Source organism: Oncorhynchus kisutch, linkage group LG24 (genome assembly GCF_002021735.2).
Source record: "Oncorhynchus kisutch isolate 150728-3 linkage group LG24, Okis_V2, whole genome shotgun sequence".
Classification (NCBI taxonomy): domain Eukaryota; kingdom Metazoa; phylum Chordata; class Actinopteri; order Salmoniformes; family Salmonidae; genus Oncorhynchus; species Oncorhynchus kisutch.
The window spans coordinates 11,193,559-11,265,647 of NC_034197.2; the positions used below are offsets into that span (position 1 = coordinate 11,193,559).

The 72,089-nt window shown below is 41.2% G+C and overlaps 2 protein-coding genes across 3 annotated transcripts; both read right to left on the reverse strand.

Moving 5' to 3' along the window:
* Window positions 1-256: 256 nt before the first annotated feature.
* LOC109869166 (probable phospholipid-transporting ATPase IIA) lies at window positions 257-38,060 on the reverse strand. The gene is made up of 28 exons (XM_020459097.2): window positions 37,890-38,060; window positions 34,352-34,496; window positions 31,947-32,060; window positions 31,725-31,833; window positions 30,247-30,305; window positions 29,288-29,339; window positions 28,036-28,130; window positions 27,783-27,863; window positions 27,541-27,616; window positions 27,009-27,085; window positions 26,571-26,731; window positions 26,117-26,259; window positions 22,928-23,040; window positions 18,657-18,866; window positions 15,856-16,017; window positions 15,116-15,208; window positions 14,885-14,968; window positions 13,109-13,279; window positions 12,809-12,907; window positions 11,414-11,503; window positions 10,928-11,072; window positions 10,567-10,631; window positions 9,819-9,974; window positions 9,027-9,091; window positions 8,526-8,634; window positions 8,269-8,326; window positions 4,174-4,377; window positions 257-2,407 (listed from the first exon to the last, which is right to left on the reverse strand). The coding sequence occupies exons 1-28, from the start codon at window positions 38,057-38,059 to the stop codon at window positions 2,271-2,273; spliced, it is 3,243 nt and encodes a 1,080-aa protein (XP_020314686.2). The 5' UTR covers window position 38,060; the 3' UTR covers window positions 257-2,270.
* A 373-nt stretch (window positions 38,061-38,433) lies between these two features.
* On the reverse strand, window positions 38,434-49,742 carry LOC109869634 (sal-like protein 4). 2 transcript variants are annotated; one of them, XM_020459902.2, is made up of 4 exons: window positions 49,539-49,742; window positions 42,421-44,940; window positions 41,971-42,281; window positions 38,434-41,173 (listed from the first exon to the last, which is right to left on the reverse strand). In XM_020459902.2, exons 1-4 carry the CDS (start codon window positions 49,699-49,701, stop codon window positions 40,739-40,741), a joined length of 3,429 nt encoding a protein of 1,142 aa, XP_020315491.1. In that variant the 5' UTR covers window positions 49,702-49,742; the 3' UTR covers window positions 38,434-40,738. The 2 variants fall into 2 exon arrangements, with proteins under 2 accessions (XP_020315491.1, XP_031660089.1); XM_031804229.1 differs by lacking the exon at window positions 49,539-49,742 and adding an exon at window positions 45,925-46,145.
* Between the last annotated feature and the right edge of the window lie 22,347 nt (window positions 49,743-72,089).

Genomic DNA, 72,089 nt, shown 5'->3' on the forward strand with positions numbered 1-72,089 from the left:
AGTTGTACAGCTGAATGCCTTCAACTGAAATGTGTCTTCTGCATTTACCCACAACCCCTCTGAATCAGAGTTACTGGCTCAACGCTCTAACATAGTACAGCCTCAGTCCAGTCTGAGTATACTATAGGCCTAGTTTTACTGGAGGAAACGTTGTTCTTCTGTACCAAAACCAAGCACTTAAATGAACTCACACAAAGCTAAACATATCAGAAAAATTGACTAGAAAAAGGATTTTAGAGAAATGACAAGGGTTCGGTAACTAGAAAGGAAAACACAAGATTTATTTTATCACCACCAATATTCACAATTCAACACGATCCTCCCTTTTTCTTCTGCTAACTAGAGTGCAATTATACCAACACAAAATGATCAAGGTTAATAAATTAAACAGGTTATTTACAATTATGCAAGACACAATACTTAAAAAAACAAAACAGTCAAAGAATGTAGTGTCATTCTACCACAATTGATGGTATGAAACCTCCAAAGTCCACATAAGAAAAGAGTACAGCTGTCAGTTTTAACAAAATTCCTTGCAACAACAAAAAAAGCATGTCAAATTCAAAGGCTTTGAATAATGTTTGAAACGTCAACTAAAATAAGGAAAGACGAAGAGTAGGTCACAAAATACAAAATGCCTGTAATTCCAACTGAACAAGAAAAACAATGAATTAGTAGTTATGACACCCTGTATGTACTCTGACACAAATGATTCACTAATCCTAACAGTAATCCGTCATGGTATTAGTTTACATCTTTATAATACATTAGCGAAAATAATATAAAATGGGGACATTAGCCTACAACACAATGTAATTATTTACACTTTTTTGTTCCAGTCGTCTCTCTTCCCTTTCTCCTCCTCTTCCCGAGGAATAGTATGTGAGGAATTCATTACATATTTTTCTTTAAAATGTGCACTAATACCTATTGAAAATCAACACATTCTACTGGGCCATTCACTCTGTGCAGGTGAAAATTGTTATCTTCTATTCCAGACATGTCTGTGAGAAGAGAAGAACTGGGAATTGTGGGGGCTCAGCTCTGGGTGAGGGGAGAGGGCAGACGGACAGTGGTCAGAGTATTTTCAGCTATGGCTTGAATTGGCTTCATGTCACAACTAAAGTGAATCATGCAATGATACAGGGTGGCAAGAACTGGCGTCAGGAGTGGGCAGTGACCACGTGACAGGGTAGCCTACAGACTCCCTGGCCTAGCGGACACACAGCTAGTCTGACGGCCAAAGTGGAACATACGGCTTGGCTACAAATAGCATCCAGTTAGTGGCTGAATATTGACCATGCTCTTCAGTTTAGACACAATCTCTTTTACCAAACATACAAAATGACAAAGACACAGCTTTTGACATCTGAGACAGTGGGTCAGCATGCTATACTAAAAGAACCAAGCCACCTCCACTTGGCTGGGTTATAGTCGTTGGGTGACGCACAAACACATACACAAACAGAATTTGATCAGTGCACTGGTTCATCTCTAAGCCCCAGAACTGTTAACATAAAATTGCAACAAGTCCTTGAGAAACGCTACTTCAATACCAGTGTTCTCCATTAACAGAATGTGCCATAAAAAAAACATTTGAATTTGTAATACAACTATTACGTTGATGTGTAAAAAAAAAAAAAATTAAAAGTGGATATTAAAACATTTGATTCCAGTGTATTTCACACTATATTTCCAATATAACTACAATGACTCTTATAATGTACAATTTAAACATAAATACCAATTCAATGCATTTCAGACTGACATGCTTGTGTTGTTCTTTTATGTACTGTATGTTAGTCAAATCCAATCAAGTGTTCCTTGTTAGTTCTCTAGGCCCGATGTTTAGATACCAAACCTGATCTATATTGTTAATGAGTCCATGATTAAGAAGTACACAGCCCTCTGTTAGTTCATTATGGCACATACTTCCTGATGGCATTCACACATTTTAGACCTGTGACCATGATAAAACACAGAATTCCAGTTACGGTAACCACCAAGCCAATCAGTCTGGAAACATACCCAGTCATACTTGTCAGTCTTTACATCTAAACAGGGGACACTTACACAAAAACGTTCTATCTTCTCAAATCAAACTTGTTTTTTTCATTCCCACACCAGCTCTTCCAATTGCACATGAACATTTAAGAATAAATTAAAGGGGAAGGGAACCCTTCTTATAAAGCGCAGGCTCTGTTAGATGAGAGGTAGGGAGGTGTGCGAGCAGAGATCTCTCTCCCCCCTATGCACAGAAGCAGGGCTCTCTAGGAGGTGAGCTTTGAGTAGTTGGGCGGTGAGAAGCGTCTGCGCAGATACTTGAGGATGTAGAGGGGCAGACAGCTCACCAGGGTGATGACCGTCACCTTCCACAGGAACGACAGCGTGGCGATGAAATATACATCTAGATACAGCCAAGGAAACAGAGAGCAGGATGGTGGGTCATTTAAACAAATATGTTTTATATATGAGGAATTGAGTAAGTATGACTTAATGTAATCAGGTTAGTATGACTACTGTTTTTGATTCAGTTGCCACTACTCAGTTCATTTAGTGACTAGGGGGAGACCTAGCATCTAAATATATGGCAGATGAGGGAAATGGTTTGCCATGTAATTGACTTATATTCAAGCTGTTCCATTCAGGGAAACTATGTACCTTTGGTGTCACTTGTGACTTTAAAAAGTTCAAATGGCCTCTCTTTTACGAAAGAGGAAGACGAGAAGGGCACTTTTGACCATGTTCAAGTCATAATGCTCAGTGGTCTGAAACCGACCTTTACACCCCACATAAAGGCTTAAAATAGTGTTTGGAAAAAGCAAATAGATACTGTGGAGTAAATGATCAGAATCTACACAACTACTGCATTTGTACACAGCCAGCCTAAGAAACCAAATCTGATTTTCCTTCTACAAATCTGATTTTCCTTCTAATCGCAGCAAAAGGTGGCGCTACAAAGTATTAACTTAAGGGGGCTGAATAATTTTGCACGCCCAATTTTTCAGTTTTTGATTTGTTAAAAAAGTTTGAAATATCCAATAAATTTCGTTCCACTTCATGATTGTGTCCCACTTGTTGTTGATTCTTCACAAAAAAATACAGTTTTATATCTTTATGTTTGAAGCCTGAAATGTGGCAAAAGGTCGCAAAGTTCAAGGGGGCCGAATACTTTCGCAAGGCACTGTACAAATACTTTTTTCTGACTGTCCACAGTTTTATATGTGACCCATATAAGATTTGCTCATTCACACAGATGTAGCCTCTGAAGTAGCACACAAATGCAATGCTCATTTCCTGTCACTGTTCCTTTACATTTTGGGGCGGTTGTCATGGTAAAGGTCATGTCCAAAAAAAAAACATTTGAGCAAAAATATCTTATCTGAGGGTTCCGTCAGAGGTCACATATGGAGGATCGAGTTTGTATCAGGATTCAGATCCACATATGGAGGTGGTGTAAATAGGAAGTCAAAATATCAGATTCCATGTGGTTTTTCACTGTTCACACATTAGGGAAATGATCAGAAAGGTATCAACTAATAATAATGAATTAAGCTGACTGTGTAAAACGAAGCCTTATGCTTTTTAAGTGACAAACCAGTTTCTATTAAAAAAAAAGTAAAATGTGATGTTCGACATGTGGTACAGTAGTTTCTGAGATACAGCCTCTGTTTGGTCATAAACACAAAGACCTTGGCCAGTGTGTGTGTGTGGTAGCTGGAGCAGGAAACTAACATGGAGGCTAGCTGGCTACACTCCTCTGGTACTATTTGTTACTTTATTCACCTTTAGCAGGACTTCCTACAGACAGTACATTCCAGGTCTCAGCCAGCCCAGGGCTAACTGGACACCAGAGGCTGTATGAATGGAGAAGAGCCTGTCATCACTGAACACTGACGTACAAATGCAGCGGCAGTGAAAATGGGAAAGTCCATTACTATCAAATCTATCACTGTGTACTTGTAAATCAAATTGTAGCTGCATTATTTTTGCTTCAATCAGTATCAAAACTCCTGACATAGGAATTATTTGGCCATTAAACGTATGTGTGTTTACCCAACTATGAACTTGTGCAGGAAGACGAGCGAGGCAATGTTACTGACTAGGCTGAGAAATTTGTGTGTGAGGGTGTGTCTGTGTGCGTGTTTGAGTACAGTATGCATGTTTACGCACCTATGAACTCGTGCAGGAAGACGAGCGAGGCAATGTAGCAGGCCAGACTGAGCAGCTCGGCTACGATCATGAGCCAGTGCCATGTCTGGATGGTGAGCGCCACCATTAGCAGCTCCGTGAGGATCAGCGAGGTGAAGGAGATGGCGACGATGTGGACAAACTCTGACTCAAACAGCAGCAACGCCCCATACATAATGATACTGCCTTAGGAGCACAGAGAACAGGCAGCACAACGTCAAGAGCACTGCCATTGGTGTGTAGCTGTGTTTTTTTTTTTTTTATTGTTGAAAAAAATGTAATTATTCAATTAATCACTAAATGAATTAAACCAACCCGGTAGACACTTTGGTGCTATTAAAAAGCATGATTGAGTGGCTACATACAGTGCCTTCGGAAACTATTCCGAATTTTCCCACATTTTCTTACGTTACAACCTTATTCTAAAATGGATTAAATAAAATAAATCCTCACCAATCTACAAACAATACCCCATAATGACAAAGTGAAACAGGATTTTTGATTTTTTTGCAAACAAGCCATGAGGTCGAAGGAATTATCTATAGAGCTCCGAGACAGATCTGAGACACAGATCTGGGGAAAGGTAAAAAAAACATTTCTGCAGCATTGAAGGTCCCCAAGAACACAGTGGCCTCCATCATTCTTAAATGTTAGAAATTTGGAACCACCAATCAGGCTATTATGGTAGTGGCCAGACGATAGCCACTCCTCTGTAAAAGGCATGACAGCCCGCTTGAAGTTTGCCAAAAGGCACCTAAAGGACTCAGACCATGAGAAACAAGATTTTCTGGTCTGATGAAACCAAGATTGAACTCTTTGGCCTGAATGCCAAGCGTCACATCTGGAGGAAACCTGGCACCATCCCTACTGTGAAGCATGGTGGCGGCAGCATCATGTTGTTTTTCAGCGGCAGGGACTGGGAGACGAGTCAGGATCGAGAGAAAGATGAACGGTGCAAAGTACAGAGAGATCCTTGATGAAAACCTGCTCCAGAGCACTCAGGACCTCAGACTGGGGAGAAGGTTCACCTTCCAACAGGACAATGACCCTAAGCACACAGCAAAACAACGCAGGAGTGGCTTCGTGACAAATCTCTGAATGTCCTTGAGGGGCCCAGCCAGAGCCCAGACTAGAGCCAGATCGAACATCTCTAGAGAGACCTGAAAATAGCTGTGCAGCGACACTCCCCATCCAACCTGACAGAGCTTGAGAGGATCTGCAGAGAAGAATGTGAGAAGCTCCCCACATATAGGTGTGCCAAGCTTGTAGCGTCATACCCAAGAAGACTCAAGGCTGTAATCACTGCCAAAGGTGCTTAAACAAAGTACTGAGTAAATGGTCTGAATAGTTATGTAAATGTGATAATTCAATTTTGTATTTTTAATACATTTTGCTTTGTCATTGTGGGGTATTGTGTGTAGATTGAGGGGAAAAAACTACTGAATACATTTTAGAATAAGACATTAACGTAACAAAATGTGGAAAAAGTCAAGGGGTCTGAATACTTCCCGAATGAACTGTATGTACAGAACCAGTCAAACATTTGGACACACCTACTCATTCCAGGGTTTTTCTTAATTTTTTTACTATTTTCTATGTTGTAGAATAAGAGTGAAGACATCAAAACTATGAAAGAACACATATGCGGCAGGGATATGTCATGTAGTAAACAAAAAAAAAGTCCAAATATATATTTGAGATTCTCCAAAGTAACCACACTTTGCCATGACAGCTTTGCACACTCTTGGCATTCTCTCAACCAGCTTCATGAGGTAGTCACTTGGAATGCATTTCAATTAACAGGTGTGCCTTGGTAAAAGTTCATTTCCTTCTTAATGCATTTGACACATCAGTTGCGTTGTGACAAGGTAGGGGTTGTATACAGAAGATCGCTCTATTTGGTAAAAGTCCATATTATGGCAAGAACAGCTCAAATAAGCAGAGAAATGACAGTCCATCCTTACTTTAAGATATGAAGGTCAGTCATTTCGGAAAATGTCAAGAACTTCGAAAGTTTCTTCAAGTGCAGTCGCAAAAACCATCAAGCGCTATGATGAAACTGCCTCTCATGAGGACCGCCACTGGAAAGGAAGACCCAGAATTACCTCTGCTGCAGAGGATAAGTTCATTAGATTTAACTGCACCTCAGACTGAAGCCCAAATAAAAGCTTCAGAGTTCAAGTAACAGACATCTCAACATCAACTGTTCAGAGGAGACTGCGTGAATCAGTCCTTCATGGTCGAATTGCTGAAAAGAAACCACTACTAAAGGACACCAATAAGAAGAGACTTGCTTGGGCCAAGAAACACGAGCAATAGACAGCTGTACTTTGCGATTTTTGGTTCCAACCGCTGTGTCTTTGTGAGACGTAGAGTAGGTGAGTTCTTAACTGACTTGCCTAGTTATATAAAAAGGTAAAAAAATAAATCTATATATATATTAAACAGTATGGCTACCACAGCATTTTGCAGCGATATCCCATCTGGTTTGTGCTTAATGGGACTATCATTCGTTTTTCAACAGGACAATGACCCAAAACACACCTCCAGGCTGTGTAAGGGTTATTTGACCAAGGAGAGTGATGAGTGCTGCATCAGATGACCTGGCCTCCACAATCACCCGTTTGGGATCAGTTGGACCGTAGAGCGAAGGAGAAGCATCCAAGTGCTCAGCATATGTGGGAACTCCTTCAAAATACGTCTGGAAAAGCGTGCCTCATGAAGCTGGTTGAGAGAATGCCAAGAGTGTGCAAAGCTGTCATCAAGGCAAAGGGTGGCTACTTTGAAGAATCTAAAATGTTTATAATTTGTTTAACACTATTTTGGTTACTACATGATGCCATGTGTGTTATTTCATAGTTTTGATGTATTCACTATTATTCTACAATAAAAATAAAGAAAAACCCAGGAATGAACAGGTGTGTCCAAACTTTTGACCTGCACTGTAAATCACAAGGGTCATTTCAATTCATGTGGCACAGGGAAACTCTCTGCGACAATAGAGTGACAAAATTAAGACACAACACCTGTAACTGTAATGCTCAACCTGAACCTTGCCTCTGCTTATTCTGTTATACAACACTTTGCTATCATGAAGAGAAATGGACAATTGAAAAACAACTAAGAAAGTTTTCAACACAGTACAACCAGATCTATATATTTTGCATTAAAAAAAAAGGGATTCGATGTCAAGATTTCTCACAGTTTCCCATGTCAGGAAGAGGAAAAGGAACTTTTTAACTTTTCCATATTTTTTTTTTTTTTTTTAAACGCTTCCATAACCTCTCTGATTGTTAATGTGACCTCTAAAAAGGGACGTAAAAACACACTTCCTGTGATTGAAAATGTAATTAATACCAACAGATCTAACATGGGATGTATCCTAGTTCTGTATCGAATACAATGACATTCTCATCACATTGAGTAAAAATTGTGGAAGGGTCAGGGTCAGACAGAAGTCATTTTCCTGTTAGACATTCATATACATTTGACAATAAAGTAACCTTCTTATTATTATTATTGTTTTTAAAAGCGCACAAAACATTGTCTCTGTGGAAAACTGTAACGGAATAAATACCAAACAACCCACCAACGGCCTTAAACACAGAAACCAGGCCCACTCAATAGCAAAGAAGAAGGAAAAAAAGGATCATGGCTAAGGATCTTCCATCAACTGGGATATTCTGCTAAACAAACTATTTGGAGAGGGAAAGGTGGGAGGTAAGGGTTGAGCACTGAGCGGTAGACAAAAGGTTTAGGGGTGTAGTTTGGATGCTTCTGGCAACGTCTTTACAACACAAATGGGCCGTGGTAAAACCCCCTTAGGTTATTTAACAAAAAGCACAGACATAAATAAACTCTACTACTAGCAATTAAAAAGAAAGTGCGTGGGCTGGTGGGGAGCATCATGGATCCTACACCATAGGGCAGGGCAGTTTCTAAAGTAGTACCTGTGTGTGAAAGGCCTAAGAGATTAGTTGTTTTCCAACAACAAAACATAACATTCCTATCTATAGGAAAGCATATCAATAGATACTCAAGCTACCGAATGTATCATTGTTTCCACAACCGACTTACCTTGATAAATACTTATTAGGACCCATATCAGAAATGTCTTAAAGGACAGAGGTCGACCCTGAAAAGAAGAGGAATATTCAGAACAATGAATCCACGCAGAATAAGTACTAAACGTTTAATGGGAAACAAATATGTGCAAATATCTGCGTGTAAAGTGTTATCGAGGGCGGAGAGAAGTTTATGCAGTATGTGTTAAAACAATGTTTACCTGTTGATAACACCATGCGAATCATACGGCCAATAAAGACATGTATTACCTTCAGGAGATCCTTATATAACTCGGGATAGAGCATGGCTACTTCTGACTTCACATCTTTATCCAACACGAGGGAGAACACAGGGAACATGGTGTAGATGGTGGAGTAGCTAAAACAAAGAACATTCACTTATATAATTAGCAGATTGCAGACGATAGTAAGAGAATACTATCATTTTAGTTACAAAAAAAAAAAACACGTCATTACCAGACATTAACTGCCAGAGAACATGTAGGATGTAAAATACTTTCGGATTGAAGCTTCACGTATGGTTATGTGGCTACTAATATTAATTCTCGCAAATTTCAGTACAGTTCTCTGACCTCCATTCGAAGGCTGGATAGAGGGGTTTTTGATGAGTCAGTAGGGTTCAAGTCATCTCATAGTAGTGTCTTAGCAACACTGCGTCAACACAATCTAAATATCAACAAAACATGGAGCTAACACATAGCTGAAATGCCATTGTGATAAGCCACCGCTATACAGAAAAGATCATCTCACCCAATAATGAGGAATCCTTGGTAGAGGGGGACAGAGGCAAAGTAGAAGACAGAGGAGAACACAGCCTGGGGGAGGAAGAAGAGATCACGGATGAGTCATCATTGCCGGACGTAGAACTCGTGTGCTTAACGTTGCATTGACAACTGTAATACACAACGACAAAACACCATTGACACAATTTGCCAAAACTCTCTACACGTTACTTTCATCTAAAAAAAGAGTCAATTGATTGAAGTAATAAAATAAAATAAATAATAAACCTATTATTATCACTATGGCGAGGTACTACTTCACCTACGTAGTTTAGAAAACTGACTAACACTGACTACTAGTATGATGCTACATGGTTTGAGCAGCAGCCAGACAGAGCTGGGCCAGCTCATGCCCTATACCAAACACTTAACAGCTGTGGCTGTGGGCAGCGTTAATTTGAGACACATGGGGGCCTCCCTATCGAATGAGTCTATGGCCTGGTGACTCACATGGCTTTCCCTTTTTCCTTGGTCTGGGAGACTAGCAGGCTGAAGAGCTGGATGCATGGGCTGTGGTACTCACAAGGGCTGAGGCTTGGGGTTGACACTGAAAACTGTGGCCTCCTAGAAGAGCTCCTGGGGTCCCTTGCTCTGACTCACTCCCCACCCTGCTCCAACTCACTATGCCTGTCCCTAGGTACCCTCACTACCCACTGGAACTGGGGCTCTGGGGCTGGTTCTGCAGGCTCCCAAAGAAGCTTCTGGCACTGCCTGTCCTGACTCACTCCACACCACCCTTTGGTACCCTGGTCCTGCCTACCTGCATGGTGCTGATGCACAGGCTCCGGTGGATGACGAACTGGGAGAGGCCGGCAGACCTTTTGTAGCTGTTCCGCCCGTGGACCATGAGGAGTCGGCCCAAGTGCTTGAACTGAGTCACAGAGAAGTCGGCAGCCAGTGATGCCTGCTTCCCTTCCTGTCAACAAACAACGTGGTGGTGGAAAATAAGAGAAATTTACAAAAAGGTTAGCAAAGGTCTTCTTTAACCAGAAAAACACTTTTTACGAGTGTATATAAAGAATAGTGGGTCCAAAAGTTGAGGAAAAGTTGAAACTAAGTGATCAACTGAAAATTGGAAAGGCCAAACTGCCACTGAGTAAATACTGTATAGTTCCCCATTTCTACCAATAATTACCAACTATTGAGTTTATGTGGAGCTCTTGTCCATATTTGCTGAATGGGTCAGAAAGAGCAATCTGTCAATGAGGTAGGAACTCTGCATGGTTGACCCGTCAGCACTACAGTTCAAGCAGTCACAATCAGAACAGAAAGACAATACCACTCTGTCACATTCATTTCCTCTACACCCATGACATGCTTTCACACAGTCAAAAAGGAATCATCTGTGCATGATATGACATAAACAAGTGACAAATGTATGTTAAAAAGACGCTCTGGCCAGATGGAAGCCGACTCTCAGGAAACACACAACACATACCGATGGCAGAGAGTGTGTGTGTTTGTGTGAAAGCAGAGCGTCAAGGCGACAGGGACAGAGAGATTCTTACTTTGCCCTCCACTCCCACGCCACAGTCGGCTTCCTGGATCATGCTGACATCGTTTCCTCCGTCCCCTAAGAGAAAACAAACAGATATCAGTGGAAGTGTCAGGAGAAATACGTCTGTTAATGTGACTCACAAGAGAGAAGGCTGTGTGTGCGTTTGTGTGTGCGTGCGCGTGTGATCTGACCTCTGCAAACTGTTTATTAAGACCACATCATGAAAACAATACCATTCAACATCTTTAACATACAGATCAGTAACCCTGCAGTGAAATGCCATGCCATTGGAGAGTTTAAGTGAGCTGAATTGTTAACACTGTAATGTCCCAATAGAGAATAGCTTGGGGGCTGACACTGGGGAGACTCACCTACAGCACAGGTGAGTTTGCCTGTGCGCTCCTGCAGCAGACGGACTATCTGGGCCTTCTGGGTTGGAGCGCAGCGGCAACACACCACAGCAGGACATTGACACGCCAGCTCCATAAACTCGTACTCATAGAACTTCAGACACACCTGTATGACAGTATGACAGATGAGGCTTGAACAACAAGCCAGGGGCCAACGACCGACTGTGGTTTACGTCTGTATTTCTATCAATGATGTAGACTCCTTCCTCAACGTCTGTTACATTTATCTAGGAAGTTGTCAATTGAGACCCAATACAATGCAGCAGTGTGATAGGATAAAACTCAAAACAAGCTGAGGGTTCTCAAGGTGTCTCAGACTTTTTCCCATGTTAGACTGACTCTTACCAATGCCACAGCCACCACTAAAAGCCTCTTCAGTAACATTGCTTTGGTTCGTCTTACACAGATAAGGTAAAGTGTTCAGAGTAAGGACGGTGCTCAGCTTACCTCCAGTGAGTCCCCTGATATGACCAGGGCACAGTCGTGTTTCCTCCGGAAAGCGTTGAGCTCCAGGTGGGCCTCTCCTCGCGTCGTCACCTAGGACCACAGACAGTACAGGGCTTACCAACATGGTCACAGACATACAGACACACAGATAGCTATCTAACCCACAGGAGTAGCTGCTCTCCTTACTGCAACTGTCATCCACACGCTAGATTAGCATCAGGGTGAACTGATCAACTGTCAACTGAGCATGCAAACCAGAACATGTGATTTGAAATGCCAAAGTAAGTTATAAAACCATAAGGAGGACCAGCTCAACCATGGATCATTTTGTGGGTTTCTATAGACTCCTATTTATTACCAAATATGGAGGTTGACTGTAAACATCCCATAGTTTCTGCAACTCAATCAAACTCATGTGGACTCAAAATTTTAAAAAATGTGGAACTGGAAATGACCACAAGACATCAATCTGTCAACCAATGTTCTGCACTGGTATGGCTATATTCCTCTCCTATTGCCTGTTCATACGTCAAGTCGTCAACCCAGGTGCCATTTGTGTCGAACCAGGAAGCCAATAGCAGATGCCCTGGCTATTGGTCCAATCAAAAGTCACAGCCCCTGCCCTGCTCCGCTGGGAGAAGCAAGGGGACTGTTTTCATGATGTGCCAGCCATTGTTATCCTCTTCCAGTAACAACTGTTGTACACAACTCCTAACATTCCTATGGCAGGCAAGCTCTCCCTTTCTGCAACTGGAGATCGGCCAAAAGGAAACTCAAAGGACTATCAAAGCAGCAGTGCAGTTTGAGAGCTAAGCCTGCAAAACAAATTAGGAAGTTAGGTTCTCTGTCACTGTGTTACCCAAGGGAGTGGTTCAGCTGGTCCTTACCAGCCTGTTTCCAGACCTGGGTTCAAAAACTATTCGAAATCTTTCAAATACTTTGAGCGTTTTCTTTAGCCTGCCTGGAGTGTCGGGTTGGCGGGGTTTGTACTTTTGGGACGTATCTATTGGTTATATTGCAACAGGGAAGATCATTCAAACACATCTAAAGTATTTGAAATTATTTCAAATAGTATTTGAAACCAGATTTTGAGAGCTCAGGTCTGTTTTACACTGGCTTGGATGCTCATTCCTGTGTGAGGTATTTATTGTTGGGGTTGCTAGCTATCCAGCGGATCTTGGCTAGGCTGGGGGACTACATAGCCATCGCTATGGGCCTTCACCACACAGAGGGTGGATGTCCCAATAAGGTCAGGGCAGACAGGAACCTGTGGATGCCCCTGTGAACTAAGAATGACTCCTTATGCTAAAGCTATTTATTCTAATCCACAATAAATATGATATTGAAATAGCAGTGGTAAAACAGAAAAATGCCCTTTACTGCTTCTCCACTCACCGATCTAAAGATGTGGATGTCCTGGTTACGGGTCACCAGATGGGCGTTCTTAGCTGTGCACGTGGCTGTTTCAAGCTTATCTCCAGTTAACATCCACACCTACACATGTAATAACAGTTTTAAAATACAATTTCTGGGTGATTAACTTTTTTTTGTACTTTTCTTATCCACATTCAAACAATGACATAACAACAGTTACAGAGGGCACAAAGCCCAGGGATAAACAAAGTGTATTGAAGTGAACTGCTAAGTGTTGTTGCTATGCGGCAGTCTCCCTCTGCCCCGGTGACCTCCCCTGACCTTGATGCCTGCATTGCGTAGGATCTCCAGGGTGGGCCGTACATCAGCCTGAAGCTGGTCTTCTACCCCCGTCAGACACAGCAGCTCCATCTCCATCTCCAGGCTCTCGATCACCGTGGCAACCTTCAGAGACCGATCGTGCACACTCAGCTTGGCCTGGATGTATCGGGCCTGTGGGTGGAGAAAGTAGCAGAGGAGAAAATATGAAGAAAAGATTTTGATTGGATGCCTACAGTATTGGAATATAGCAAGTTGGAGCTAGATTGATTTATCAACTGTCAGACGTACAAATTCATCAAATGTAACACGTTCTGGATGGTCAAAGGAATAACAACATCGATCAGCAAGTAAACACCCAGTAGTTTCCAGCTCAGAGGGCAATTTTCAGTGTGAGATAAAGCAAAAACTGAGTGACTCACTCAGGAACACAAACTCTGTGAGTGAGTCACTAAGCGAGTGAGTCACCGCCGCCCACCAGCCAGCTCACAAAATTATACACTCCAGCAATGGGGCTGGGGCTGCAGGGGAGACACTGCCTGCCTCGCTCGCCCTGAGAATGGGTGTGTGTGTGATCTGAGCATCAAACAACAGGCTTTGACATTTAAAGAACAATGGTGAAAGTATCTGTGGAAACTATTTAGTTTTTTTATTTGTTGTTGTTGGCAGGTACTAGGTTGATATACAGGACATACCAAAACCTGTACAGTGCGTGCTAATGTTGAGGAATATAAACAAATTAGTTATACATATAGTGTACAAAACATTAGGAACACCTTCATAATATAGAGTTGCACCCCCTTTTGCACTCAGAACAGCCTGAATGTGTTGGGGCATGGACTCTTCAAGGTGTTGAAGCGTTTCACAGGGATGCTGGCCCATGTTGACTCCAATGCTTCCCACAATTGTGTCAAGCTGGCTGGATGTCCTTTGGGTGGTGGACCATTCTTGACACACACGGGAAACTGTTGAGCATGAAAAACCCAACAGCCTTGCAGTTCTTTGCACACTCAAACCAGTGCGTGCGCCTGGCACCTACTGCCATACCCCGTTCAAAGGCACTTAAATATTTTGTCTTGCCTCTTCACCCTCTGAATGGCAGATATACACAAGGCATGTCTCAACTGTCTCAAGGCTTAAAAATCCTCCCCTTCATCTACACTGATTGAAGTGGATCAATAAGGGGTCATAGTTTCATCTGGAATCACCTGGCCAGTCTAATATTTAGTATAATCACTGTATATTGTCATCCTACAACAACAAACAATATTTCACTGAAATCTCCTTGGGATTGTGAGGAGTGGTAACCAACACAATGATTAACTGGGGCACAGCAACACAAGAAGAGGGAGGTGCGTCAACTAGTAGAAATGAACAACTAATGTTGTTATAACTGCTATAACACACTCGGTATCATCTTTCATTCTCAGACATCAAAATGAATTGGCATTCTCTTTACGACGCCGCCATAACACTTCCTGCGTGGTGTTGGTTTGAACCTACTGAGTCTTTATGACCTGCTATGTGGATGTGCTCACAGAAGCCAACTCAAACCCTGGGCTTCAGTCTCACTAATGAGTTTGCCAAATGGATATGAAACACTGAAATGTCAAGGTCACCGACGGCGGGCTTGGTTGCTCAGGACAGTCAATTCATTCTCCATTAAACAACATCCTCCTCCTGTTGGCTTTGGTTATGGCACAGTCCCGGCCGCTAAGTATCAACGTGATGACAGAAACATTTAAGCTCATTCAAAGACAGAGAGGGAATGCTACTAACCTCAAAGTCTTGGTACTGTTCCTCTGTTAGAGACTTCTTGGAAACGACCAAGACCCTCAGACCTTCCCTGGCCATATTCCCACACTGGAAGAAAGATTAAAAGTAACACTAAAATAGTGGTTCAATTGACAGCAACCTCTAAAGGTGACCTCAACACGATATATTCAAATCAGGGTGGTCTTCTATTCAAACTAAAATGACTTGTTCTCAACTCGAGGAAGGAAAATCTACCTCTTCTTCCAGCCAGTCGTTATACTGGACAATGCCAGCCATCACCACATCTGCACCCTTCATGTAGAAGCTAATCTCTCCTGTAGACTCATCCTGCAAAACAGACCATTGTCATTACCTAAACTCCATGCTTGACAAACAAACAAAAAAATCAATAAGGTATATTCTGGGGTTTCCCCCTGACTCTCAGCAGGGATGCACATAAAGATGCACATGTGTAGGGATGCACATAAAAATAAGAGTTTATTATTGGCAGTTGGTTGCGTAGAAAGGGAAACTTAAGTTTGGTCTCAAACATGCTTCAAAATATTTTCTTGAGGAACCCAAGTTCAACCCCAGGCTTTCTGAAGTAGAGTTATACCAGGTCTACCCAAGCCAACAACAATAGTTAGTCATGGAGACAGCACAGAGACTTAGTCATAGGGTTCATAGCCGGGTAAAGTCTTTTTCAGATCAGTCTCCATCTTGATGGATCACTGGACCAATGCCCAGGTTCAAAAGCCAGAAAACGTATCATTCAAAAGAGCAGTTGGCCCCACTGGTGTCAGCTATAGAATGTATCTTTCAAAAGAGCAGTTACATCCGAACACTAACAGTTGGCGGGCAATCAAGCAAAATACAAATCATCTTCCACAATACATTAGTTCAGCTCCGGAAGGCAAACACCGCTGACAACTGTAAATGGATGACTGGAATTTGCATTTTCAAACCAGATTCATATCCCAGTCAGCTACACTTACTCGAACTATGATTCCCATCCGCTTGCTCTCATAGGTGAAGGGGAATATCTGCAGGATGGTGAAGTTCAGGATCTGTCCACTAGGAGTCCTCAGCTGCATGGAGTTGTGGTCCCGTCCGACCAGGGTCAGTCCAACACTCTCAGTCCACTGCACCAGCGACACCTAGCAAGGCAAGGCAGAGGAGACAGTTTGGTGAATGGTGGTTATCAAAATAGATCAGTTTGGTGAGGTAAATGGAGAATGGACCATTTTAACATGATGTACCTTTTCATAGGAAATAGCAATAAGCAGGAAATATCAAAGTGAGCAAAGAGCACAGTTCTACTTCAGCGCAAATCAATAATAAAAGCATTTCTGCACTCAAAGAAAATGTATTGACAAATTGATTGAACAAACTAGGAAGATAATCCTTTTAAAAGACGCATGCTGCATGTTTTTTTCTGGTTTCTTTTGAATGGCACATGAGGATAAAGCCTGATTTTTATTTTTGATTTAACTAGTCAGTTAAGAACACGTTCTTATTTCCAATGACGGCCTACCAAAAGGAAAAAGGCCTCCTGCGGGGATAAAACATTTAAAAACAATATAAATATAGGACAAAACACACATCACAACAGGAGAGACAACACTACATAAAGAGAGACCTAAGACAATAACATAACAAGGCAGCAACACATGACAACACAGCATGGTAGCAACACAACAACAACATGGGAGCAGCACAAAAACATGGTACAAATGGCATTTGGAATCATTTCTGGGGGGTCAGAAGTTATTAATTTCTCAAAACTTCCAGATATTAGCACAAGATCAAAAACACAATTCATCCCTCATGCCAACACTGACCGCTCTCTAATATACACCGAGTGTACAAAACATTAAGAACACCTGCTCCTTCTAATGACAAAGACTGACCAGGTGAATCCAGGTGAAAGCTATGATCCCTTATTGATGTCACTTGTTAAATCCACTTCCAATCAGTGTAGATGAAGGGGAGGATTTTTTAAGCATCGAGACAATTGAGACATGGATTGTGTATGTGTGCTGTTCAAAGGGCGAATGGGTAAGACAAAATATTTAAGTGCATTTGAAAAACACCGGTTTGTGTCAAGAACTGCAATGCTGGTGGGTTTTTCACGCTCAACAGTTTCCTGTGTGTATCAAGCATTGTCTACCACCTGGAAGACACCTAGCCAAGCATCGGCGTCAACGTGGGCCAGCATCGCTGTGGAACGCTTTCGACACCTTGTAGGGTTGAAGGAAAAAGGGGGGGGGGGGGGGGGGGGTTCAACTCAATATTAGGAAGGTGTTCCTAATGTTTGGTAGACTCAGTGTAGATCTCAGATGGATAGAACGAGGCATCGGTTGGACCCTAAACACCTAAAGTCCAGTCCTAAACCATGTCTCCTCTCTCCTCTGACTATCTTGCATGTTGGTCATACAAGTTGGGGAGAATGAGGAACTTGACTTAGTCATGGTAACATTAGTAAGGCTACATTCACTGTGAAGGCATGCAGTGAATCGGCCTCCACCACAACAGCAGCACATGGTAATGGGAATGTCTAGAGTTTAATTGAGCTGGGTCTGCTACTGGCAAATGGCTGGAGTCAAAACCACAGCTTGGCATAAGCGAAAGTTCTTATTGGTCCTGCTTGGAAATGGAACCGTCAAGAAATAATTGATACTCTTCCGGCGCTTTGTTATAGGAACACACTTCTCTTGAGTAGATACCACAATCAATATTTTAGACATAATATATAAGATATACTAAATAACCAGATGTAAAAGGATAAGCTGTGGGAAAATTACTCCACACTACAACCAGGACCCTTCATTCTAGATTTTATTAACAACAAAAAATAGTTTTGTCTGCCAAACAGGTATCACATCCAACAGAACAAAACAAGTTAGATAAATGGCTTGTGAATGGATATCTACCAAAAACCACACATCCAACTGTCACTGGCATTGTGACCACGACAACCGGCAGCCAAAACTATATATATCTATGGACTTCCTGAGAAGCCATTGGAAAGCAAACTGAATTTGAGCCCAGATCATATCAAGTGAATAAAATATACCTATAGTAACAACAGCAAAAAAAACATTAAATCAAGAAAGGAAATATCTACACATTGACTGATTTTGTAATCTGTGAGAAATGTTATTATCCCACAATTCATTTTCTGGAAAACAATGCTTGTATTGCATGAAGTTCAGCATACACTAGGCCACAACTCACCTCAAAGCAACTTCTGTGGGCCATATCAAAGTATCTACTATGAAGGTAGGAGACTCAAAGGGTGGATAGGCTAAGCCCAATGGACTGGGGAGCACATTAAGGAAATCCGTATTTACACCGCAGGAAAAGGATCAAGCTGAATTCCCCCTCAGCCTTCTTCCTGAAGTTCAAACGATTCACAGTGATCCAGGTCACAGCTAGGTACATGTGGAATGTAATTTGTCTCCTCAAGGTTTCCTTCAAGGGCAGCAGGTAGTCAACTGCAGGGACTGATAAGGGTTCAAGCTGCAAAACCATTTGAAGTGACTCTCTCCATATTTTAATCTGGATTCCATTCTTCTACTGTCACCATACCTACTGTAATTGGCGTAGTGACTATTCCCTTTAACCTTTGAGGCTGTTGAGTAGACAACACATTTCTCACAGGCTATTTTGGTATATGTTGGTCTATCGTTAACGAAGGAGTATATTATAACTGCGCAGAGGCAAATACTAACATCCTCCGGTTGCTGTGTTTATGGACAGCGATGTCTAGTATTGAGGGTGAGCCATTATGTACCTCGTCTGGGCTGGCGGCCTGGTAAACCCTACAGGTGTCCTCATAGTGCTGCTCTGCCTCGGCCTGGTCCGTCACGCCGTTGGCCTCGTACACGGGCGTCACACAGTGCACCAGGGCGATGGCCTTCACCGCCTCATGCACACGGCTGCTGATGGTCTTACGAACCTTAGTAGCCGCCGGAGCTCTGGATGCTGGGGCGTCGTGAGAGGGCTGTGGGGAGGAAGGTGTACAAAAGAAAAGTTAGCCCACTTAGTTGGATTATAAGCATCGGTCTACCTGCAAGGTTTTCAATGATTGGTAGAGCGTTTTTTTACACCTAACTTTTTTCTCAGCTATTCATTGATTGACAAATAGTCAGTGGTGGAAAAAGTACCCAATTGAGTAAAAGGTACCTTAAAAGAAAATGACTCATGTAAAAGTGAAAGTCACTCAGTAAAATACAACTTGAGTAAGTCTCAAAGTATTTGGTTCTAAATATACTTAACCTAATTTACACCACTGCATCATCAGATAAATACATTATTTGTGGGAAAAACATGGCTCTACTTGTACCTGTGAGCCGCCTTATCACTATGTCAAAGTATAAGAAATATGTGTTTTGTAGTGCTGAAAAAATAACACTTCTCTGAACTGACTCAGTTCTAAAATGACTACCACACAAAGCCATTTGACCTTCATTTAACTGGACAAGTCAGAGGCGGCAGGGTAGCCTAGTGGTTAGAGCGTTGAACTAGTAATCGAAAGGTTGCAAGTTCTAATCCCCGAGCTGACAAGGTACAAATCTGTCGCTCTGCCCCTGAACAGGCAGTTAACCCACTGTTCCTAGGCTGTCAGCTTTACTATTCCTGCCTAGTTAAATAAAAGTTAAGAACAAATTCTTATTTACAATGACGGCCTAACCCGGGATGACGCTGGCCCAATTGTGCACCGCCCTATGGGACTCCCGATCACGGCCGGTTGTGTAGTGACGCCTCTAACATTGCAGTGCAGTGCCTTAGACCGCTACCCACTCGGGAGGCCTAACCCTTCCTTACCATCCACAGAGACCCACGGCAAGTAAACACAACCAGATGTGTGAAGGAAAAAAAAAAGAACAATCAGCTTTACTATCTTGCTGCGGTTATTTTTAGGCCAGGCGTTGTGTTTCCACAGGGGTCAATGATGGTGCCATTAAACTAGGGCCGGCCAGTGTTCGTGGGCTCTGGGGCTAGTGGCTAATCCGGTTTCCTGCTCCACTAACCTCTGGTGTCAAAGGGACAAAAAGTCATTATGGGTCGGAAAGCATTAAGCCAAACAATAATCACACAGCTGATATGTTGCTAAAACAATAAGCTACAAAGACAAGGTTTTTGTTACTTGTTTTAACACAAACATCGGCTGTCTCACCGATTGAACACAGCCCATATGGACTGATGCAGAGCCATAGTTCTACATAGAGAGTTTGGCCATTGCCGTTTCTGTCAATGACGCTCTATGTGCGCCACAGCTATCTCTATATTAGGGCTGACCCCAATTATTCGACTGGTTGATTGTTTGGTCGATAGACTGTTGGTCAACCAAGATTTATTTAGTCGAGCAGTAGCAAATATAAATATATATACAGTACCAGTCAAATGGTTGGACACACCTACTCATTCAAGGGGTTTTCTCTACTTTTACTATTTTCTACATTGTAGAATAATAGTGAACAAAACAAAATATATTTTATATTTGAGATTCTTCAAAATAGCCACCCTTTGCCTTGATGACAGCTTTGCAAACTCTTCGCATTCTCTCAACCAGCTTCACCTGGAATGCTTTTCCAACAGTCTTGAAAGAGTTCCCACAAGTGCTGAGCACTTGTTGGCTGCTTTTTCTTCACTCTGCAGTCCAACTTATCCCAAACCATCTCAATTGGTTTGAGGTCGGGTGATTGTAGAGGCCAGCTCATCTGATGCAGCTGGCCTGTGTTCTTTTCCCCATCTTAATCTTTTATTTTTATCGGCCAGCCTGAGATATGGCTTTTTCTTTGCAACTCTGTCTAGAAGGCCAGCATCCCGGAGTAGCCTCTTCACTGTTGATGTTGAGACTGGTGTTTTGCTGGTACTATTTAATGAAGCTGCCAGTGAGGACTTGTGAGGTGTCTGTTTCTCAAACTAGATACTCTAATATACTTGTTCTCTTGCTCAGTTGTGCACCGGGGCCTCCCACTTCACTTTCTATTCTGGTTAGAGTCCGTTTGCGCTGTTCTGTGAAGGGAGTAGTACACAGCTTTGTACGAGATCTTCAGTTTCTTTGAAATTTCTTGCATGGAAATGCCTTTATTTCTCAGAACAAGAATAAACTGACGAGTTTCAGAAGAAAGTTCTTTGTTTCTGGCCATTTTGAGTCTGTAATCGAACCCACAAATGCTGATGCTCCAGATACTCAATTAGTCTAAAGAAGGCCAATTATATTGCTTCTTTAATCAGCACAACAGATTTCAGCTGTGCTAACATAATTGCAAAAGGGTTTTCTAATGATCAATTAGTGCTTTAAAATGATAAACCTGGATTAGCTAGCACAACGTGCCATTGGAACACAGGAGTATTGGTTGCTGATAATGGGCCTCTGTACACCTATGTAGATATTCCATTAAAAAAAAGAGAATCTGCCGTTTCCAGCTACAATAGTCATTTACAACATGAACAATGTCTACACTGTATTTCTGATCAATTTGATGTTATTTTAATGGACAATAAATCGGCTTTTCTTTCAAAAACAAGAACATTTCTAAGTGACCCCAAACTTTTGAACGGTAGTGTATATATTTGCGCCCATCTCAGTGAACTAATGCATTGGGGAGGCCTAGACTAAAAGCCAATGCTTGATCTGAAAATGTGGTCGGAGGCTCCATATGGATGGTGTGACGCAATTCCGGAGCCTCCGGAGGCATGCAGAGGGCATATCAAGCTCTGTACCAAATCACCATGCGTCTCCAAAATGTTGTAACAATTCGGAGGGCTCTGTAAGGCTCCACATTGACACGATTGGTTGATGGTAGGTGGGGGCGGTACATCCTGTATAAACACATACTCACTTCCTTGACAACTTCCTTCACAACAGCTCTGCACTGCTCCGCAAAGCACAACAAGTATGAATGCCCTGACTTCTGTCACCACTAATGATCTGTGGAGCTTCTCAAAGTAGTGTTTTTTTTAACCTCAAACAGCAAGCAAATTAAGTCTGTTTTTACATCCATTGAGAATGACAACAGTTCCTCAATGTAGGCTATTTGAAAAATCTTTCCAGCTGTCTGCCTTATCGATAACCACTCAGCATGAAAGGGAAAAATGTCATACTCGGATCTAGTGGAAACGTCCTGAAATAGGGCTACCTTATTGCTTCCTATCAGTGCTGGACTTGGACTGAAATAGGTTAACATTCTTTAAAAGAAACAGGTGCCGGTACTCAGCTCCAATGAGCTCCTGCTCAAGTCAAGCACTGCGTCTTATCCCTTGCGCAAATAGCCTACAGCTGTGTCCCTTGCTCACTGGCCCAGAATACTTTATACAATGTCGCTAGGGCAAGATTTTGGCTGGACCCAAGTTAATAGTTGATACTGTGTTTCAAGTTTGTTGCAGACAGGCCATGCATAGCAATGTGATTTATAGTTGTTTTAAATGAGGATATTTTCCACCTGCATGCTGCAATGTTTTTATTTGTTGGCTTTATTTAGGCTATTTTTACATAGTTGGCAACGGCAATAGAAGTGACTTTTTTTAGCTTTGTATCATTTTCATTTAGATTTTAATAGAATTTTTTATTAATCACATGACAATGATTTTCAGATATAAAGAAATGAATTGAAACAGTTCCACGAAAATATATGAAAACCATAACTGGAAATCAGATCTGTGGAAACGCTAAGATAAATTGGCATTATAAATGAGAAAGGTTGTCGACTCCTTGTGTAGCCTATTACTGGCAAGAGTAATGGCAGAATCTGTGAAAGCCAGTAGAAGGAGGATGGTCGGTCAAGTTTTTTTTCTTCCTATAGATCTCTGGCTCCCTCTTGAGTCATTTGTGTGTTATTTCATCAAACAGTGAGCTTAAAGCATCAGACAAGCTCAATGCATATACTTGATTTTATTAAAACACATAGGCTGTGTCTATATATTGAAAAATACACGTAAAAAGAAATCCACAAATCAATTGATTGAAAGAACAGATGACTTTCGGTCGCCCAAGTTTTTGTTGTTGTCAGGGATAGCCCTACTCTATACGGTTGGTGATGATGGTTATTGTTTTACCTGTGTGTAGGCACTGAACACGTGGCTCTGCACCTCATCCATGGAGTCCATTCCATAGGCCACCGTTCCAAGATGGAGGCGACGGAACACCATCTCATTCTGGGTGAGAGTTCCTGCATCAAACACACAAGCACAGTGTATATTATTTGTATATTATTATATATTATTTGTAACATTTCTACTGAAAGTGTGGACACACGGTAATGTTGGTGTTACAATTATGATCATCATTTAAAAAGTGATTTTTAAACAGTCTACAGAACTCACACTATGATCAAGTAGCTGTTCCTGAAACCATTTCCATGATGTCAGTGTCCTGGTTGTCCTCACACTCACTTTAAAAGCCTCTCTCTCTGTATGTAGTATTTCAGGATGACCCGAGAGCCCCCTACAGCACATACATTAGACTGACCTTTGACCCCTATCGACCTTATCACTATGTGGGAAAATCCAGTATACTTTTATTGGCCGTCAGGGTCGTAAATTTAAGAGGGGTACAGGCCAGTTCCTGAGGGTGTGTGTGTGTGCAGAGACAGGAGACTTCAGGCCCGTTTTGATTTAAAGCTCCAATAAGTAGCATGTCTCTGAGTCGCACACAGCCCAAAGCCCTAGGGATCGGTCAGCCCTAGCAATGTCATACTGGACACAACCTTAGCACATCTTCAACACTATCATCTCACATCCAACATGTCAGTCCGTTGTGTCAATTTCCTCTCCTGACCACTAAAGTAAAGATACATGCATTCTTATTATGTAGCCACTCGACTCTTCCTGTGCACTACAACGTTAAGTTGTTTTATGACAACATTAAATACTACACGTTTTATACCACAGTTACGTCCGATGCGATATTGAGCACAGTTACATCCACACACAATGATTAATGTGGATAGTCAGATTAATATGATTAGTTGATTTAAATGATTTAATAAGCCTGTTTTCATGGACACATCTGAAATTAGGCAACTGATGGGCCTTTTGTTAAATGCAGAAAATTGGCAATCAAAATACATGTTCTACCACAGTGACCATGTTATTTTTGCGAAGACCAGGGTTGGGTAAGTTCAGATTCTAAATGTAATTCCTTACAGTTACTAGTTGCCAGTCCAAAATTGTTATCAGTAACATAACATTTGCATTTCCCCTAACTCAGTAATGTAATCTGATTACTTTCAGTTACTTTTAGGTTGGTAGCTGGCACAGACAAAGTCATAAAATCAGATTTTAAACCTAACCTTAACTACACTGCAAACCTTAATGCCTAACATTAAATATTTTTGTTTTCATACATTTTTACAATATAGCGCATTTTGACTTTGAAGCTGGCCCATCTAGAGGAAATCCCTCAGTTCTGCCTCAAGGACCAATAAACATCAATCTTGCTTTGAGTTGAAAAATAAATGCTGCTCTCGGAATGGCATGCTTTGAACACTACCGAAAAGTACTATTTGCATGTGAAAAATGTTTTTCATATGCTGCATTTGTTATAGGCCTACTGTCAAGTTTTTGTTGGTGACACTTTGATACCTGGATAATTTGCAGCTGTTTAAGTCTATCAAAAGTGCACGTGTCCATTAGGCCTATGGTAAAATTATTATTATCAGAGTTTCTATTGGATAAATCCTATTCACTACACCGATTCTGTTGCAAAACATTTCTTAAACGGTAGCAAATGGAACAAAACAGGGAGGGACCTACCAGAATTTGTCAAACTCTTGTTTTGCTGTTTGCTTCCATTTGGTTCTTAAACGGTTTCCGTAATGAATACACCTCTGGTCTCAAAAACAATGATTGATAGGCAGCTTAAACTTCTTCAATTCAACCATTATTGGGTTAAAATACACATACACATTTGTGAACAGCCATCCACAACAACCACAAACCATAAGGCACAAATAGCTAAATGAGAGTGCAGCAGTGTGATTCACACCAATGCGCTATGTAGCCTATAATAGGCCTAAGTGATATCCGTGTTGCCGGTAGGCTACACCACTGCTGTCATCCTTACCTCCAAGCGTTTAATCAAGTGTGACGACCCTCCCACTCTGTCTGGCGAATTCTTTCTCTTTGCTCTTGTTTTCCTTAATAGGATGTCGGCGGGAGGAGCCGGGAGGGTCGTCAGCTAAATGGGACACACCTGCGGTCGGGTGTGTCCCGGGGATAAATATACCTTTCCCCCATACATCGAGGAGACACTCTCAACGCAGACACAGTGTTGTTTTTGGTTGTGGCAATTTGGGGCTTCTTTGTGTTCATTTGTTTTGGCACCTCTCAACACCTATCATTATCACCATCTATGACCTTATCCACTCACTTACGCTACTGACTACACACACCATTGTTACATGTATAATAGTTTACTTTATTTAATAAATATGTTTGTTATTTCTTCATCTCCGCGTTGCTTTCCTCTTTGTTATGGGCTTCGAGCTGGTTCGTAACACAAGTTAGATAATCTTTGGATGCCGACAGCAGTCGCACCATTGGAAGACATAGGTTGGACTGTAGCCTACAAAAACCTATTCCTGCTCTTTTTCCACGATCCATCAAACACATTTGGTGTGCCTGCATAGTGTTCTCTGACTTGTGGTCAGACTCGCTCAGGCACAACAAACTTAAAATTGGGCCTTTTTTTGAATGCTTATTTGAACGTCATTGAGAAAACAGTTACAGGTTTATGTCATCCGTTACTCCCCAACCCCGGCGAAGACTATTTAATTCTGAGTTGGAACATATAAAGTTTGTATGTGAAAACTATTTCTAAGATGCATACTTTTGGTTTTTCCAAACTCACTTCACTCACGCACAAGTGGCAGGCTTGCGCCATCAGCGGTGGCATACGCGTAGATCAAATACACCGCTGGAATGCCGATTAAGCCATTTACACGTCCTAATCATTTGAAACATTTCTCAGAAAAACAGTTGTTTTAACCTGAATATGCTTACTTTGATTAGGATCTTATTAAGATAAGCAGGGTAAGATGTTTACATGACTAATGCCATACTCCCCCTTCTGCCATAATCAGTTTAATATCAAACTATTAGTGTGCGTGTAATCGTACACATTGGAAGTTAATAGAAGCACTCTCGCTTCAGATCAATTCAGAGTCCACAGCCACATAGCCGTGATAGTCCGGCAGCCCGCTATGACATATTTATGTCTATAAACCACATAAGTAGCAGACTCACCTGTTTTGTCAGTGAGCAGATAGGAGATGCGTCCCAGTTGTTCAGGTATAGTGCTGGCCCGGACCACCGTACCTGGGATCTTAGAGTCTCTTCTGATCATCCAGCTGAACACCATCTTGCCCATGTCCAGGTTCACACGCAAGCTGGACACAAAGGTTCACATTTTATTCATTTAAAAACAAGACTCCCAGATACACATTTTGGATATCAATGGTTTTTTAGGTTGTCCATCAAACATGTTCATAAGCATATGTAGAAACAAATAAGCAAGGATAGATGTTGATGTACATTAAGCTCCAATTGAAAATAACACCTTTTGGTAACACTTACTTTGCTCTCAAACCTGTGTAATAACCCAGTTATTACAAGTGTAACTACATTGTTGCAGATTACTTTTGAATGCTTTAAAATTATCTCATTGAAATGGAGACAGAAAGTGTGTTAAAACGTCTACCTGATTGGGACGATGTTGGAGAAAAGCAGTAGGAAGCGGAAGATCTGCAGATACCAACGGCCGGCAAAGTGTTGGAGGGCCACCATGACCAGAGACACCACCACCAGAGCCCCAAACAGAATCTTGGTCAAACAGTTCACTTCCAGGTCAAAGAGGCCAACCTAGAAGAACCACAAGGAGAATATCATCAGGCAGTACAAATATCTTTGAAACACTCTCAGAACAGTCTCAATACAATATTACAGAAAATAAAATTGGCAGAAATTATACTAATACTAGTAGCACTTTATTTTATGGTACAGCGTTTACTAGGGTATTTTCTAAGAAATGACATGATAAAATGATAACGTAATAAATCTACAGATAATATACATGTCTTTGTCTACTAAAGGAAAGCGTCAAGTGCAGGGTGTTTTACTGTGACTAACATGAATATACCTTGTGCCTTGGGTTTGAGGTGTTCATCACACTCCGGAGCTCCTTGCCTGTGTAGATAACAACTCCCACCACAGTGCCTACAGAGAAAGAACATTATAGTAATTGGCTGAGACTTTAAGTCTGGAATCATGAACCATAACATGTAATACAGCATATAGCAGCAATTTCAGCGACTTCCCTGGTTGTGAAAGGGTGTTTTGAAATGTATAACGACAGTAGGAATACGTGAGACAGACTGCCAATTTGCCAAATGACTACCATATGTTATATAGGTTAGACTCTGGAATCTTTATATAGGGTTTTTTCCCTTATAGGAAAATGTTGTCTCATAGTTAGAAACAGTTCAGGGGTAGTTAAGTGACCAAATGTCTGATTGCGCCGGTGTGTGTGTTTGTGTGTGTGTAGGAGGACAAATCATCAGCACATCAATCGTGGAGGAAGTAACGCCTCATCACAGCTCTAGAGATGGAGGGAGAGAGATGGGGGCGGGCGGGCTGGTACTAGTTACACCACTGGAGGAGTTGGTATTTACCAGAGGCGATGACAGTGCTGGCCCACAGGGTATTCTCAATACTGAGACTCTCGTTGACTGGAGGGTCTCCATCCTCCTAAAGCACAGCACATAGGACACAAAACACAGAGTGAGGGGCATTACCCTACGAAAACAGCCTTTCTTCCAAGTTGACTAGATATGGTGGCAATTATCTTGATGTGAGTCTTTAGCAGGTCTTATTCAAGAAAAGTCAAATAGATTTGTCCAGGTAAAACACTCACCCTGGTGAAAGTGCCAATAAAGTTGTGGATGTCAATGTTTGGTTCCTCCGCATACACATAGGATCTGATCTGGAGAAGGTCCTGGAGGAGCAATCACAACATGGTCACTTGATAACCGACAACACTTCTAAGAACATCCCCAAAAAACAGGAGATGTGGCATTACTTTACTAAAGATGTCTGCAGTCAGTGAAGTGCCAACATTGCACTCTACTATAGACATAGCGGAGCAGCCATTTGGTGTGGTGACTCACAGCAGCAGTGGGCAGTCTCTGAGTACAGGCCACTGGGAGGCGTAGTTTCCAGTCCGTCTCTCCATCCAGCTGGTCAGTACGCAAGAAGCAGGAGCCTGGGATAAGGGAGGAGAACTGATGATTTAGAATGGAGTAACAAACACCTCTAGGGGGCTCTACGGTATAAGGGTTTAGGGTCTCTGTGGTACCAATAACTTATTTCTGTATATCTAAAAAAAATATATATATATATATGTCTTACCCTATCAGTTTTGTCACTTGCTTCAACTTCTGGCGTTATTTTATTTGGTGCATCCTTTGTTCCCTCTATCTTTCAACATAAACATATCTTCCCGAATGACAAAGGTCATCTTATTACAAAATAGTGTTAAAATATGAATGGTTCCCAACTGCACATTAATCTGGGGATCAACAAGTGGAGAGGCATCCATGCCAACCCAGCCCTCATCCCCCCACAGCCCCCAGTAACCCAGCCCCCAAACCCTAGCCAGCATCATCCTGCCTGCCTGTAGCGGAGAACACGGAGCATAGTTAGGCTCTTCATTATTGAGTTAATGGCCTCCATGTGTTATAGAGATAACCAACCAAACACTCTTTCCAGTAAAAGAAACATGTGTTTTTTTCATCCCCCTATAGAAAAGCACAACCGCAACCAAGCATGCATCATATAGTTTGTGTTACCCCAAATCAAGATGATAAAAGTGTAAGGTATGGTGTATGGTGTTTTATTGCACATTTTCAATGGATCTCAACCGTTGCAAGTTATCGAGGGGGCAGTGGTGTTTTTGTTGTGTACGAGACAATAAGCCTGTCGGAGACAGCATTGTTTTGCATGTCAGTAATTCATTGTGTTTCTGTCATCACTCTTCCAAATCTCATCCAATTCCACATTTGTTTATTCAGATTAGGCTCCATCTTTGTACCTTGGTTCCCCCATCTTCTCTTTGCATTTGATATGTTCTTTCTATTCTACACTTTGCATATCTTGGTGATTTTCCTTAGGATGCAACTTGTAATTTGAAAGACAAAAATGGTAAATCGAGATCTTAGGGAAAATAAATGGCCCATGCTTCTTCTACCACAACCCATCATCAACATTCAACTTAAATGGACCTCATTACAATTTAAGACATTGTTACACTTCCTGTCCTGGATCTAGAGTAATCCCTTTACCTCACCACCCTTTTAAAACATGCCATTTCCCCAACTATCTTGTTTTGGAGATTTGGATGAATGACCAGCAGATGTTTACCGTTTCTTTCAGAGGTCCTTAAGAAGATCATGTCAGCAGGAACTCGCTGGTTCTACAAAGACAGAGAAGAAAAACATGACTTCAACTTGCATCCTGTTACAACCCCCCTCCTCTGACTGTAGACATTCAGACTTTTGCCTTTAATGTACATTACCTTCATTCAGCTAGTCATAATAATAAGCCCTGCAGCAAATCATCCAGCCTTACTTACCCTAACTGGGAGCCTGACCGGGCTTTACACTCTGTTTGACCCAGACTTCACTGTGACTGAGTCCTGGTCAGAGTTATTGGAAGATTCATTCTCAACGCTATTTAAGCTGACAGACTTCAAAACATTGAGCTGGGCATGGTCTATTTTAAGTGGTCGATGGTTTAAATTAAGATTTACTGTGGCACTTCAGATCCATGTGGCAGTACAAATTTGGAATGTTGTATATTTAGATATTTTAACAAGTTTCATATCTGAAGATCGTAACAATTCAGAGTTCGATTTACTTTGAATGTCTCTCAGTCATGGAAAAAATAGATCAAATGTATAGAGAGCAACATGTGTGACCTATCCTTCAGCAGTGTTTAACTGAACCTTTCTGAAAGAAGTGGCCATTTGGTAACTGAGGACTCCCTTCTCATATTTCACGTACAAAGTCTACTCTTTCTACAATAGCCAGCAAAAAAAGATGACAAGAGGCAACTGGCCAAACAGATTGGAAAATCTGTTAGAATTACTTAAGATACTTTTAACAGCGACAGCATGCTAACAGTGTTGTGACATTCAAATTAGCCTCACAAATGACAACAATAGTAACCCAATTGATTGCCTTGTTTTAACTTTCCTACATGGATATGACAAATTAAATTAAAGTATTTTTAAGTGCAACTATCTGGTAAAACTATATCCTACAAGTTTAGCCTCCGATTTTTTGGTGCAGTTGAGGCGAAATCTATGAAGTGATACAAACCTTTTCCACGATTATGAGGTCTCCAACTTGAATGCCACTACTTTTCACCTTCACAGTGCCTGAAATAAAAACAAACGTAAAATGAATATTCAATAAGCATTTTTAGATTGCAGAACGTTGAGTTGAGGTGACCAAATTATTTTTGATAATCATAATTGTATTGTGGTCAGACCAAACAAATGATGAACAGATATGAGCGTATGTTGTTTTATGGACATTCCATTCCTCTTCGGAGGGGAAGACTAGAGAAAAATGACCCAAACAAGTAAAAATCTAAAACGACCATGTAAACGTTCACATAGCTAAACAGGATTTATGGTAGTGAGACATCCTGGTGTCATTAACGTCATTCAAAGACACAGTTAAAACCCTGCTCTTCATACTTCTCTTCCCATGGCCCTATACAGAAACCCTTTTTTTGCAGAAACATATACAGAAACACTTTTAAATATGACTGTTTATGTCCAACTGTCTCCTCCCGGTTGCCTAGCAAATGTGGACAACTGTTGCTATAGATTTCCTTTCACGAAATGTGGGGAAAGTAATTTTCCATGTAGGCCTAGACCTGAAAGAATGTTAGAAGGGCGGGGGAAGTTGAGCCTTTTCTTCCATTCCATTTGGAATGAACAGGCAAAAATTGTTAGAGGGGGTCACTGACCCATGACCTTTGCTGTGACCTCAGGCTTTTGCATATGTAAGACATTAAAGGACATTAATATTGCTATGCATTTAGGTTTATGGGAGTCTAAAAACTGTTCTGTTTCACAAAGATAATTCAAATGTAGTCGAAGCTTGCTTTTTACAACATCTGATGGAGGGCAGCTTATCAATAAACAAAAACGTCCTAATACATTTTAGTAATAATCCATCTGAAATCAAATTCCTTCAAGGAAATAAACATCAATTAAGAATGGTCTACTTTAAAATGATGAATCCTGCAAGTATACAGGATTAGACAAAAATCCTGGGTAAACAACTGTTTGTTTTTGCCTTTGACAAAGTACTTGCTCAGTTAGAGTAGAACAACAATCTACAGGGATCTCATGCAATTGGCTCTCATACCCCAGACCCCATGCAGCAAGTCACTGGGGGCACTATCATGGAAGCAACCATTCATTTTGTTTATGAGTAAAACAAGCTGCCAGATCAAAGGGGAAAAGTGATGGAAACCACAAGAGGTCTCTAGGATTTTATTGCTGGTAGCATTTTATTCCAAGCCCTCTTATGTGTACACTTTTACATCTCTGCTTTGAATTAAGGCATCACTCCCCTCCCAGTTTAAACACACGACCAACCTTCATACAGTTAACTGGAGACACCCACTATTCAAATTCAACTAGGCATTTATATTCATCTCAATGGTTGCGTCAGGAAATTTGGTGGATTTTGATTTGTATGAGTGGTTACGTTTTGTTGATGGTATTTATGTTATTGTTCAGTCGGCAGATTGTGTGCAATGACTGAAAATAAATCCTTACCTCTTGTTGAGAGCTTGCTGTAGATCTGTGAATTCACTTCTTTGTCTCGACAATAACATCGGATCTCCTCAACTGCTTCTCTCACGATGGTTATGATCAAAACAAATCCCTGAAAATCAAAAATAAGACAAACCCAGTTAAACATTATTGTATTATTAGCAAGTGAGTAGTGGATCACGTATACACTTAATGCTACATTACTTGAAAAGAAATGCTGCTTACCAAAGGAACCCAGTAGGTGTACAGAGCACCTAGCCTGAGCTCATTGACAAACTGAGAGCACGCCAGGAGCAGAAAGTACAAGTTGAAGAAGTACTTGAACTGATTAAACAGCACCTGAAAACACACAACAGAACAATATGATTTCACATGAACACAAGAACCAATCATCGATGTGTCTTTACACTATAAGAGTACAGTAATATATGCCTGTGATGTTAATCAGGGTCATGTTCAGTAGGCACAAAAACAGAAAACATCTTGAAACCGAAGACGAAAATAAGCTGTTATTGTTATTTTGTTGCTTGCCATATGGTTCAACAGACATCCACACACAAATACATTCTATATGATACACTACATGACCACAAGTATGTGGACACATGCTTGTCGAACATCTCATTCCAAAATAATGGGCATTAATATGATGTTGGTCCCCCCCTTCGCTGCTATTACAGCCTCCACTCTTCTGTGAAGGCTTTCCACTAGATGTTTGAACATTGCTGTGGGGACTTGCTTCCATTCAGCCACAAGAGCATTAGTGAGGTCGGGTACTGATGTTGGGTGATTAGGCCTGGCTCGCAGTTCCAATTCATCCCAATGGTGTTTGATGGGGTTGAGGTCAGGGCTCTGTGCAGGCCAGTCAAGTTCTTCCACACTGATCTCGACAAACCATTTCTGTATGGACCTCACTTTGTGCACGGGGCATTGTCATACTCAAACAGGGAAGTGCCTTCCCCAAACTGTTGCCACAATGTTGGAAGCACAAAATCATCTAGAATGTCATTATATGCCGTTTTCCCTTCACTGGAACTAAGGAGCCTAGCCGAACCATAAAAAACAGCCCTAGACCATTATTCCTTCTCCACCAAACTTTACATTAAGGCAGGTAGCGTTTTCCTGGCACCGCCAAACTCTGATTGGTCCGTCAGACTGCCAGATGGTGAAGCGTGATTCAGCACTCCAGAGAACCCGTTTCCACTGATTGGGCCAATGGTGGCGAGCTTTACACCACTCCAGCCGACACTTGGCATTGAGCATGGTGATCTTAGGCTTGTGCGCGGCTTCTTGGTCATGGAAATCCATTTCATGAAGCTCTCAACATAAAGTTACTGTGCTGACGTTGCTTCCAGAGGCAGTTTGGAACTCAGTAGTGACTGTTGCAACCGAGGACAGACGATTTTCCTGCGCTTCACGCTTCAGCACTCGGTGGTCCCATTCTGTGAGCTTGTGTGGCCTACCACTTCGTGGCTGAGCCGTTGTTGCTCCTAGATGTTTCCACTTCACAATAAAGGCACTTACAGTTGACCGGGGAAGCTCTAGCAGGGCAGAAATTTGACAAAATGACTTGTTGGAAAGGTGGCCTATGACGGTGCCACGTTGAAAGTCACTGAGCTCTTCAGTACGGGCCATTCTACTACCAATGTTTGTCTATGGAGATTGCATGGCTGTGTGCTCAATTTTATACACCTGTCAGCAACGGGTGTGGCTGAAATAGCCGAATTCACTAATTTGAAGGGGTGTCCACGTACTTTTGTATATACAGTGTATGTCTCAACAACAGTGTAAGTCTCATTCCAGTGCCACCCACAGTCAAGTAAAGTTTTAACAGTCACACTACACCTTGGCAGAATTTTATTACCACCAATGTGCAAGATTAGTACAAAGGGAAATCTTGTGTTCTCTCATTGCTACTGTGACAGCATACAACAACAATAATGTGTTTGAGACTTTGACCCGAAAATAATTCCTTGACATTATCTAAAGTAAATAAAAATCATCATAATTTGCAATGCAAAAAAGGACTGGTCTTTGCTTTTGTTTTTCCAAACAAATCTGGACTACTTTTTGGATATGACCTCATATCCAAAAAAAGGCTATGTTTTAAGACTAGCAAATGTCTGAAAACCTAATTCATAGTAAAATTAGGCTTGAAAAATCTGAAAGGGAAACAAAAACACTCCTTAGTATTTTTGCCGTGGTTTCGCTTCACTTGTAATGACAAAACAATAAAGAGACTAAGCAACTAGAGCAGTGGAGGCTGCTGAGGGGAGGACGGCTCATAATAATGGCTGGAACTAAGTGAATGGAAAGGCATCAAACACATAGAAACCAAGTGCTCGATACCATTACATTTATTCCGCTCCAGCCATTACCACAAGCCCGTCCTCCCCAATTAAGGTACCACCAACCTCCTGTGAACTAGAGGCACATAGGCTAAACAACACAGGCTAAACAACACAGGCTAACAAGACTGCTCATTTGATTCGAATATTTGTTATATCTGAATCTACACGGTCAGCCCTACTACTCACTAAATACTTACTCCACTTTGCCACTAAACTCTTTCAGGCTTGTTGTGTTGTGAATGAGGAGCAAATTACAGACCCCGAGTCCCTGACACTCACCCCTGGGAGGAAGGTGAAGAAGTTGTACTTCTGGTTGTTAATGACATTCCGGGGGTACCTCTGCTCCCTCTTCTCTGGGTGGCCCAGCCACACTGTCCTCGGCCGGAAGTCCCCCATGCCGCAGCACCTCGACCACGGGCAGCACCTGAGGAACACCAGTGTAGTACATCATTAGGGATGGTTTCCTTGACCCAGGTTAAATGGATACATCAGGATTTTGCCAATAAAGCCCGTTATCTACTTCCCCAGAGTCAGAGAGTCTGCATGCAGTTAGAAAGAAGTTAACTAGCGTTAGCTCAATTGCTAACTAGCGTTAGCACAATGATTGGAAGTCTTTGGTAACTCCTAACTCCTCCTTGTTTCCATGAGTTCATCTGACTCTTGCGAAGCAGATAAAGGGCTTCATTGTCAAAATCCGGAAGTTTCCCTTTAAAGATACACTTTGAAGAAATCGCTCAACCATTTCCTGGTTGCTCAAATTCTAATAGTCCCCTAATTTCTGTTTATTTGACAAAACAAGCAAGTATAGTGTAGAGAATCATTGTACAATCTAAACCGCTGTGAAATATATTTTCCATAACCATATATATATATTTTTTTCAGATGGTGTACAAAACTGAAAGTAAAAAATGCAAAAACGAAACGTATGAATGGAAAGCATAGAAATAGTGCACATTGAACACATCTACCGCTTCTTAGACTGGCTTTCAATGAGAATGACATACCTATAACTGACATTTCTATGTGAATTTGGTCAGGTTGCCCAAAAAGTTAAATGCACATGCACTTTTTTGGGGCTGTAATTGGGATATTGTCTTTCAACATGAAAATGTAAATAGCTGGTGTGTCTAATGGCACCCTATTCCAGCCCCCTATATCAGCTTTAAGCCTGCTCCAGGACCTCTAGTCCCAAAAAGTCTCAGAACAGCGCTGATATAGGAGCAGTTTTGCATTTAAAATCATAATGATTATATGGACTTGGGAGGGATCTGATCCTGAATCAACATCCTACTCATAGACGCTTTTGAACACAGACCCTGGACTTAAAAGCATGCTCAATGAAGAAATGCCATAAAAGTATTTTTTTTGTCCAGAACTAGGCCTAATCTGTGTCTGGGAAACTGGCCCTTTTAGAGTTTCCCTCTCACTGAAATGCCACTACAAAAACATGCAAATAATATGTTTCTTTCCTATGGTGGTGAGCAAGGCTTCAGTCAGTCAATAGGACCACAGAGGTGGGCCCCAACTCAGTAAATATTGGCTTCATGTGTTAGGCAGCAAGGTCTTAGTTTCATACACCTTTCTCAAACAAAGCATTCCACTTCATCTAGGCAAGCAGGGCAGCACGTGACCTAATCTTATGGCTGCCATGTGTCATAATGTTCGATGATTTTTACAGATCACATATTCTACACATATCTAGGGGCTGAATACCTGGATAATGAATCCTTGACTGTGGACATAGCTGCGGGAAGTATTTTGGGTAATGCGCTACGGATGGCTATATCGGTCCACTAATAAAGGACTATTAAAGGCCCAGGGCACTACAAATGTTTTTGCAAAAAAATAAAATATGAATATATTTGTATTATTCCGGTTTTTCGGTATAAGGATGCATGAGCAGAAAATAACCCCATACCTACTGTAAAATATGGCGGTGGATCTTTGAAGATATGGGGCTATTTTGCTTCCACTGGTCCTGGGGCCATTGTTAAGGTCAATGGCACCATGAACTTTACCAGTAGAAAGACATTTTCGCCAAAAACCTGGATGCCTCTGCTAGGATGCTGATGCTTCTACCAGCAAAACAATAACCCCAAGCACACATCAAAATCCACAAAGAAATGGTTAATTGACCACAAAATCTAATTTTGCAATGGCCATCTCAATCTCCGGACTTGAACCCAGTTGAAAAACGTTGGTTTGAATTGAAGAGGCCAGTCTATAAGCGCAGACGAAGGATATCAAGCATTTGTACGGAGGAACGGTCTAAGATCCCTCCCAATGTGTTCTCCAATCTCATAAAACATTTCAGAAAAAGGCTCAGTGCCGTTATCCTCGCAAGGTGAGGTATTGAAAGGTTTGAAAACAGGGGCGCCAATCATTTTGACCCCTATCTTGAAAAAAAAATGTTTAACAAAATATCTTTCTCTTAGCAATTCAATTAGTATAAAATATAATTTTCCAATCTTTTGGAACATACAATATAGCTCAGTATTTGAATTATTTTATACAGTATCTTTGCTCATCTTTAAGGGTGCCAATAATTTGGGACCTGACTGTATATATTTTGTTGTACATCTTAAACCTACTAATTTGTCATTTATTTCAAATCTAAAATTGAAATGCTCTGACAAGCGCCATCTCTGAGATTGCCCTTTCCTGTCTGATCGGATGATGGGGACATGAAGTGCAAAGGGGATGCCCGGACAGGTGTGCAGGCTAGTCTTGTGTGGCCTGTATTTTGCCAGATGTCCACCAGATGAATATGCGTTTTGTTTTGCCGGGTGTCTATCCCGCATTTTCAGTACTTGCATCACATGTGCTTCGCTTTTCAAGTAGCTAGAAGCAACCTAGTTGGATTCTGTGTGTACTTCCGTTTGTACCATCGCACGGTAAAACAACGCACGAGTTGAAAATATTGAACGCATGCGGTACACAGAACGCACCACAGCCTAGTGCGGCACCCCCAACGTAGCATTGCAGACTGCTCCATTGACAATGAATAACTTCCGCCGGAACACAACGAGTTTGATGCAACTGGTGGACATGAGACGTTAGGCTTTACTTTACAATTGGTGCAACTCTATGACGCAATATTATCATTGCATATATCAGGAAATATCATAAACTTCATAGAAGTCGCATCATCATCCGTATTGTGTCCATAGTCAATCATGGTGGTTTGCTGTACCCAGTGCCTTACTTGGACTGAAATATGTGCATGTACACTGTTTATATTTAGGTGGAGCTCCACAATACTTAACTAATATTCCGAGGTGCAGGTAATCCACTCCGGTGAGCTCCCTGCCCAAGTAAATCACTGGCTGTCTCCCAATTCTCATAAGGCCTGCCCTGTCTGGGGCTGGTTCAACGCAATGACACAAAGAATGCCAGTCAGCCACGCTACTTTACCCCACCTTGTGTTTTAGGCATAATGATAGTGTTGTTTTTCCGTTCTATAGGCCTATCTAGTCAAGATAAACAAACAGACGATGAATAGTGTAGGCCCACTAGCACCGACAGGGCATTCAGCAACCGGAACAAGGTTGTGTCATCCCTTTCGCTACAATGAAATACTAATTTCGATTACACATTTCCCCTAACCAAGGCAAATCCCGTCATTGTGTTATTTTTTTTAATGAAAAATAACATTTATCTTGAACGTTTAGAACGGTTACAATGTAGCGAATATATTCGTCCGCGGTTTTGTAAACAATTCATTGTTATTAGCCAACGAGCTAAATAACAGCCTAACATCCTCCTAATATCGATGTTCTCATTTCTACTTAGTGTAAATTTATTTTTTTGTTCTTACCCATTCCTGTTTTTATTGTCGTTTCTTTTTTTGTGTCTTACTGGTTGTAAAGGAATATTGTCCGTCATTCCTGCAGCCCCAGTTGACGGTGACGCCAGGCACACTCCACTTAGCAGTCTCTGCGGGTTGTGACTAGATGGAGTACAGCTATGGACGGAAGTGACTGTCATTCCAAGGTCCACAAATATTGGCCTAGGCTTGTCGAGAGACTGCACTGAATCAGATAACTTGAACCCAGTAGCCAATGCTTGAGTCTTGACCATTTCAAGATAGTGTATCTTAACCCTGCACATGTCAAGAGATTCAAATTGGAATAGGTCTACACCGACAGATGGCCATGGGGCTTTTATCTTTTTTTTAAACTTTTTATCTTTTTTTTTTTAAATGGTTGGATAAACTAATTAGGCTACTTATCCATTTGAAGACCACTCTAGGCCTTGATCAGAGGTCACAAAACAGATAGTTAGCTTTGATTGTGGGAAGAAAATGAGAACAGACAACATACGGCTAGTTGGAGATGCAAATTAATTTAGTTGATGCAAAATCTGGGACCAAACATTTATTTCTGGGACACATGTGAGATCAACAACCAAACCAACAACTCCAAGAAAGGCATCTGAAGGAGACAAGATGGAAATCAGGGATGTGCACAATGCAAATTAAAGAAAAGTAGCAAGAACAAACCCATGAGGTAATTAATCCCAAATCCCTGCTCTGAGGAGAGAGCAGAGTTACTCCTGTAACTGAAACGCTAACTCTTCCATAGACTGAACTAAATAAATCAAATTCATACAAACAATTAAATAAAACACGATTTTTAGAGTAATTCATGGCATGCTGGGAACTGACAAAGGAATGCAAACCAAAGTTGGAAAGGTCACCCTGATTTCTATTTTCAGAAAGACCAGAAAGTAACATTTTAGGTGATAAGGAAAAGGATAAGGACATTTACATTGTAAACAAGCCTACACAGGCTCAATTTCTTGAATTGTATAGACAACCTCAAAGCAGTTCTGATGCATGGTTTTACTTTTAAAACAAGGCACAATTTGGTAAATGCATTTCAATGGGGGATGTACAGCAGGATTATAGAGTTAATCTGTGCATTCTGAGTTGTGCAAAGAGTCCAGTGATACATTCATTACTTACACAACTCAGTAGGTTGTGCGAAGAATGAAAGCATATCATTGCTTACTCAAAATGTATCAGAGAGTGAATGTACCCATTGTGTTAACTTTGAGGGTAGGTGGAGGACAAACTAATATCTAAATGAGGTAGAGTGTAGCCCCCAAAGCTCTGGCATCATACACAATATAAATAACAAAACAAAAAGTTTAAGATTCCACAATGGATAAAATAATGTAGAGTCCCAGTCAATGGAGAGAATTATTGAAGTATGTCAAACTTAATAGGGCTGGGAATTGAGTTAAATAGAGTAAAATTCTGAAGTCAATGTCTCCAAGTCCTCAAACTAAGAAAAGATGACAATCGCTGATGTGCACTCTTATATGAAGATCAAGGTCAATGTAAATGAGGGTTTTGACACGTAACCATTAAAATGACAAGCTTACCAAAAGTTTGAAGAAATATAAAGTGCAGGCATGATTGAGAGCATTCAGCATTTTATGGGTTGTGTCCCAAATGGTATTCCTATTCCCTGTATGCTTGCACTACTTTTGACCAGGGCCTGTGTATGTAGAGAATATGGTACCATTTGGGACGCAAACCATAGCCTTCAGAACACAACCCACCAAAAGACGCAGAAGCTCTACAAAAAGGAATATTGGGAGCAAAAATATGGAAAAAGTTATCTTGTAAATTAGTGAAAAGAAAACACTTCCGGGAACAATGCAATGTGGAAAAATATAGTACCAGTCAAAACACAGAGACAAATATAACCGTCATTACAATCTTGTGGTGCTTTAAAAAAAGAAAAAAAGAATACAATATAGCAACAATTCAAATTCAAGCTAGGCACTTGGCATGAGGTTTTTCAGTTTTAGAGAGAAAGGCAAAGAAACTATTGTCTCAGCATCTGTAAACTACCTGGAAACATAATCAACATCCAAAACAGATGACTGAGCAAATCAGTCTGTCTGGATCAAACAAAAGTATATGACACCTGACGGATAACTCTCAGCAGACCACCTCCGAGCATCTGCAGACAACTTGAAATATCAAACACTTTCCTATGAAATATCGTTGCAAGACGGTTGGCCATTTTGAAACTACACACATTTCATAAAATGTATGGCACACAATAGGTCGAGAGCCAAGTAGTTATGTACTGTAGAGGAATCAGGACAACCACTTGTTTATCTGCACTAAAACAATGGTGTCCACAATCGGTTATACACTGAACCTTTCATAATGCTAGACAAAATCCTACAGGTTCTTCCGTCAAGGAGAGAGACATTCTGAATCAAAGCGGTTTCAAGTAAGCCATACATTCAACTTCAGGATACAAGACTAAAAAGTGTCACAGAAATACCCGCATATATTATGGAGAAAAATATAACCGTAAATACACCTACAGTAGTTTTAGCAACTTCAACTAAAAATAACACTTAAGGGGTGAATTGTTCAAATGAAAAGGGGAAGAGCTGCATCATTTAAGTTACTGAGAGTTCCAACTAGGCTTTGCAAAAAAACAGCAATATGTTCAGCAAGGGTTATGGACTCTCTCTTGAAAGTGTTGGAATAGCACGTGTTGTTTGTACCAGTCAAGGACCAAGTGGCAATGTTAGCTAACATTGCTACTATGAATATTCAAAATCCGTACACAATCGACAAAGAAACTATCAGCAAAACAAAAACAGATAAAACTGTTTTGTTCTTCCATTTTACAACTAGTTCACTGCAATTTTCCCTTCCTCCATGAAATGTTGGAACTGAGATCTAGCCACACACTCTGAGCCATTCCTTTCCATCTCTGCCATGGTGGCAGGCAGGCCAGAGTGGGACCCATCCATTTCCATCAGGCCTCCAGTAGAGCAGACCGTAGGACCACCGGCTAGGCTACCAGGCATTCCGCCATTTTGGATCACAGAGATCTCGTTAGTCTTCATGGACAGGCCATTGGTGAAAGCAGCAGTGTACTGGTTCCACAGAGACTGGTCGAAGTTCATCGGCGGAGGAGGACCCAGTTCCCTGGGAGATGGCATCATCTCTGGCATCATGTTGCCAGACTCTGAGCTCATCGCCATCAGGGCCATGGGGTTGTCTAGAGAGAGGCGCTGGCCGCGCCTCGCAGAGCTGTTCCACATGTGAGTTCCAACGTGCACCTAAAACAAGCATGGAATAGATATTACTACAGAAAATGAGGTCACACTTATCTGGATAGTTCCATATAGGTGGTCATACTATTAAACCATCTGTTGATAAGCAAATGCTTGCTAAGGTTAGGGTAATGTTTTAGGTTAGGGCCAGGATTGAGGTAAGGGTTAAGTTTAGGGTTAAGGTTAGGGCTAGTTAATCAAAATGTTGACAATTACTTAACATCCACTTTGGACAATCCAGCCACGTAGGCACATGTGGGCCCAGACCCAGCCACTGGCGAGCCAGGCCAACCCAATCAGATAAAGCAACAACAAAAATGATGCTTTCTACTCATGTTCCAAATAGGACATTTGTCTATTTACCTAAACATACAAACACTATCAGATAGAATTCATACCAAGCAGTGCACTGGAATGACATTCACTCTGATGGGATGGTGGACAAAAATAACTGAAAGCCACACCCCCAATAATCCATGACTATGACTGCATTGAGGCATATGTCACTGTGCTTCTATGACTATATGCACCATGCCAACACCTACTTAATTTGATCATTTAGCAAAGACAGCTCATCAGGCCTCAAGCTCATAATCCAGTGCATTTATTACAGTCAACACAGCAAAACATTCTCAAAATAGCATGAGATTAGCTATATAAAAAAAAAATGCACATTTTACTCTTTGCCCCATGGCAAATTTTTTGAATTGCAGGAAGTTAGCGGTTTCATACCAGGCCACAGAGTCCATGAAAGGCAAAGGCTTTAATAGCATTGCATTTCATTTCTATAAAAAAAGCCTTACCTTGAGGTTGCCTTTAGTGGTGAAGGCCCTGCCACAAATGGTGCAGCCAAAGGGCTTCTCGCCAGTGTGGGTCCTTTCATGGATCTGCAGGGCGCTGGCAGAGGAGAAGTTTTTGCCACAGGAGTTACACAGATGCTGCTTGCTGGATCTACGGTGAGCACTGGAGCCATCCCGTGGCTGCCCTCCCACTCCCTGAGGCATCTGGGAGACAAATAGAGGGCCCATGCCCATGGAGCTCTCTGGGGGAATCTGCCTCTCCAGTTTGACCAGACTGGGAGGCACCCTCATAAAAGGAGGCAAATGGCTGGGAGCTGTTAAGAGAAGAAAAATAAATCCAGTTAATAAACAATAATCAAGATTACTCCCAGTCAACCTATTTTTAAAACCCTACAGGGAATGTGATTGATTTACAATAAAGCACACTCTAATCAAAGGGGCTTATACACTTACCATACTCTCTATTAGTGAAGGGTAGGCCAGGCTCTTCTTTGATGTTTCTTTGGGTAAAGCTGGGTGCAGTTAGGTCCAGAGCTCCATTGGCATCCTGAGAGCTGCTGTCAGAGTCCGTTCTAGGCTCATTCCGGGTGTAATCCTCAGGGATGGCTGACTCGGGGGACTTAGCCATGTAGGCAGCAGCCAGTCCGTTGACTGGTGATGAGGAGTGGAAAGAGACAGAGTCTGAGATGTCAGGGCTGCGGCCATTCCGGTACTCATGCTCCCGGATGCACTCGATAGCTGATGGGGACTCTTTGGGGGGCACTCCATCACACTCCGAGGCAGTGCTGCTTTGGCGTTGCAGGTTGAGAGCCAAGGTGAGGTTCTTCATATGGTTCTCCTGAGCAGCTATGCTGGAGAACATAGAGGATGGAGGGTCCTGATTAGGTTGGTGTGGTTCCTCAGAGAAAGATGGTGCGAGAGAATCTGAGGTGTCGGTTGGCGTTTCTTGAGAGTCAAACTCTGTGTCTTGGTCTACCATGCACTCAAACCTGTTGGTGTCCATGGACTTCTCGTCAGGCAGAGAGGAGTGAATTTCTTCCAAGGCCTCGAGCTGGGACTCTGGCATGGGGGTGTTAGGGATCTGGCCTCCCATGTGCATGCGGATGTGCTGCTGAAGAACCACCGCATTGGTGAACTTCTTCTGGCAGATGGGGCAAGAGTGCTGCATCTTGAGGGGCGTGTTTGCCCGATGAACACCGTAATGAGCTTTGAGGTTGCCATTGGTGGAGAAGGCACGTCCACAGATCTTACACTTGTAGGGCCGCTCTCCCGTATGCGTACGGTAATGCATCTTCAAGGAGCTCTGGCAGCTGAGCACCCGGTGGCAGATGTAGCACTCGTTTGGGTCATTGGTCCTCTTTTCCAGTCCATCCACCATTTGCTGTAGTTTGGCAGTTTCAGAGCTGTTGTGGTCGCCAGGAAGGCCTTTGCCATTCATGTGATGCAGCGCTCCCATTAGCTCTTTAGATACCTGGTGGTCCTGATCAGAGCCCATTTCGTGATTGAACATGTTTGAGGAAATTGACACGCAGTCACCTCCCGATGACGCTCTTTGGGAGAACGGGTCACTCCTGAAACAATCAAATGAAGGCTTGAACCCCTGCAGTGCTGATGGGTGGAAACCTGGAGATGGGAGGCCGAGCATTGGCTTCATGTCCACCATGTTGGATTCTTCAATGGGCATTGACATGCCGTAGGGGATGCCGCTGCTGGTGGGAATGTTGTCAAGGTGTTCCGGCACAGGATGTGGGTTCATCCTGATGTAAGGGTACTTCTCCTTGTGTCTTTGGAAATGCACTTTGAGGTTTCCTTTGGTTGTGAAACGGTTTCCACATATGTTACATTTAAATGGTCTTTCTCCAGTGTGCGAGCGCAAATGGATCTGGAGTGCGCTGTCATTCCCAAACGTTTTCCCACAGTATTTACATTTGTGCTTGTACATGCTGTCGCCACCAGACCCATTTTTAGACTCAGGCATATTTGGGATCTTGCTCTTTACTTTCTTAGAGGGATCCATCCCTGATGAGAGGCTAGTGAGGGGACTTTGGTAGACCACGGAGCCTGTTGAATGAGGCAGTATCGCTGGTAGGTGGTTGGCCATGTCTGGGAGCCCCTTCAACATATCGGCTTTGAAGGGCATCGGCCCCATGCCTCGAGCCAGTGAGGTGGGAATGCCATTGGACAGAGGTAGTTTACCCTGTTTGAGGGACTCTAGCGAGAGGCTCTGGTTGCCAGTCCTCTTGCCGATCAGGGCTGCTGCAGCAGAGAGCTGCTGGGAGAGATGAACTCCCAAGGCTTTGAGGGGGTCGACTGCTGCCCCTAGGGCCGAGTGGAGGCTCTGTGGAGCCATCATTGACACTTGGATACGGATCTGCTCAGTCAGTTGGATCTGCTGGAGCTGCTGCTGCTGGAGGGCCACTAGCTGTTCCAGGATCACAGGGATGGCTTGCAAGGCCTCCTGGGAGGCCTGTGGAGACTTGCAGTTGTTCAAACCACTGTTCGATGAGTGCTGAGTGACAGCCACTTTGGTGCCAGGCATGGACTCCAAGGTGACATTTGAATCTTGGGGTTTGGATGAGGCTTGGTGCTGATGGCAACTCATCTCAGGCCTGGGACTGTCAGACATCTCCACCTGGTCTTGTTTGGATGGTTGTTCCTCACTGTTTGATTTTGGTTCTTCCTCCATCCTTTCCATAGACACTGCATTGGACTTTGACAGAGTATTACTGCTGGACTGGCAGTCACTGTGGTCTTTCTGAAAGTCACTCTGTGAGAAGTCATCTGGTACTTCTCTCCCCTCTCGATCTTTCATGATGACCATCTCATGACTTTTAGTGCAATTATTCTGATGTTTTAAAAACTCCGCCTCATCGATGAATTCAGCACAACATTTGTTGCAGACCTTCATCTCATCCATTCTAAACCTCTTCACCTCATTCCCATTCTCTTCAGTTTGACCGTCTTGTAGAACACCTGTAATGATAATAGGGAAATGTCAAATTAAAAATAAACCAACGAGTATAAATTAATTAATTACAGCCTGGATATAATTAAAATAGGCAGTACAAGTACATCTCTTGAATTTAAATTCTATCATTTAGAGTTATTTTTCAAGATAGTGGTAGTGTGTGTATATATTTTTTATACACACAAAAGTTTGGAAACATCTACAAGGGTTTTTATTTTACTATTTTCTACATTGTAGAATAATAGTGAAGACATCAAAACTATGAAATAACACATATGGAATCACGTAGTAACCAAAAAAGTGTTAAAAGGATTGTCAATTTTCACCTAAAATGACATAGCCAAATCTAACTGCCTGTAGCAAGGATATACATATTCTTGCTACCATTTGAAAGGAAACACTGAAGTTTGTGGAAATTAAAAATGAATTTAGGAGAACATAGATCTCATAAAAGATAATACAAAGGAAAAAAAACACGAGTTTTTTTCAGTACCATCATCTTTGAAATATAAGAGAAAGGCCATAACGTATTATTCCAGCCCAGGCACAATTTAGATTTTGGCCACTAAATGGCAGCAGTGTATGTGCAAAGTTTTAGACTGATCCAATGCGTATCATTGCGTATCTGTTCAAAATGTTGTATTAATGTTGCCCAAATGTGCCTAATAGATTTAATACTTTCACGTTCACAATTGTGCACACTCAAATAATAGCATGGTATTCCTTCACTGTAAATTGGACAGTGCAGTTAGATTAACAATAATTTAAGCTTTCTGCCCATATAAAACATGTCTATGTCCTGGGAAATTCTCTTGTTACTTACAACCTCATGCTAATCACATTAGCCTACATTAAACGTCCCGTGGGGGATACCGATCACGTAGAAGTTAAATAAAACCAAATATATTTTATATTTGAGATTCTCCAAATTCTCCACCCTTTGCCTTGACAGCTTTGCACACTCTTGGCATTCTCTCAACCAGCTTCACCTGGAATGCTTCTCCAACAGTCTTGAAGCAGTTCCCATTTATGCTGAGTACTTGTTGGCTGCTTTTCCTTCACTTTGTCTTCACCAACTCATCCCAAAACCATCCAAATTGGGTTGCGGTAAGGTGATTGTGAAGGCCAGGTCATCTGATGCAGCACTCCGTCACTCTCCTTCTTGGTCAAATAGCCCTTACACAGCCTGGATGCGTGTTGGGTCATTGTCCTGTTGAAAAACAAATGATATTGGGACTAAGCGCAAACCAGATGGGATGGCGTATCACTGCAGAATGCTGGTTAAGTGAGCCTTGAATTCTAAATAAAATCACTGACAGTGTCACCAGCAAAGCACCCCCACACCTCCATGCTTCACGGTGGGAACCACACATGCGGAGATCATCCAGTCACGTACTTTGCGTCTCACAAATACACGGTAGTTAGAACCAAATATCTCAAATTTAAACTCAGATCAAAGGACAGATTTCCACCAGTCTAATGCCCATTGCTCGTGGTTCTTGGCCTAAGCAAGTCTTCTTATTGGTGTCCTTTAGTAGTGGTTTATTTACAGCAATTCAACCATGAATGCCTGATTCACAGTCTCCTCTGAACAGTTGATGTTGAGATGTGTGTTACTTGAATTCTGTGAAGCATTTATTTGGGCTGCAATTTCTGAGGCTGGTAACTAATGAACTTATCCTCTGCAGCAGAGGTAACTCTGGGTCTTCCTTTCCTGCGGCGGTCCTCATGAGAGCCAGTTTCATCTTAGTGTTTGATGGTTTTTGCAACTGCACTTGAAGAACCTCTCAAAGTTGTTAATTTTTCAGATTGACTGACCTTCATGTCTTCAAGTAATAATGGACTGTCTTTTGCTTACTTGAGCTGTTCTTGCCACAATATGGACTTGTTATTTTACCAAATAGGGCTATTTTGTGTATACCACCGCTACCTTGTTATAACACAACTGATTGGCTCAAATGCATTAAGGAAATAAATGCCACAAATTAACATTTAACAAGGCACACCTTTTGAAATGCATTCCAGGTGACTACCTCATGAAGCTGGTTGAGAGAAGGCAACGTGTGGCTTCTTTGAAGAATCTAAAATAACACTTTTGGTTAGCACATGATTCCATATGTGTCCTTTCATAGTTTTGATGTCTTCACTATTATTCGACAATGTCGAAAAACCCTGGATTGAGGTGGTGTGTCCAAACTTTTGACTGCTACTATATACACACACTCAAGGTGGTATTCAAATACTTCAATAAATAATTAGGTTAATATATATTATAAATTAATATTGCTTGGTGGGCAAAACTTGAATCAGTCATTTACATTCATGAAAAACCTTTCTCAATCACATTTCCAGTCAATGCATTGATTTCGTGCAATTTGGGCTCAGTGCACTACTGCCAGCAGAGGGCAACATCTGACAAAAACACCAGGGGCAAGCAACCAATGTCTTTTTATTTATTTTAGTCATTTAACCTTTACTTAAAAAGGCAAGTCAGTTAAGAACAAATTCTTATTTACAATGACGCCCTGGGAACAGTGGGTTAACTGCCTTGTTCAGGGGCATAACGACCTATTTTTACTTTGTCAGCTCCGGGATTCGATCTAGCAACTTCTGTTACTAGCCCAACGCGCTAATCACTTGGCTACCTGACGCCCCTGTCTCATGTAGGATTTAAAAAAATAAGACCAGCCTGTCTTTCCTGACACTCATTTCATTTTAGAAACTTAAATGACTCCCGATAACAAGCACACTTTATTATAAGGACATGTAAACCAATATTCATTGTGTGGGCCTGTAATATGCCTGAATTTGCCACAACAATTCAAGTCTGCGAATTATGGTGTGCACTATAAACAAAGATCTATACGACCTGTACTTGAATTTAACTTAACACCCATGTCAATATGAAACAAAATGCCGGTGTACCTATGCTCACAATAATCAGTCAGAACAGTGGCTTCATATAAAAGACATCCATCGATTTGCCTTTAAAACCCAGAAATGATCCGGGGCAATCGTCTCGCACATCAACTTCTCATTTACATGAAAAGTACATTCTAGCAAAATGGGACTGGAATAAATGGGACTGGAATAAATAAGTGATGATTTTTATTTGTCTGGCGACCGAGTCCATTTCACAACCAGTCGCATTGTCAAAAGCTAATGTACTCTCTGTGGGGTAGACCATCTGTCTGCATCCTTCCAGCGAAACCAGGCAACTGGAATCGGGTGGAAAAAAAATGGCAAATGGCATTGTATTCCGAATCCGTTCATTGTCAAACAAATTTGCAATGCTGTTGCAGTGAATAAAGTAGTAGGCAGAGGGAGGAGAACGTTACCTTTAAGATTTACTATGCAAAAAAGTGGGCGATTTTCAGAGATGAAACTAATCAAGAACCCGCAAAATTAAGGGGAAGCAAGTAAAAAAATTAATAAATCATTTCTAAATAACAAGACTGACTTTCCCACTTGTCAAGTAAAATAAAATAAAAATCCACTTGGTGACCACTTGGTGGCGCATAAATTGTATCAGATCACCAAAAATTCAATATGGCACGAGGTGAAACTACACAAGGATGCCACTTAATGGGAGTACATTGATAACCTGTATTAAATGGAACGTAACTATTCTCAGATCAAAGAAACACCGACAAGAAGTCATCGAACATATGCACACTCCCAATAAAGCAGCGTAGCCTACATGTAAGTAGAATCAATAGAATCATTCATAAAGTTAATTACTATGGCATGCCTACATGGCAACACAAGCCGCACCGCCAACCCTTGCTTGCTTACAAACCTACCACTGCCCCCCCCTCCCCTTCCCCCTTTAAATCAGCTTACTTCTGAGTCACATTTCATACCACACTGTTTGGAACATTTTTGAACATTTGCCCCCAAAATACACTGCATCAAACACTGACAAAAGTACAACGTTATGCCATGTATTTGAGCACAAATAAAAACTTCTACAGTCCAAAGCAGGAGAAACACCACATGCAATCAAATTCTGATGCGGAACATGGATAGTTCTTCAATTAGGCCTATGTGAAAATATCAAAAGACGTGCAACTGATTTCTCTACAATTACCTTTTTAATAATCTAAAAGACAGCCAAACATTAACATTCTAAATAGCCTACAGCAATAACGTTAGTAGTCACCCAGCTATTCCAGTTTCGTATTCCATTGGTAACATTTTCGAGAACCTTATCTCAAAGTTATGGCATCATGTCGTTTACAGTGGGCTTTGACTCTATTCAACAAAACGCAATCGATTGATCAATTGATGTTCAAACAGATTAAACCGTATTTTATTCATACGAATAATCACGAATAAACGAAAAAGGTTTTCAAACAAGAAACCCGCTTACACAATTTCAAAAAGTCAACTGTATATTGGCAAAAATGGTAACTTCAAACTCGCAGGCTTATTCAAAAAAAAAATGCATGGTCAGTTCCAAGGGTCATGATCCAGCCAGGTCAAAGTGCGAGGAGAAACAATGAATAACTTTCCAAATAAAAATGTTGCTACCTTGCAACATTGGAAAAATGTAACCCTGCGCGACTCTTTCCAAAAGTAGTTTAACAGTCCAAAAACTCACCATTTTCTGACGAACCGGGCTCATCGGAATTGATTTGCTGTGGCTTAGCTTGCTTGCGCCTCGACATGGTGCAACCATCGGGAGCAAATAGTAACGCAATTTTCGTCCCTTCTTTACAAATTCTTCGGGTTGTAAAATTAGCCCCTGAAGTAGAAATGCGCATGTCAAAGGAATTATTATTATCAATAATGCATTGCGATGTATCATGGTCCTCTGACAGCTGATTGGCTCCACTCCAAGTGCTTACACTTTATTCAAATAGGGCCCATTGATGAGAATAGCAGAATGCCAAGGGGGCGGGAGATGCGATACTAGTGGATGGGCAATAATGGGGAGGGAGGTAAAGGAGTTACAGAACTACAAAATCTGCTATACTGTATATATGGAAATATTGTAACTTCGATCATCATTTCATTCAATTTAGTTTGTTTAGGGTACACATTAAAGTGTATTTCATCATGTAGAACATTTTAATTTTGAGAAATTAATAATCCCTTGCAGAGATTTTAGTTCGTATTAATCTGTCATTTTCTTCCAATGTCCAGTCAAATATGTTGTTTATGATCCATAAACCCTGCACTCTATCCTTTGCATTGTGATCTAGGTGAGCTGAATGAAAAAGTATTGTGAAATTGTAATTTTTTTTAAAAAATCATTAAGATCATTCATAAAATTATTTACAGTGCCTTCAGAAAGTATTCAAACCCATTGACTTTTTCCACATTTTGTTGTGTTACAGCCTGAATTTAAAATGTATTAAATTGAGTCACTGGCCTACACAAAATACCACATCACGTGGAAGTATGTTTTTAGGCATTTTTACAAATGAATTAAAATTAAAAGCTGAAATGTCTTGAGTCAATAAGTATTCAACCCCTTTGTTATGGCAAGCCTGTGTGCAATAATAGTGCTTAACATGATTTTTGAATGACTACCGTCTCTGTACCCCACACATACAATTATCTGTAAAATCCCTCAGTCGAGCAGTGAATTTCAAACACAGATTCAACCACAAAGACCAGGGAGGATTTTCAATGCCTCGCAAAGAAGGGCACCAATAGATGGGTTAGATGGCAATGTCACAAAAAAGTTGTGATTCTGGATGGCCAGATAGCTACCGACAATGACAAAAAACTGCCATATGGGGAATCGTATGTTACTCGCTTCAGCTAATTTAAGCTTGTTCTTGATACCATGTCTTGCTTTGAGGTGTTTTGACTGATTTGATGCCAATGCTAATATGGCAAAAAAATATATTTGAGAGACATGTTCATTGTGCAAATGTATTTATGTTTTCTATAATCATTGGAGACTAAATAGTTAACATGTTGTCAACAATTTAAGCCAACCCTGTCTATTTTAGTTGCTAAACAACCAACCTGTCTATTGGTATATGAGTAAAAAGCAGAAATTGAATATCCCTTTGAGCATGGTGACATTATCATTTACACTTTGGAGGCTGCATCAATACACCCAGTCACTACAAAGATACAGCCGTCCTTCCTAACTCAGTTGCCGGAGAGGAAGGAAACCGCTCAGGGATTTCACCATGAGACCAATGGTAACTTTAAAACAGTAAGTTTAATGGCTGTGATGAGGATACAACTGAGGATGGATCACCAACATTGTAGTTACTTCACAATACTAATGTATTGACAGAGAGAAAAGAAAGCCTGTACAGTAATACTGCTTTTCAAGCATAGTGGTGGCTGCATCATGTTAGGGTTATGCTTGTAATCCTTAAGGACTGGGGAGTTTTTCAGGAAAAAAAATTAATGAATGGAGCTAATCACAGGCAAAATCCTAGAAGAAAACCTGTTTCAATCTCCTTTCAAACAGACACGGGGAGACAAATTCACCTTTCAGCAGGACAATAACCTAAAACACAAGGCCAAATATACACTGGAATTTCTTACCAAGACGACATTGAATCTTGCTTAGTCACAGTTTTGACTTAAATTGGCTTGAACATCTATGGCAAAACTTGAAAATAGCTATTTAGCAAGGATCAACAACCAACTTGACAGAGCATGAAGAATTAAAAGAATAATGGGCAAATATTGTACAATCCAGGTATGCAAAGCTCTTACAGACTTACCCAGACAGACTCACAGCTGTAATCGCTACCAAAGGTGATTCTAACATGTATTGACTTACGGTTGTGAATACTTTTGTAAATTAGATATGTTTCCACTTTGTCATGTATTGTGTGTAGATTTTATTTATTTTTTACTTAATCCATTTGAATTCAAGCTGTAACACAACAAAATGTGGAATAAGGTAAGGGGTATGAATACTTTCTGAAGGCACCGTACATGATCCGTTTTGTCATTGATTTAGTTACCAAAAACTTATGTGAAGGTGTTTCTGTTAACTGAAAATATAATTATTCTTATTAAATTTTTTTTTTTTTTTAATGACATATCACATGTATATTTCAAGGTTGGTTTAAATCACATGCAAGAGAAGTACAGACAGACAAGACTCTTCCTCAAGAGAGACAACTTTGGCCCAGACGTCCAATCACTCCAATCACTCCAATCAAGAGCCCTACTGGCCCGAAACTGTAGAAACTTTGTGGTGAACCATACTGTAATAATCATTTAAATGCTATAATATACTGTATTTGTGGGGGGTGTCTTTAAGCTGTATATACTTTATGTGTAACATACAGATCCACTATACAATGAGAGGACATCCAGATAGTAAAAAAAGGCATTCAAAGATGGAAAATGGAAAACTAAGTAAGGACATGGCTAACTCCAGATTACAGACCACCCCATTGTCCTCTCTGTTGTTGTGTGCATGTGGTGGAAGGTGTTCAAGTTTTCCATGCAGTGAGGATGTGGAATTCATTCCATTCTGTATAGAGATGACAATCATATCAAGCAGCTAAAAGGCTACACACATTTTAGCCAAGGTAAGCTTCAGCCACAGGATAACGAAAGAGGTTTAATTTCCCATTCAAAGCTGCATTTCCCCTTGAAAGATAGTAATGTTTAATTACAGTAAATAAAGTGTAAATCAGATGGAATTTGAGGGACATCGAAATTCAGCACGTCCAGTATATGATTGTGTTGTTGCAGCTCTAACAGCAACTGTGGAATAAAGGGGAGTTGAAAAAAAATGGTTGATAGCTGTGAGACAAAGACAAGTCCATATATCCAGAAAAGCAAATGCTTTTTACTTAGAGACTGACTGAAGGTGAAAAAGAGGGGAGGGTTGTCTAGACGCTTTATAGCCCCAATAAGAAACTATAATTGAACACAATGTTTCTGCTGTGTTCAAACTAACAATTCGAACTGCAGGCTGTTGTGTCATAAATCTGAAATGGTGGGAACCAAAAGGATGTCCCTTCTTTTGGAAAATGGACAGATGTCATGACTTATATGAGGTGACTCAAATGGTAGCATTGAAATAGCTTTATAGTCTACTGTACACCCTAGAAAGTACATGAAACTGGGGCAAACGTTTCAAGAGTAATTATCAATTTCCACCATTAAATGTTGTATTTTTTATGGATCCCCATTACCTGCTGCCAAGGCAGCGGCTACTCTTCCTGGGGTCTGGCAAAATTAAGGCAGTTATACCTTTTAAAAGCATTACAATATGTTAATTACAGAATTCACAACACACTGTGTGCCCTCAGGCCCATACTCCCCTGCCACATATCAACAACGCAAAATCCGTGTGTACGTGTGTATAGTGTGAATGTTATTGTGTGTGTGTGTGTGTGTATGCACTTGTCTACATTTGTGTTACTTCACAGTCCCGCTGTTCCATAAGGTGTTTTCTTACCTGCTTTTTAAATCTGATTCTACTGCTTGCATCAGTTACCTGATGTGGACTAGTCTGTTCTGGACTTGGTGACTGTGAAGAGACCCCTGGTGGCATGTCTTGTGGGGTATACATGGGTGTCTGAGCTGTGTGCTAGTATTTTAAACAAAACAGCTCGGTACCTTCAGCTTATCAACACCTCTGACTTCCTCATTACTTGTTTTTGTAAATCTCTCTTCCACTTTGAGCCATGAGAGATTGACATGCATGTCATTGACGTTAGCTCCCTGTATACTTTTAAGGGCCAGCCGTGCTGCCCTGTTCTGATCCAACTGCAATTTTCCCAAGTCCCTCTTTGTGGCACCTGACCACACGACCGAACAGTAGGAAACTGAATATAATAATTACGTTAGAATATTACAATATACGCCTATTCGCACAAGCTTTCAACTGAATGCAAAAATGATCCCACATGAAGAGCTATCACACAATATGTTTATGAAAAGAAAGCACATCTAGGTTTGGCATGTGTTAAAAAGGCAGTATTGCATGAACAAATTAGCCCTTGGCCGTTTCCTGCATTTTGCGAGAAGGAGATTGTTGCTTGCTGTTGTATTGCTAAATTTGAATTGGCCAATGTCAGCAGTGTTATTTCTTAAAAGAATGTGTAGAAGGTAGCATGATGACAGTGGCATAGAAAGCCTTAACCGGGTCAAATATCTATCAATTGTACATGTTTGTACATAGGGAAACTCTGAAAGACCGTGTCAAGAGTTGGCACTGTATAACAACTGTGAAGTGGCAAAAGTAGCCATTCCATCACATTTCTAAATCCTGATCATTTTCATATTTAAACATGTTGCTAAGGGTCATATAAAACATACAACATTGACTTCAGGTAGCATTGTTGGGGCGGCAGGGTAGCATAGTGGTTAGAGCGTTGGACTAGTAACCAAAACGGATGCAAGTTCAAATCCCTGAGCTGACAAGGTACAAATCTGTCCTTCTGCCCCTGAACAGGCGGTTAACTCACTGTTCCAAGGCTGTCATTGAAAATAAGAATTTGTTCTTAACTGACTTGCCTAGTCAAATAAATGATCTAAATGTTGTTGTTTTTTAAATCATACATTAGTCAAAAGCTTTGAATGCTTACTCTTCTTATATGTGAGCGATGGAGAGATATTTGTGAGGTTTCTAAAATATCCTTGTACTTTTAACCAGGCATTCAGCAACTAAGCAACCATTGACAATGGCAACAGCTATACTGGCTCATAGTGGACAAACGATAACAGTCTAACACTTGGAAAGGAATTGTAAATTGAACATGACTTTTTTTTTTTTAGGACTCTTAGTAAAACAAGAAAGGCGGTGGAGCAGTCTGGAAAGGTTGAGATATTTCACATCTGCATGATACTCCCCACAACCAGGATGGCGGGTAGGCTTTCATTTGAATGAAGGCAACCTTAAACTCTCATATAGACTGATGAAGAGACATAAAGAGGAAAAGACTGAAAACAGATGAAAGCAGTTCGGGTTAAAACAGATGGTAGATGGTTAGCAATTGAATGCAAGCTTCCCAGGTGGGTTGACCTATAGGAAAAGTAAGGAAAGACAGGATGTATAACTTTACATTTTAATTTATATATATTTTTTATGGTGGACTTTTTTTTCAATTCAAAGCCTAGTGGTAATCATACTGTAGGTGTAAAACACTTTGTTGAACCCTGGCTAATGTGCCAAGCAGAAAGAATACATACGCTGCAGGGAACAAAGAAATCTAACATTTTGATCAGTGCCAGCATGACCTTGTCAATATCAATGCATCGCTGAGGAATGACATATACATTTCTCTCTAATGATAGTCTTGAATTGTTTCGCAATCAACTGTAGGACCCAGAAGAATCAACACCATGAGAGAAAAGTAATGATCTCTTTAGCTCAATATTTGATGTACTTATTTGATTAGGAGAGCATTTCCCAAACTTGGTCGTGGGGACCCCAAGGGGTGTTTTTTTGTTATTTTTTTGCCCAAGCTCTACACAGCTGATTCAAATAATCAAATCTTGATGATGAGTTCATTATTTGAATCAGTTGTTTAGTGCAATGGGCTAAACCAGAACGTGCCCTAGGGGTCTCCCCCATTTCGGAAACACTGGATTAGGATATACAAAATAATGAGTAAAAAATTAATAAATCTACTGAAATGACTTTACCGATCATTCTAAGACCACATTATATTTGTGTTACTGTAAACTGTTTCATTAAGAGGTGAACCAAGCAAATAATGTGTCCTCTTAAGTTCCCTTATGTTAGGAAACAACGCATGTCTTGGAATTTATCTTCATTTTGTTTTACAATGAAACGTGTTTACTTGAAGCACAATACTTATGCCCAATACTTTTTAAACGACATAGAATTCTAACAAGAGTCACAATGGTGGTGGTATCTGTGGTATTTCAGAAATCCCATTTTATAATCAAAATGTCCATCTAGGAGCCTTCTTTATGAGTTGCTTTAAATGAGTTGTCTCTTTGTGTCCATAGTTCCTGCACTCCAATCACATACTTTGATGAGTGATTGATTGCAGAAAGTTACCAGCCAAATGGCAACATATTATTGTGCAGAAACATGAAGAAAAGGGCATCCTCTTGAGGACTGACCTTGTATGAAATACTAAGACATCCATAGTTACCAGGGTCCTCTGACCATTTCACAAGAGTTATTATTTATTTCCTTGAGCTGAGCCGGAAACTACACAGGCAGTCTTCTTTGGGAGCTTTTAACGGTTACTCAGGTACTCAATCACCGACTTCAGATTTTCTGTGTGTCCCCAGATCTAATTTGTATTATTTTCTCCTCTCTTTTTGTCTTTTCTTTGGCTGTCTCTGAAATGCTTCATCCTCACTAGAAACCATAAATAACACCATTAAGTCCACACAAAAGAGAGCAACAGTTTACATGCAATAATTGATTTCCAATAAAACCGATGAGGTAGCCTAGTGGTTAGAGTGTTGGGCCAGTAACCGAAAAGTTGCTAGATTGAATCCCCGAGCTGACAAGGTCAAAATCTTTCTTTCTGCCCCCGAACAAGGCAGTTAACCCACTGTTCCTAGGCCATCATTTTAAATAAGAATTTGTTCTTAACTGACTTGTTCTTAACTGACTAGTTAAATAAAGGTTAAATAAAGGTTAAATAAAAATAAATGAGCAATGTTGAAGAACGAATGAGAGCGAAAAAGAAAACAGTTTGGTGGACCTTCTTTCATGATAGTCTTCTAAATGATGTTTTATTTGATATACAGTGGTCAGATGAAGGTTTTACCATGACCGGAAGTGTGGAACTTTGAGTCGTGGAGGCCATAACATCCACATTGTTATTTTCTAAAGCACCATAGCTTTAGTTTCCGTTTGGTTATTTGCTTTTGTTCTCTATGATTGTGCAACCATCTATACACGCAGTGACAACCAGCCAATCCAAAGGCTTTCATCGACCGATCTATAGTGTTAGGTGGTTTTCAATATTGATCGGAAAACACCCTTTGAAACATTTCCCTTTTCATGAACACATGTATTAACATATTTTGTTGGGCAAGGCTAGAATAGAGATTGAGAGCATTGAGGCGTAAAGGCGTTTGAGAGGGTTTCACAAGTTGAAGCTCAGAGTTGATGTATTGTTTGAACAACCAGTGCTTTGTCACAATGGTGACCATCAATTATTTCCAAATTGTATCAAGTATGAATTTGTTATATAGAACCACATTATTTCTCAGTGGAAGAGTATTTTTCTTCAAACTATTGAAGACTAAAGTTCTACATTTACATGAAGTGCATTCCATCTCTCAGGAAGGATAGTTTCAGAGAGCTAAGTGCTTAATAGATGCAGAAATGGTTGTAACACCTGGGTGAAACATGACTTGAACTGAGTCCCACACAGGAAGTGGAATTTACACAAGCCTTCAGATAGAGATGTGAGTCTTCAAAGATAACAAGATGACTTCTTATTTGTCTCACACCACTGAATGGGAGGTGGGGGTTGGGCTGCAGGAGGAAATTATGTGCCACGGAATTCCACAAACAACTCAGCAGTAACCTCTTGGGCTTCTGTCTTTTCAGTTGTCTGTCTGAGTATTGTAAGTAGGTGTGGACAGTGCAAAACTACACATTTTATGACATAATTGACTGTAGGGTCACTCCACCAATTCAGTGCCTTTTGTGAAGTGTAACTTCGATTTCACCTATTTTTTTAACATTCTTTCATAAAGAGCACATGTTCAACTTCAAAGGGCCTGCCACTTCATAAAAACACGTTTTCCCATCTCAAGAGGTTAAATAAAAAGACGAATACAGTAAGTACCTATAAAGTGCCAAATAAAGTAACAGGGTTGACCGTAACCGGGTTGACGATTTCATTTGAAATTAGCCATGAATCCCCTTGTGACATGGGGAATGGAAGCTTGTTGTGTACAATAGGGAGTGGCAGTTGAATGCCAGCTACACAAAAACTTTTGTTGAAATAATTCTAGCCTGTCTATCTATGGGTAACAGGGTTGACGTGTTAGGCTTGACCTGCTCAGTTTTCCACCACACAAAACCAGGAAGTGGCCAAAGAGTAGAACCAGCTCACCTGCTTTTACACTGTTTTCACTAATAGATGTTCAATGTTTGTTTTAGATTTGTTCTTTTTTCTAAAGGAATTTGTTTCACCATATTAAAACGAGAGTTCAGTTCACGTAACAGAGTTGACCTTAATAAAATGAGGGACAGACCTAAAATGAATCACTAATCACATGAAATAAACACAAATATTCAGAAATGACTTTTGTCAAAGCAACAAAAATAACTAGGGCTTTACAATGATAGTGAAAACTTAACTTAATTTTGGGTTAAATGGGGGTAAAATCTTCCTTGAAGCCACAAGGAATACACGGAGGAACATTATAAAGTCTTTATTTACATTTTAAAAAATCTGATTTATTTAATTCTCCATGTGGTCTATATTAAAAGGCAATTCATTTAGTGGAACGACCCAATACATATTCATTCTCTTAGTGGTTGATCAGCTCAGGATCCCACACATGGCTGTAATTTAATGGAGAATTGCCCACCGGGTTCCTGTCCAGAGGTAAACACACTAATAGTCAGGCTTTTGTTATTGCATGACTATGACAACTGCTTCTATCAACAAACAATAAAGTGTTGAGGGAACAAGGAGTCACTGTATGTATGGAGGGACCCTGCTGTGCCCACTTCTCACCACCAGTCGATCATTGACCAGAGATTATTTATGAGTCTATATTTACAAGCCAATAGTAAAACATGAATGGACTGGCTGCATGGGATCCATTTTCCATTTTTCCATTCAGAAATTGAAAACGGCATACTGATTTAATTAGTCTTGAAAACAGAATAGAGTACATATGAATTGCTCTTGGAAATGTATCACTGATATAGTGATCACTGAAATGCAGCCAGTGTCCTTTGCTGTGTCACTAAGTAGCTACCATGGCATTGGTTGATGTGGTGTCGGATACTGAGAGAAAAAAAAGTGCTAGAGAAATTGAGACACAGCAAACACACAGGGCCAGGCAGTCACCATCAAGCTGTGAGTCAACAGGGGGCCAATCCTTCAAATCTGAGATGCAATCTGGGGCCTGAGAGCTATAAATGTTTACTGGGTGGGAGGTGCTGCTGGATAGGAAGAGGGGCTGCAGGAGATGAGTCCCTTCTTTAGTTAGCCTATGGTGTTCAAATAGTATTGGTTTTCTTTCAAATACTTGAGCTGTGCTCGATTGAGATTGCCTAGCACAATGGAATAGTCCCAAATGTGCAAACCTCATCCATATATAACTCCCAAGTAGGCTCAATCTAACGCTCAATGCATTTGAGAGAAAACAAATACTACTTGAACCCAGGTCTGATAGACTATCATGACCATCAGTAAAGTAGCACATCAAGCATCTCCTAGTTAGTTCTTAGCGAGGATGGATTTGTATGCCTTTCCTGGTTGGTGCATAAGAGGTGAATCATATGAGCACAAGTGCTCCCACATGGTATATGCACTCACATTGATTGATTAGCTAATATGTAGAAATTGCAGCCAGATGGTAAAGTGACTAGTTTCTGGTAAAGTGTTATGCTGACTAAACATTGAACACAGGCACGCCCACACAATGTTTTGGAAAGTGTGGTGATGAAATATGGATGCACTGTTTGGTACCACAGATATTGTTTACAGCACAGGCAAACCTCTCCTTCATTTGTTGCTACAGAACCAACCCCTGAAATTTACATACTTATTTACATGGTGTCTGTCAACTGGTGGTTTTCTTACATCAGGCAAATAAAAAATAGGACTTTTAAAGTGTTATTTAAATGTCAGCTGTTCATACAAGAACTAGATTACTTGTGGACCACATTCATAGCAGGATTCAATGATTTACATGCACAATGCCCCAAGAAATACAATCAACCTGTCAACATTATTCAGTAGTCCCTCCAAACAAATTGGGAATATTCCTTTTTAGTGGCTAAAATTTATTATGAGGTAAACAGGCTACAAATTACAAAACTATTGTCTCTTTCATCTGTTTTCCAGCCATGCAGCAAATGTCTCATTTATAGAGTATGTAAATAAATAGGGTTATTCAATTATGCCTCCATGTATTTTACTTCACTTTTGAGCACGCAACATGCGGTGACTCTGTTTGTGTCTTTCAGTTGCAAGGTTACTGATAGAGGGGAAATATCATGCTTGTTTGGTTTGAAATTACCATTTTAGTAGGTTAGTAGACATAGTGCCTTTGGAAGGTATTCAGACCCCTTGACAGCCTTAATCCAAAATGTATTAAATTGAATTTTCCCTCAATCAACTCATAGTACCCCATAATGACAAAGCCTAAATGTTTGCTAACTTATAAAACAAAATTTAAATATCACATTTAAATAAGTATTCAGAACTTTTGCTCAGTACTTTGTTGAAGCACGTTTGGCAGTGATCACAGCCTTGAGTCTTCTTGGGTATGACGCTACAAGCTCAGTACACCTGTATTTGAGGAGTTTCCCCCATTCTTCTCTGCAGATCCTCTCAAGCTCTGTCAGGTTGGATGGGGAGCATTGCTGCACAGCTATTTTCTTGTCTCTCCAGAGATGTTCGATCGGGTTCAAGTCCGGGCTCTGGCTGGGCCACTCAAAGACATTCAGAGACTTGTCCTGAAGTCACTCCTGCATTGTCTTGGCTGTGTGCTTAGGGTCGTTGTCCTGTTGGAATGTGAACCTTTTTCCCAGTCTGAGGTCCTGAGCGCTCTGGAGCAGGTTTTCATCAAAGATCTCTCTGTACTTTGCACCGTTCATCTTTTCCTCTATCCTGACTAGTCTCCCAGTCTCTGCTGCTGAAAAACTTCCCCACAGCATGATGCTGCCACCACCATGCTTCACTGTAGGGATGGTGCCAGGATTCCTCTAGATATGATGCTTGGCATTCAGGCCCAGGAGTTCAATCTTGGTTTAATCAGACCAGAGAATCTTGTTTCTCATGGTCTGAGAGAATTTAAGTGCCTTTCAGTAAACTTCAAGCGGGATGTCATGTGCATTTTACTGAGGATTGGCTTCCGTTTGGCCACTCTACCATAAAGGCCTGATTGATGGAGTGCTGCAGATATGGTTGTCATTCTGGAAGGTTCTCCCATCTCCACAGAGGAACTCTAGAGCTCTGTCACAGTGACCATCAGGTTCTTGGTCACCTCCCTGACCATGGCCCTTCTCCCCTGATTTGCTCCGTTTGGCTGGGCAGCCAGCTCTAGGAAGAGTCTTATTGGTTCCAAACTTTTTTAATTTAAGAATGATGGAGGCCACTGTGTTCTTGGGAATCTTCAATGCTGTAGAATTATTTTGGTACCCGTTCCAAGATCTGTGCCTGTCTCAGGGCTCTGCGGACAATTCCTTCGAGCTCATGGTTGGTTTTTGCTCTGACATGCACTATCAACTGTGGGACCTTATATAGACCGTTGTGTGCCTTTCCAAATCATGTCCAATCAATTGAATTTACCACCGGTAGACTCCAATCAAGTTGTAGAAACATCTCAAGGATGATCAATGGAAACAGGATGCACCGGAGCTCAATTTCTGAATACTTATGTAAATAAGGTATCTGTTTTAGTTTTTTTTAAATAAATTAGCAAATTTCTAAACCTGTTTTCGCTTTGTCATTATGGGACATTGTGTGTAGATTGCCGAGTAAAAACATTTTTTAATCAATTTTAGAATTATTCTGCAACGTAACAAAATGTTGAAAAATTCAAGGGGTCTGAATACTTTTCCCGAAAGCACTGTATTACATTTCTGTTAGTCACATGTCTGTGGGACTTTTTGTCTCAGTTGTTGAATCTTATGTTCATACAAATATTTACACATGTTAAGTTTGCTGAAAATAAACACAGTTGACAGTGAGAGAACATATCTTTTTTTGCTGAGTTTACATTTCACAATAATTTTACTTAAATTAAAGGCTAGATTTTTGTGAATCTTTTGAATGAAAGACAAGAGGATAAACAGCAAAGACTTCTTTTTTTCCATAGACCGTTTTGCTCATATTTACATATTTACCAAGGGTGCCAATATTAGTGGAGGGCACCGTAGTTGTATTTAGTGACGTTTCCATCCTCTCACTTCTAATAATAATTTGGAGGGTGCTTATATTTGTCCTGTAAAACCTATTATAGATTAGATTTTTTGCTGCATATCCCAACTCCCCCTGAGACACCCGCAGGGAGCGGTCTCACGGCCAGGGTCGACATTGTCCAGCACCCCTGGAGTAATTCGAGTTAAGTGACAGCAACATTTTGCCACCTTCTCGGCTCCGGTATTTGAACCAGCAACCTTTCGGTTACAGGCCAAACCAGAATAACACAAATTACAATTCATGGAAGATCAACACATATATAAACACAAACAAAACATGAAATTTCAGTCATAACTAACGGTTACTTATTCCAATACACTTAAATTAGCCTAATCACAAAGACGTAAGACTACAAACTCCTAGGTGGCCTTCGCAGTTTAAGCGAAATTGAATCAAAAACACAACATAAGGCACTTGACAATGTGTCCATTATCCTTGTGTTCAAAGCCTCAGACACTAGTGGTGGTAGCGAACTGGCGACGGAGAGGCCTGGATGGGCTAGCAGGAGAGAGGATGGGATGGGCTGGTGAGCTGGCAAAGGTGGGCTGGTCTGGACAGGACAGCTGGGGAACTATCCCTGGTGGATAGGCTCGAGTGGGAGGAACTGGTAGAGCGGTGGGTTTTTCTGGACTCTTCACTGAGTATTTACAACAGTCCTAGAAGCAGACAGACACCCCTCAACCTTTTTATTCAACTTGTTTTATTTAACCTTAACCTATTTAACTAGGCAAGTAAGCTAAGATCAAATTCATATTTACAATAACGCCTATCCCGGTCAAACCTGGACGACGCTGGGCCAGTTGTGCGCCGCTCTATGGGACTCCCAATCACAGTCGGATGTGATACAGCCTGCAATCGAACCAGGGCTTCAACTTCGTGAAAGGATTCAATAGAAATCAAATGTGGGCAACTGCCACACAATACATTTCATTTGTATTGTGTGGCATATTCATTTAACCTTTGTTTTATCATGGAGTTATTTAATAAAAGCACACTTTCGAAACTAGTAAACCATTTTCTTTGAAGTTTAATTTAATTTCTTTATCCAAAGGCTACATTCTCTGAAATGTTAGAATTTTTATGATAAATTGTTAATGTGTGTAAATATCTAGTCATTCTGCCATTGCATAGTAGGATATATGCAAACGTCTTTACTAGGCTTACTTTGGCATTGTTTGTGTTTGGTTTCCATCCTCTGTCAACAATACCAGCTATCTTCTGATCTGAAATTTGCATGCGCACTGCATGGGGAAATGGATAAAAGTGTCTTATTGTTGTCATAGCAACCCTATAAATGGCCTCCTTGGCGGAGGTGAACAATGGTCAGACGTGGGGAGGTCTAATAGTCCTTTTCTTGTTATTCACAGCCACATCTGCTGCTCTCCATTCAAAGATATGGGATGTTCTGCTGATTCTTTTCTATCCTGCTTCCCCTTTGAAAATTGACAGGCTGAAGAAATTTGAATGAAATTAGGAATTCTGTCACCATCTGTGTGAAGAAGTGCAAATAGGTTAGCAGTTAGATTTTTGATCATTTTTGCTCAAAAATGAAAATTATACATGGCAAATTACATAGTGTTGATATTTGGTGGTATTATTCCCTAGACAAGGTTCCCCAACCTAGACCGTCCCTTATCATATAAGGTGTATAGATGACACCAGAGCTTAGCAACCATGAGGCATGCAGCAGTAGATTATGGTTAAAGTCACCTTGGCCTAAATGATCCTCACTCCAAATGACTCTGTGTAAAACATTTATGGCGCTAAGCAATTGTGTTAGCAGCCACCCCCTGGTTAGCTGGTCGCTTCCATTCAGAGAATAGGCCTGCAGAGTGTGAAGGGTTAACTTCTCATTATATTCTAGAGGTTTTACCTCAGAGGTCGACAACTGTAAAGTCCCTGTAACTGGGTAAGGATGTTGTATCATATCATGTTATCATAGCCTTTCCATATCATGTTTTACGGGCATTCAAGTGACCTGGAGTTCACTCAAAACCTGTCACGTGCTAAAATACATCCAGATATGTTTAAATCCGTTTGAATTGTTTCCCTGTTGAACAACAAGGTATAAAACAAGTGATCCACCTGTGGCTATTAGCCTGTAAATCAACACGCAGGGTTGTATGAAATGATCATGAATCTCTAAGAAAGAGAAGAACAGTTAACATAATGCCATGTCCGAGCTTTGTCCCTCAGCCTTAGCTTGCCCTGCTTGCGGGGGGGTGGGGGGTTATAGAGCTTGAAAGAAAGTACAAGTTGTGAAAGGGAAAGAAACCACAGATGTCAATTGTCCCCGGCGACAGATAGAATGGGAATGAAACCACCTGCCTGTAGCCGACACCAAGACATCACACATTCAATGACAGAGAGACTCCTGTTGCTTTCCTACATGACAGAGCAAGGACTGAAGCTTTTGGAGAGGGGACACACCCTGTAAAGCACTCACACTGGCTGATGTAGTGTTTTACATGGCATCACAGTGAAGGATTTGAACAGTAGGCTAAATTTCTTTCCAGTTGACAATGAGTTCACAATGCCTGAGAAAGAAAACTATTATTCTGCCCCTCATCTTAATTGAGTACTTCAAACTGGTGTGACCTGTTGTAATAATCACCAAGCTTGTTTCCCCACATTCTATGTGTGGTCAATGACTCCTCACCTTAGCTTAGCCTTTGTATTCTCCTTATGCAAACACACACCAGTGACCGATGACTGACTTAGAGGGAGATCAAAAAAAAGAGGGGAAAAGAGGATTCCAACCCCCACATCCATATTGATTAAACAAATTTGCCGCAAATCATTTTACAAATGCTCTGCGGGAGGCTATAGAAGCTGGTGGAAATGCCCCTATTCAGACACCCTCCTCCCCCGCAGGGAGGGAACCCTGAATCTTCGCTCGTTTAAGCGTGCTGACAGACAGACAGCCTCTGATCCTCTGGCCATCTGCAGGGAGGGTCAGCCAGCCCAGTGCACTGCCATGGGGTCTTTGTGTCCCCGAAACCTTGAGATTTAACGGTGACGAAAGAAAAAAAACATTGGCCATCATCAGGGAGGAAGGGAGCAAACATAGAGAAACAAATCTCATTCAGAGGGGACAGAATGTTTAGTATAATTATTTCAAGGGATATTTATTGATGTTACGTATAGGCAATTATGAGTACAAAAACATAAATACTGAAAACAGGTGTTCTCCACTGCTCACCCAATACACAGAGTACACATCAACCTTTAATATTAAACATGAATTGGTGTCCTGGACATATAAACGAGAGCAGTGAACCTTAAAGATAACACTGTAATGGAAAGTGCTGTACAAATTAAATGTCGTTTTTATTATGTGCTGGATCTGAGGGGTAGCCCCACAGGGGAAGGTAAACAGGAAGTACCAGATGTAACAGACTGACCTAACTATGCACACACACAATGCCTGCCTTGTCACTCTCTGGTGAGTAGATGTGGCAGCTAACCTACTATCTCTATCAGTAATGACTATAGGGTTAACATAAGCCAAGTTTGCAGATATCTCCAAATCTAACTGTACCTTGATGGGCAGAGGTGGCCAACTAAAATTATCTGTCCTGTAACATCTTTTTTTTTTAACCTTTTCGCTGGGGATTTTAAAAATACAGACCCAATCTCTTTAATTTTGACAGGAGTGATCACAAACCAGATCAATTGATTTAACAACTGCTTCATAAACAAAACTCTGTCATAATGAATGGTTTTTAATATTGTCTTGATTCTCATAAGTTGGGAGCTTCTGTAAAAGTTCCCATAGCACTTGTTTGGTCCTTCCATGTTGGGGGCCCGGGCATCCTTCCCCATCTCATAACCTCAAACATGTGGTCAGCTCCTATTATTTTAACTGCTTCCAGTGGCTTGAGATCCTGCTCAACCTCAGAGTGCAATCAGGAACAGGAATGGCCACATTAAACGTCCAGGCTGGGGACAGCTTAGGTTACCATAGTTATGAAGACTGGAGGGGAAAAAAACAAGGTAAAATGGTGGCAATAACCATCTAAAGTGCCTGAGCAATGTGCCTCACAATCAATCCTTCTCTCATCTTCGAGGTCGTCTATCGATTCGATATAGGGGGTTAAAACGAATTGAAAACACCACAACACTTTCACAAACAAATATCAATATCATAGTTAGGTATGCCCAGACCTTGCAAGAGAGGGATTGGGGCAAATTCCAAATTGCAGCATCATCCACACAAATACACTATATATACAAAAGTATGTGGTTACCCCTTCAAAATAGTGGATTCAGCTATTTCAGCCACACCCGTTGCTGACGGGAGTATAAAATCGAGAACACAGCCATGCAATCTCCATAGACAAACATTGGCAGTAGAACGGCCTTACTGAAGAGCTCAGTGACTTTCAACGTGGCACCATCAAAGGATGCCACCTTTCCAACAAGTCAGTTTGTTAAATTTCTGCCCTGCTAGAGTTGCCCCGGTCAACTGTAAGTGCTGTTATTGTGAAGTGGAAACGTCTAGGAGCAACAATGGCTCAGCCGCAAAGTAGTAGGTCACACAAGCTCACAGAACGGGACCGCCAAGTGCTGTAGCGCGTGAAAATAGTCTGTCCTCGGTTGCAACACTCCCTACCGAGTTCCAAACTGCCTCTGGAAGCAATATCAGCAAAATAACTGTTCGTCGAGCGCTTAATGAAATGGATTTCTGTGGCCGAGCAGCCGCACACAAGCCTAGGATCACCATGTGCAATGCCAACCGTCGGCTGGAGTCGTGTAAAGCTCACCACCATTGGACTTTGAGGCGGTAAAAACGCATTCCCTGGAGTGATGAATCACGCTTCACCATCTGGCAGCTCGACAGACAAATCTAGGTTTGGCGGATGCCAGGAGAACGCTACCTGCCCGAATGCATAGTGCCAACTTTAAAGTTTAGTGGAGGAATAATGGTATGGGCTGTTTTTTATTGTTTGGGCTAGGCCCCTTAGTTCCAGTGAAGGAAAGTCTTAACGCTTCAGCATTCAATGACATTCTAGACGATTCTGTGCTTCCAACTTTGTGGCAACAGTTTGGGGAAGGCCCTTTCCTGTTTTAGCATGGAATTGCCCCCATGCACAAAGCGAGGTCCATACAGAAATGGTTTGTCAAGATCGGTGTGGAAGAACTTGACGAGCCTGCACAGAGCCCTGACCTCAACCCTATCGAACACCTTTGTGCCCGACCTCACTAATGCTCATGGCTGAATGGAAGCAAGTCCCCGCAGCAATGCTCCAACAACTAGTGGAAAGTTTTCCCAGATTAGTGGAGGTTGTTATAGCAGCAAAGGGGGGACCAACTCCATATTAATTCCCATGATTTTGGAATGAGACGTTCGACAAGCAGGTGTTTCACATACTTTTGGTCATGTAGTGCATGGCCATGTTGATATTTCAGTTCTATGAAGAAGATTATGATTATGCTCAGCGGAAGCAGCTAAAATGTGGGTGGTGAAGGATAGCCAAATAGTAATGTTAACAGCAGCTATCATTACCACAGAGAGAGCCATGCACTTATTGCTGAGAGGGGAGTAGACCATTATCATGGCTCCACAACACAGAGAGCAGCTCAATTGTCATTATAACATAAAATGCACACAGACACCAACACGCGGGCACACACAACACTTTTCTTCTTCACATATTCCTGTTTTGAGAGGTTTATAGATTGTGCGAGGAATGAGGGGTTCCACACACAAACCTAATCCAGCCTAATGGCCCGTCGTTCATAAAGATGCCACGAGTGATGTGAGCAAAGCAGGTTATTGTGACCTTGGGACACACAACTCTACCCCTCACCCCAGATCTCAGAAGACTCACTGTCACATCAGTTGCTGGCTGGCACTGCAACCGCCCATAAAAAACACGCCAGCTTGTTTTCGGGGGACAGAGGGAGTCATAATACTCCACAGGCTACCTCAAGTAAATATCCACTGGAGAAAGATGAGAAAATGTGATTGTATGTATTTAGAATTTAGTAAGCTACTATGATGCCAAAGTTCTGAAGACTCATTACATTGTAAGTCGATATTTGTAATAACAAGTAAGCAATGTAAGAACAACTGCCATAGATCAGTGTTTGGTAGTGTCAAAGTGTGGACACATACCCTCATCCCATGTTTCCAATTCCGTTTCCCCACTGCGAGTCGGATGTTACGCAGGCTCCGTGACTCCTTCCAGTCAGCATCCACACAATGAGAAAAATATACTCCTCTACTCTTGCCTGCAGATTTTTCTCATAAAAACTCTTTGATAATTTAACCATCTGGCCAGAACCAGAAAAAAAGTCCTAAAAGGGGCACAAATAAGGTCAAGGGTTGCCGCCTCCCTGGGTCAGGGGCCTTTGAAGGCTGTTATAGTGGACTTTACGAAAATTGTCAGCCTAGATCCCCTTGACAAATTAAAGCACATTCTTCTATTTTTAACAAGTATTCCATTACAGTTGCCAACCACCAAACATCACCAAAGGAAATGTTGGTCATAATGTCTGTCATCAATATAGTAGACTGCGAGGAGAGCAGAGGATAGAAGTCAGTGATATAGACACAGTACATAAAGTTCCTTTGGAAAGTATTCAGACCCCTTGACTTTTTCCACATTTTGTTAGGTTACAGCCTTATTCTAAACTTTATTAAATTGTTGTTGTTTTTTTTTATCATCAATCTACACAAAAATAAACTATGACAAGGCAAAAACAGCTATATTGAAATTTGTGCAAATTTCTTACAAAAAAAAAAATGCAATACCAAATTACTCAGTACTTTGTTGATGCACCTTTAGAAGCGATTACAGCCTCGAGTCTTCTTGGGTATGACACTACAAGCTTGGCACACCTGTATTTGGGGAGCTTCTCCCATTCTTCTCTGCTGATCCTCAAGCACTATCAGGTTGGATGGGGACCTATTTTCAGGTCTCTCCAGAGATGTTTGATCAAGTCCAGGCTCTGGCTGGGCCACTCTAGGACATTGACTTGCCTCGAAGCCACTCCTGCGTTGTCTTGGCTGTGTGCCTAGTGTTGTTGTCCCGTTGGAAGGTGAACCTCCACCCCAGTCTGAGGTTCTGAGCGCTCTGAAGCAGGTTTTCATCAAGGATCTCTCTGTACTTTGCTCTGTTCATCTTTAGTCTCCCAGTCCCTGCCAGTGAATAACATCCCTACAGCATGATGCTTCACCGTAGGGATGGTGCCAGGTTTCTTCCAGAAGCTAAACTTGGCATTCAGGCTAAAAGAGTTCAATCTTGGTTTCATCAGACCTGAGAGTCCTTTAGGTGCCTTTTGGCAAACGCCAAGTGGGCTGTTATGTACCTTTTGCCGAGGAGTGGCTTCCGTGAAGCCTGATTGGTGAAGGCCTGATTGGTGGAGTGCTGCAGAGATGGTTGTCCTTCTGGAAGGTTTTCCCATCTCCACAGAGGAATTATGGAGCTCTGTCAGAGTGACCATTGGGTACTTGGTCACCTCCCTGACCAAGGCTCTTCTCCCCTGATTGCTCAGTTTGGCTGGGTGGCCAGCTCTAGGAGTCTTGGTGGTTCCAAACTCCTTTCATTTAAGAATGATGGAGGCCACTGGGTTCTTGGGGACCTTCAATGCTGCAGACCTTTTTTAGTACCCTTCCCCAGATCTGTGCCTCGACACAATCCTGTCTCAGAGCTCTATGGACATTTCATTCGACCTCGTGGCTTGGTTTTTGCTCTGGTATGCACTGTCAACTGGGGGACATTATATAGACAGGTGTGTGCCTTTCCAAATAATGTCCAATCAATTTAAATCAAGTTGTAGAAACAAATCAAGGATGATCAATGGAAAAATAATGTGCCTGAGCTCAATTTCGAGACTCATTGCAAAGGGTATGAATACTAATGTAAATAAGGTATGTTTTTCTTCTTCTAATAAATTGGCAAAAAAATAACTGTTTTCGCTTTGTTATTATGGGGTATTGTGTGTAGATTGATGAGAAATCATATTTAATAAATTTTAGAATAAGGCTGTAACATAAAATGTGAAAAAAGGGAAGGGGTCTGAATACTTTCCGAATGCAATGTGATGATGCTAACCATAGTTAAGACTTGGAAGTATCTGCAAGACAATGTTATTTATATATTAGCTAATTGATTTTTATATTTGCCAATTATAAATGTTGATGTTATAATTGTGTTATGTATTAGTGTTTCTGTATAGTAACTTGTGTATCAAACGCTTCTCTGAATGTATAACTGGTAGACAGAGAGGGAAGGTAGGAGTTATGTTTTCATGCATAACATGAGATTTTTAACTTTGTACAGTTGAAGTCGGAAGTTTATATACACCTTAGCCAAATACATTTCAACTCAGTTTTTCACAATTCCTGACATTTAATGCTAGTAAAAATTCCCTGTCTTAGGTCAGTTAGGATCACCACTTTATTTTAAGAATGTGAAATGTCAGAATAATAGTAGAGAGAATGATATATTTCAGCTTTTATTTCTTTCATCACATTCCCCGTGGGTCAGAAGTTTACATACACTCAATTAGTATTTGGTAGCATTGCCTTTAAATTGTTTAAGTTGGTTCAAATGTTTCGGGTAGACTTCCACAAGCTTCTCACAATAAGTTGGGTGAATATTGGCCATTCCTTCTGACAGAGCTGGTGTAACTGAGTCAGGTTTGTAGGCCTCCTTGCTCCCACTCACTTTTTCAGTTCCGCCCACAAATTTTCTATAGGATTGAGGTCAGGGCTTTGTGATGGCCACTCCAACACCTTGACATTGTATAAGCCTTGACACCATAAGCCATTTTGCCACAACTTTGGAAGTATGCTTGGGGTCATTGTCCATTTGGAAGACCCATTTGCAACCAAGCTTTAACTTCCTGACTGATGTCTTGGGATTTTGCTTCAATATATCCACATGATTTTCCTGCCTCGTGATGCCATCTATTTTGTGAAATGCACCAGTCCCTCCTGCAGCAAAGCACCCCCACCACATGATGCTGCCACCCCCGTGCTTCACGGTTGGGATGGTGTTCTTCGGCTTGCAAGCTTCCCCCTTTTCCTCCAAACGTAATGATGGTCATTATGGCCAAACAGTTCTATTTTTGTTTAATCAGAACAGAGGTCAAGCAAAGAAGCACTGAGTTTGAAGGTAGGCCTTGAAATACATCCACAGGTAGACTCAAATGATGTCAATTAGCCTATCAGAAGGTTCTGAAGCCATGACATAATTTTCTGCAATTTTCCAAGTTGTTTAACTTCTTTGGGATAGGGGGCAGCATTTTCATTTTTGGATGAATGGCGTGCCCAGAGTGAACTGCCTCCTACTCAGTCCCAGATGCTAATATATGCATATTATTAGTAGTATTGGATAGAAAACACTCGGACGTTTCTAAAACTGTTTGAATGATGTCTGTATAACAGAACTCATATGGCAGGCAAAAACCTGAGAAAAAATCCAAACAGGAAGTGGGAAATCTGAGGTTTGTAGTTTTTGAACTCAGCCCCTATCGAATTCACAGTGGGATATGGGTTATGTTGCACTTCCACCAGATGTCAACTGTCTTGAGAAGTCTGAAACAACATTCTAATGTGAAGTGGGGCCGGATGGGAGCTGTTTGACTAAGGGGTCTGCCTGCAGCCTCGTTCTCAGTCACGCGCATTTCACACGAGAGGTAGCTCTCGTTCCATTGCTTTTCTACAGACAATGGAATTCTCCGGTTGGAACATTATTTAACATTTATGATAAAAACATCCTAAAGATTGATTTTATACTTAGTTTGACAAGTTTCTTTGACCTGTAATATAACTTTTTGAACTTTTCGTCCGACTGGACCTTAACACGCTTTTGGATTTGTTTACCGCTAGCGGAACGCCAGTCCGACACAAGTTAAAGACACAGTGAATTTATTGTATGTAAACTTCTGACCGACTGGAATTGTGATACAGGGAATTATAAGTGAAATAATCTGTCAGTAAACAATTGTTGGAAAAATTACTTGTCATGCACAAAGTAGATTTCCTAACCAACTTGCCAAAACTATAGTTTGTTAACAAGAAATTTGTGATGGTTGAAAAACTAGTTTTAATGACTCCAACCTAAGTGTACGTAAACGTAGAC

Coding starts and splice junctions, on each gene's coding strand:
- LOC109869634 (XM_020459902.2), bottom strand. CDS start 49,701: ATGCGCATTTCTACTTCAGGGGCTAATTTTACAACCCGAAGAATTTGT. Junction 44,941..49,538: donor GCCCGGTTCGTCAGAAAATG/GTGAGTTTTTGG, acceptor TTATCATTACAG/GTGTTCTACAAGACGGTCAA. Junction 41,174..41,970: donor CCACTAAAGGCAACCTCAAG/GTAAGGCTTTTT, acceptor TGCTTGTTTTAG/GTGCACGTTGGAACTCACAT.
- LOC109869166 (XM_020459097.2), bottom strand. CDS start 38,059: ATGACAGTCACTTCCGTCCATAGCTGTACTCCATCTAGTCACAACCCG. Junction 13,280..14,884: donor AACAGTACCAAGACTTTGAG/GTTAGTAGCATT, acceptor CTCCACCCACAG/GCCCGATACATCCAGGCCAA. Junction 10,632..10,927: donor CAAACTCACCTGTGCTGTAG/GTGAGTCTCCCC, acceptor GTTTTCTCTTAG/GGGACGGAGGAAACGATGTC.